The sequence below is a fragment of the Diplotaxodon limnothrissa genome, linkage group LG16, assembly GCF_057381915.1.
Source record: "Diplotaxodon limnothrissa isolate DT_005_m linkage group LG16, D_limnothrissa_male_GT1.1, whole genome shotgun sequence".
NCBI classification, from domain to species: Eukaryota; Metazoa; Chordata; class Actinopteri; order Cichliformes; family Cichlidae; genus Diplotaxodon; species Diplotaxodon limnothrissa.
The window spans coordinates 23,519,823-23,590,542 of NC_140611.1; the positions used below are offsets into that span (position 1 = coordinate 23,519,823).

The 70,720-nt window shown below is 40.3% G+C and overlaps 4 protein-coding genes across 5 annotated transcripts; 2 read left to right on the forward strand and 2 right to left on the reverse strand.

The window, feature by feature from the left end:
* The first annotated feature begins 337 nt into the window (after positions 1 to 337).
* ppp1r9ala (protein phosphatase 1 regulatory subunit 9A-like A) lies at positions 338 to 28,291 on the forward strand. 2 transcript variants are annotated; one of them, XM_085374184.1, is made up of 19 exons: positions 338 to 490; positions 1,008 to 3,038; positions 16,109 to 16,241; positions 16,804 to 16,924; positions 17,245 to 17,349; positions 17,728 to 17,863; positions 19,050 to 19,208; positions 19,305 to 19,358; positions 20,459 to 20,688; positions 21,551 to 21,647; positions 21,737 to 21,866; positions 21,995 to 22,146; positions 22,442 to 22,766; positions 22,854 to 22,911; positions 22,998 to 23,069; positions 23,388 to 23,589; positions 24,959 to 25,075; positions 25,949 to 26,137; positions 27,123 to 28,291. In XM_085374184.1, exons 2-19 carry the CDS (start codon positions 1,176 to 1,178, stop codon positions 27,279 to 27,281), a joined length of 4,302 nt encoding a protein of 1,433 aa, XP_085230310.1. In that variant the 5' UTR covers positions 338 to 490; positions 1,008 to 1,175; the 3' UTR covers positions 27,282 to 28,291. The 2 variants fall into 2 exon arrangements, with proteins under 2 accessions (XP_085230310.1, XP_085230311.1); XM_085374185.1 differs by lacking the exon at positions 24,959 to 25,075.
* Positions 28,292 to 29,558: 1,267 nt separating this feature from the next.
* On the reverse strand, positions 29,559 to 34,828 carry pdk1 (pyruvate dehydrogenase kinase, isozyme 1). Its single transcript, XM_085375082.1, has 11 exons — positions 34,399 to 34,828; positions 33,203 to 33,344; positions 33,029 to 33,100; positions 32,755 to 32,939; positions 31,814 to 31,903; positions 31,629 to 31,706; positions 31,432 to 31,508; positions 31,237 to 31,335; positions 31,000 to 31,110; positions 30,531 to 30,644; positions 29,559 to 30,426 (listed from the first exon to the last, which is right to left on the reverse strand). Exons 1-11 carry the CDS (start codon positions 34,505 to 34,507, stop codon positions 30,286 to 30,288), a joined length of 1,218 nt encoding a protein of 405 aa, XP_085231208.1. The 5' UTR covers positions 34,508 to 34,828; the 3' UTR covers positions 29,559 to 30,285.
* A 650-nt stretch (positions 34,829 to 35,478) lies between these two features.
* Positions 35,479 to 37,599, forward strand: nup62l (nucleoporin 62 like). The gene is made up of 3 exons (XM_085374541.1): positions 35,479 to 35,628; positions 35,744 to 37,267; positions 37,360 to 37,599. The coding sequence occupies exons 2-3, from the start codon at positions 35,750 to 35,752 to the stop codon at positions 37,516 to 37,518; spliced, it is 1,677 nt and encodes a 558-aa protein (XP_085230667.1). The 5' UTR covers positions 35,479 to 35,628; positions 35,744 to 35,749; the 3' UTR covers positions 37,519 to 37,599.
* Positions 37,600 to 42,979: 5,380 nt separating this feature from the next.
* itga6a (integrin, alpha 6a) lies at positions 42,980 to 60,247 on the reverse strand. Its single transcript, XM_085375273.1, has 25 exons — positions 60,060 to 60,247; positions 52,925 to 53,049; positions 52,725 to 52,804; positions 52,376 to 52,637; positions 52,126 to 52,257; positions 50,977 to 51,187; positions 50,571 to 50,764; positions 50,393 to 50,487; positions 49,717 to 49,844; positions 49,541 to 49,630; positions 49,394 to 49,455; positions 49,152 to 49,318; positions 48,702 to 48,842; positions 48,489 to 48,607; positions 48,042 to 48,204; positions 46,748 to 46,834; positions 46,577 to 46,656; positions 46,405 to 46,479; positions 46,211 to 46,313; positions 45,542 to 45,718; positions 45,325 to 45,420; positions 45,139 to 45,249; positions 44,945 to 45,037; positions 44,720 to 44,848; positions 42,980 to 43,144 (listed from the first exon to the last, which is right to left on the reverse strand). Exons 1-25 carry the CDS (start codon positions 60,245 to 60,247, stop codon positions 42,980 to 42,982), a joined length of 3,273 nt encoding a protein of 1,090 aa, XP_085231399.1.
* Positions 60,248 to 70,720: the final 10,473 nt, after the last annotated feature.

The window sequence follows — 70,720 nt, forward strand, 5'->3', positions numbered from 1 at the left end:
CTGGAAAGGTTGTAAGGAAATGCCTTTTTCATTGGGGCCTATCTAAAGAAAAATAATAGTATTGTTGACATGCTCTACATGTTCTGCAACGAGTACTGTTAAAGGTTTCCATTTTATCCGCCCGAAGGTTTAGGTGAGCTCTCTGACTTTTAGGGTGAGCTTCCCACGCCTTTCCCTCCACTCCTCCTCGTGTCTGTGGAGAAATAGAGTGGAGGGTGGAGCGAGGAAAGCGGTGGGTTACAGTCCTGGAATGTGCGCGCGCTCCCGATCACTCCGTCTGTCCCAGCGGCGCGCCCGTGCAGACAGACAGAAGACTCGTGTGCGCGCGCAGCTCCGCGGCAGGTCTGGAAGTGCAAAGAGGAGGCAGGGGGAAAAAGCCGCTGGAGCGGGGGAATGATGGCGGTGAGCAAGGAGAAGGGACAACTTTGGTAGTGTAAAACTGAAACGCTTGACGAGTTTTAGAGGGCTAGCACGATGGAACAACAAAGAGGTGAGAGGCTGAGAAAGTTGTTCACCTTGGTGTGGTGTTTTATGTTGAAATATTGTCAACAACTCGTGCTGGAATTGCCACAATGAGTTGTCGAGAGCGAGATACCAACGTTCGCTCCTATTGAACTGTTGGCCGACTAAGCTGAAGTTGGTCGCGCTTTTTTTAAAATCAATGTTTGGCGGTGCCGACGTTTTGAGTAATGTTTAACCGGTTTAATTTGTTCAAAAAGAAGTTCGTAGTTCATTAAAGTGGCTTTAGAGCCTCATAATGTTGCTGTACCTTAGCGCTAATACACACAATCGGCTGTTCACGCTAACCTTTCCAAGTTGCTAGCCAAATGAAGTGCAACATAAGTTGCAGGCTTACCTGAAGCTACATTTCAGGCTATTTTGATTTGAAAGTTGAACGACCTGTTTGCGTGCAGTTTCTAAAATAGCTAACGTTGTCGTTGGCTGTGGTGAGACCGCATTGTTTCGTCCATGCACTGATAGACTTTGCTCTGCTTTTCTCTCTGTAGGAGACTTTACTGCTTGTGCTTAGTTGATACAACCGTGCTCCAGAAATTCTCCGCCGGACCCATGACATCAGTTGTGTAAAGTTGTCGAGGGACAATTGCTCACCGTCAAACACTGTAACTCTCTCCAGAGCTGGATTTTAAGAGTTGTGTGCAGCGTAAACAAACAGAATGATCAAAGCGGAGAGCAAAGCAGGCGAGAGGAGCCTGAGGAGCGCGTCCCCTCACAGAAATGCATACAAGTCTGACTTCCACGCCATTAAGTGCTCCTTTGATGGGACAAAGTCCGAAAATGCGTCTAATACCTTTGCAAATGGATCCAGTGACAACCGGGAGGACTCAAGGGGGAGGCCTTTTGGGACCAGAGTGAACAAGATAAAGAATATATTCCTACAGATGGATGGTCAGCAACAGGAGAGCCAAGATGGGAAAGTGAATTTAAAGTCTGATGTAACCCAGGTGTCTCCACCAAAGGTGCAGTTTCCGGTCAGCACTCACAGACTTAACTTGAACAGTGCAGCAAGCCCAGAATCGCACATTTTGGATAAAACGCCCAAGGGAGAAGATGCTGAGATTGACAAAGTGGCCTTGGCAGAGAAGTTTTCTGTGACCAGAAAACTCTTTGAAAGGGGCATTAAAGAGCAGCCTGCCGTGGAAAAACAATCTCCAAACAGAGTAGTAAATCGTTTGTCACTTGGAAGTGCCTCTGATGAAGGGAAAAGCACAAGGAGAGTATCAGGATCAGAGACCACTAACAAATCAGAGCAAACTCCTTCACCTGCAGTTAAAAATCGGCCAGATGAGAAGGCTGATATTGAGAAACTGCCTCGGGTGTCACTAAATGCGGGGCCCTTGTCAAAGAGGTTGGAGAATTATATAGTTGAGAATGACTCAGAAGACAGTAGCACAACATCTGCTAAACAACACAGTACCACTGCACACATAGTGCCTACCTCTCCAACAGGGGACACCTTACATAAACCTACATCTCCTGTTAAAGACGCCGTAGACTCTTTCTCTGATGCCACTAACAAAAAGAGAGACAACAAACCAGCACCTTTAGGGACAAATATTGGGCCAAAACCAACATTTCCAGCTACCAGTTCAGCATCCAAATCAGTTTCTTTTACAACCGATGCCACCCACAAACCTCTCTCACCAGAGCAAACAAGCCCAGTTAGCCATGGTCACAAGTGCTTGACATCATCTGGTGATGGATTTAGTAGGACATCTGTTGACTCAGAGAGGGGCAAACCACAAAGTCCACCCCCAAGGGATGTGAAACAGCCTCTTCCATCAGCTGGTGGCTTACAGAATGACAACAGGGGCAAATACCCTGAAAAAGCCAAGAGTAATGACCGTGTAGCACGCAGTCCTGTTGGGGACAAGATTCCCAGTCAAAACTCCTCTCCAGAATCCAAAGGGGTGGGCATGGTACGTGCTGAACTGGTAGTGGTTCAGCATGAGTCCTCGGAAAGTGAGGAGAATGAAGATGAGAATAATGACGATGTGTTTCAGGCTCAGAAGGTTCAGCAACCCAAAGATCAGCAGTTAGACCTGAAAAGAACCCATGCTCCAGAAAAACTGAACTGTACCCCTGCCCACCAGGTCTTATTAAGAGATGACACAAAAGAGGCACAATGGACTGCAGAGGATGTAGGCGAAGGTACACTCTTAGAGGATAATGGGGAATTTGGGCTGAAAGAGAGAATGGAAGACAATGTAGTTGTGACTCGGGATAGTGAAGACACACGTGACGTAGATGATGAAGCAGCAGCAGAAGAAGAGGGTGAGCTGGAGGAGCAGGTGGGCCAGGGCATACAGGATAGAGCTTCTCCAGTAGTGTATGGTATAGAAAATGCAGCGTTTGTGGATGACAGGGAAGTGGACCAGGTCCTCAGGGAAGAGGAGGAGGAAGATGAGGAGGATCAGATGTATGGGGAATACGATGACTGTTATGAGGTCCTTGGTTTGTCAGATGAGGAAGAGCCTCCCTTAAAAAGGAAAATCAAGTTCTCTACGGATCCCATTCTGGTAAGTATTTTGTGTTGTTTGCATCTGAAGCATTCTTGCTCATCTGAGACAAAAACAAAAAAACCTAAAACAAATTGCACAGCACCTTCATTATAAACCACCGTCGCACTGACTCAGCAGTGGTGTCTGACTGGGGGTGTTTCCCAGAAGACACAAGACAAATGAGTGTATGCTCAGAATGAATGCTTTTGTTGGACTTGTTGACGTCACAGCTGCTGCACTGTATCATCAGATGAGTTTTGCCACAGCTGAGAAAATCTAAACGATGCTTCATTTAATCATAGGGTCAAGGAAAACAGGTAGTTTGACAACCTTGTCTCCCTAATCCCCATGACTAATAGGGGAGCTGTTTGGGGATAAGGGGGGTAGTGGTTTTGTTTGGTCATATTTTTTATAATAATGTTGACTTTGCTTAAAAGCGTCCAAGAGTAGGTGTTGCTGAACAAGACTGCAAGGAGGTAGACTCATAGAAACTGCACTGTACAAATTTTTTTTTTTTTTTAACTCATTTAGACAGGTTATCCTTTTGATCATGAATTATTTGTTTCTGTCATAAGGAATTTTTCATGTCTGTCCAACATGGATGTGCGTATTTATCCAGTTTGTCCAACAGTTCTTTTTGGTTGACCCTGGCTAACAGTAACACTTGTTATTTTTTATTTACATTATAGTCCACCTGAGTCTCTAGTTTTGTTGGTGTTGGTGAACATTGAGAGGACAATTGTAATTAACATATTTTTGACTTCTTTCTTATGACTCATCTCATTTTACCCAGAGATGGGGGTTTTCCAGGCTTAGTCACCACCTAAAGCATAGGTGTCAAACTCTGGCCCGCGGGCCAAATTTGGCCCGCAGCCTAATGTCATTTGGCCCGCGAAGCCATACCAAATTACTATTGGAGCAGGCCTACTGGTATTATACAGCTAATATATATATTGTTTAGTATTAAGCTTTGCTTGTTCCATATTCAGTTTTTCAGCAAAACTTGTTTGAGTCCATAAGAAAAGATTCATTCTTATATCTAGAGGAAGATTTTTTTTTTTTCTCAATAAATATTAATGTTAGCCCGCGACTTTGTTCCAGTTTTGAATTTTGGCCCACTGTGTATTTGAGTTTGACACCCCTGACCTAAAGGAACCTTCTAAACATTAATTCATGGACATTAAAGAGTCTGTGTCACCTTATTAAACTATTCAATTTTCCTGTTATTACCCACCACTGCATAAACACAAATATCAGTTATACTTGAGCAAAGGCATTGTCAATTAACAAGGCCAATTAAAAAATTTAAATGCTAGTTTGTTTCTTTTTTTTTTTTTTTTGTATTTGTTTGTTTTGGGTTTTGTTGGGGGGGTAGCAAATTCCTCTGCACAAATTCCTCTGGGATGTTTCTCTTTCAGTCCCTGTTTTAAAAACATAATTCCCCAAATAAGCAGTGGTGAATTTCATCTTCCTAGAGTAGGCACATAAGTGGGAATATACAGACTTCTAGACTAGGGGATAATGCATCACATTGAATTTAGATGTAGCAAAGACAACCCTGTACTATCATTTGTTTTATATATTGTAGACGTTTGCACTCTTGTTTTTCAGCTGATGTAATCTCTTTTGGTATTGACACAGATCACGAGCGCAAACATCACCACCTAGTTATTAGGGGGTGTGAAGCAGAAGTGATTTATTTATTTTTTTCCTGCTACTGATACTTAACTGTCATCATATCTCATCAACTTTTTGCTAAAACAGGGGAAACGAATCACACCAGCAGATTTCACACAGCATTTGAACAGCCCAGTGTTTATCCAGGCCTTGAAATGTGCTGTTATCTGAGGGTGTGGGGTCCTCCTCCCTATCCCAGTCATCCTGGTAGGGGGTCCTGAGAGAGGGGACCAGAAGCTGACCTGGCCTGAAGGGGACACAAACTGTGTGCCTTAGCCCCCCAAAATCTAGCTATGACAGGAATAAACACAGCTTTATAGACACATGTCACAGCAAAACACTAAGCTGTCTTCTCTGTAGCAATTCACTGTCTGTAAAAGAGAACTCCTTGATATCAGGTTAAATTAGTTCATATGTAAGTTTGTATCAGTGGGCATCTGCAGGGCTTGTTCCAAATTTTCACATACTAAACTGCTGGCATGACACTTAAGTATGTGAACAATATGAAAATTATAGTCCTTTTAATATACTGTTTTCTTCTTCTTTCGGCTGCTCCCTTTAGGGGTCACCACAGTGGCTCATTTGTGTCAATCCCACCCTAGCATCTTCCTCTATTACACCAATGCTCTGCATGTCCTTTTTCACTGCATCCATGAATCTTTGTGGTCTTCCTTTTTTCTTCCTGCCTGGCAGCTTCATATTCAACATCCGTTGGCCAGTATATCCACTATCCCTCTTAGCCTTGGACATCTCGTTTTCAGAAAACTGATTTATATATAATGAATTATATATAAATCAGTTTTCTCAACTAACGAATGAGTTACTTTGTTCATAACAAAAAAACAAGTGTGTCATAGTTTGCTAGGTCAAAATGTTTGCTTCACTGATGGTGCATCAGGTGGTGCATACATAGTCAATTCTGAAAAAGAACCACAATTTTGATCAATATGTGGCACATCTAACCAGAGCACTGATTGCTGTGTGGACAGTATGTGGATGCACATTATGGATATTGTCATCCATGATGTGGGCAAGTCGGCAGTGTAGTAAGTACACCTAGTTATTAATCTTACTTGGTTGACTCGCAACTTCTCACCCTTTGTCAGTGGCATAGGCTCCAGCCCCTCCTCAGGTAAATAAGTGGTTAGGTTGGATGGATTTTGATCAATGATGTTAAAATGAATTTCCCTGTTGATTTACATGTATGGACTAATGTTAGTTAGTATGAGTGCTGTCCACAATACGAGCTTGTTTTTGCTTCAGATATTTGAGACGTTACTTGACAAGTAACTAAAGATATAAGTTGAAGATGATGCCTGTGATTTTTAGCTACATTTACAAGTATCACTCTGAGAAAAAGACAGAAGAAACCAAGTTTCTTACGTTTTTCCTCAGGCTATGTAAAGACTTTTTTTGGGTGACACCTTTGTGTGTACAGTTTAGCTAGCTCAGACTGAGCAGCATTCTCGTGGTAGAGAAGACTTGAGATTGGCAGCATTACTGTCCATAGATTTTTAGGTTGGTGATTTATTTATTTAGTTTGGGAAAGAGTTGCTAAAAGACTGAGAAAAGTGGTGGAATCTTTCACTGATGTCGCCAAGATGTCGATAATGACGTGACATGACATGATGATCATTGTCTGGAGTGAAAAGTATGTTGAGGCTTCAGGGCTGTGTGGTTAAATAGTTTCCCATTTGAAAACAAAAGATAATGAACGCCCAAATATAGAAACTGAAAACCAGATACCTTATGCAACAGACAAATATGTGATCAGGTGGATATTCTATGTGGCTCTACTTAGACTGTGATTCTTTTTGAAAAGTAGGGCTGATTGATGCACACACTGCATCATAGGGCAGGAGTTTGTTAAAACGATGATATCTGCCCGGATTTGGACCACAACAGCGTGGGCTGGTTGTGCTCTCATGATTGTCCCACAGCGAACATTCCTACCTGGAAAACTAAAGCCTTTTGCTAGCACAGCATCATTCTCCACTGTCTATTAGTCAGAGTTGGCACTGGGACTGAGTGCACTTGAGTTGTAGCTGACTAGGAGAGAGGAAGTTCTTTGTACTCTGCCTCAGAACAGTATTAACTCTCTAAGTAACCTGAGTATTATTGACGGAGGAGGTGTGCTGTGTGAAACAAAGGTCCTCTTTATGAAGGAAAGACACTGGACATGTCTTTCCTCTTTATGGAGGAAAGACAGACATGTCCAGTGTCAAAACGAATCACGCTGGATGAAGAGCTCTTCTAAGGCAGTCCAGCAACATGTAAAATACCAAATGATTGACTACCAAATGCATTTCACGAATATGATACTCATGATGTTCTATATAAGATGAATAAAGGTGTTGAAAATAAAGCAGGTAGGATAGTTACACTTTAGTAGGACAAGGAAATGTTGCTGTGCTGTTAGCCTGTGAGGCCTTCTAGCTGAATCAGCAGGATAAAATGTTGCACTACTGCATTACAGGTCCCATATCATTAAAATACATTTCTGCTGAGAATTTTCTAAATGAAAGTACGAGTTGTGAATATGTAAAGTCTCTTATTCCCAGCAGTCTTTCAGCCCCTTTGTAACAAGAACGTTTGCATGCCAGTTTCCCCCTCTTTCTACTTAGAAAATGGGTAACTAATAGGCTGGAATTGAGCTAGAATTTACTGATAACGGAGTATCAAAGCATGCTGCTAACCTGCACTACTGTGCATGGACAGGAGCAAAATGTATTTTAGCAGACTTAAAGATCATTAGGAGTTTAACTGTAGGCTGTATTTAAAGTTGTTTTTTTAGGTAGAAGCTGTTGTCAGACCACTCTTTATAAAAAGGAACTGAAGCTGTTGTCTTGGTTAAAACCATCAGTCTCTGCTGATAACAAAAACAGTAATTTTACCTTGCAGAATGCATAACTAGTTAATGTGTTGGTATGACTAATGTACAAACATCTTAATTCTGACTCGAACAACAGTAACCTGGTGTTCTGAGGTAATAGGAGTTTTTTGCTTTTCCCCCTTGAGTCTGATAGTTTCAGTAAAAGAAACCAAACATTGCCTGGTGCATCTAATGTGGTCAACATAATGATTAGCTTTAATCACTGTACACAGATCAGATCTCCAGGAAAATAAAATGCTGGCCATGAACTGTGGAAACTTGACCAATTTATAACCAATAGAGAAGAGTCGTGTGTTACTTGGACTTAATTTTGCTTTGTCTTTTTCATTGCAGCTAAACACAGCTGGCTTTCTGTTCAGTTTACATCTGTTTTGTTTTCTTCTCTCTTCTCTGCACTCATTTATATCATATTTCGATACAGCTGAATTCACAATCAGTCTCTTCTTACGGGCATATTTTTCTGCTCCTGTTGTTAGACAACAGAATAACAATGAAATGTTGACATTAACGTGGCCCATTTACACAAGGAAAAACTGCCAAAACACTGGAGTCATTTACCAAGGCACTGCACTGTTGAAGTCTAGTTTTTGTTACTGTGACACTGTCTGATGAAGTCTACATGCTCTTATATATCATATCGTACATACTCGGATTTAAAAGCAAAATGGTCACTCAGAGAGCCGACTGTCTGTTTTTAATTGTCACCAAACAAATTCTGAACAAGGACATGCCTATAAACTAGAGCTGGGCGATAGAACGATAACGATATGTATCGCGATATAACTTTTACTCGATAGAGAAATTAAGCTATCGCGATAGACCTCGCCGCTCTTGTCCTCTTTAAAAAAAAAAAAAAAAAAAAGATCAGCCAATCCAAATTAAGTAGCGCAGAGCCGAACCAATCACAACCGCAGCGTCACGTCGCGTGACTTGTAACGTACAGCACAAGTGCCAAGCCGCATGTGTGTTTGTTTGGGAAGCAGCCAGCGGGTAATGGAGGAAATGAGTGTGCCGACTAGAAAAATCAACCGAGCGTGACCGAAGAGAAAACAGATAATGGTTCCAACGCCGGAGAGATTGTCGAACGGAAGAGCCATAGAAGTTCCGTAGTGTGAAGGTATTTCGGCTATTTCAAGTCTGACAAAAAACAGAGTAGCGTGCACTGTAAATTGTGCCGAAAGCAAGTCTGGAAATACAATGAACTGGTGCATGCGTCACACTGTGCGCCACGTTATTGTTTCGGTGAAATGAATTTCTACAATACTGTTAATTCTACTCTCTGCAGTGTTTAAATGCTTACATATACACACAGTTACTGTCCCTCCACACATACGACTCGGTTCTGCTTCTATGCCCCAGCTTTGTTTACTTTTTCCCACCGAGGCTTCTAGACTTCTGATTGGCCAACATTTCTGCACGGTTAGGAATCTAGCGCCACCTGCTGCTTTGGCATGTTCATAGCAGCGTTTTCCTTCATTTCTGCCTTTATGTGTGGACGGGATTATTTTTTAAAATGGAAACGGAAAATCTCCGTTTTCAAAAATACCCGTGTACGTGTGGACGTAGCCTCAGTCTCTGACTGGAAGCGCTAATTCGTCATTCGGCTTTTGTCAGACTAAAGTAACCGTTAAAACTGTTTGAAAAGCTAAGCTATACAACAAGGAGAGATTGAGAATTTCCTTTTAGTTCTCAGTTTATTTGATATTGACAATAGTTAGTCAGTTTTGTCTGTTCTTCTGTAACACAAACTAAGATTTATTTTTAGAATTAATATTTTGTTTCTAAGTGGAATTGACAATTTAGTAGTCTGTTTCGTTTGTTCTATTTTGAAACTTAAACGCTTTAGCGGCTGCCTTTTGTGTAGTTTGCAATATTTGCCTTTATTTATCTGAAAAAGTCTCATGTTCCTTAAGTACATCTACCCTGTTGAACTTATTATGGGAAATAAATAATATAATAAATAAATAAAAACAAGCTGCTGATTATTTCACATTTTACTTGTGAGCAACGGCACATTTAAATCTTACAAATATAGTTATTTGGCTTATATTGTGATAGATATCGTTATCGCCTGAAATGAAAAAAACATATCGTGATATGAAAAAATCTCATATCGCCCAGCTCTACTATAAACCATTAAACAAATCTTCGTGTAGCACAGTATGTTTGTATAACCTGGATTTCTCATTCTTCCTGAACACTGTAATAGAGCAAAACATCAAGCATGATCAAATGAACTCTTTAAAATAAACAATCTCTCCTGTAGGTGTGTTAGCTGTTTGGGGTCAAAGTCTGCAAAATCACTGTCGGGCCACATATTTTCTACATCTGTCCAAATTGTCACGGTTTTGTGTGTTGTGTTGCACACAAAGAAATTTGAACATTATACATAAGTGGTTCATAACACACAAAAAAAGGATCTGCACCTGCTGCTTTGCTGCACTTACAGAGTCACAGGAAGTGTTACTAGCAGTTGCTGGTCAAGTGACTGTATTGTCCTTTCTCAAACACACAGGGTGTGGTTTAGGATTGTACAGTTCATAGCACATCTTTCTTTGTTTGCACTGTTGGTGATTACACTGTACACATGGGTTGCCGCCCAAGCACGCACCTTCTTTTATTGGTTGGTGTCCCATATGCCCGCAGTAAAGCTTTTGTTTGGGATCTTTAGACATTTCAACTGTCATGAAGATCACAGTTTAATGACTTTAAAATGAGGTGAAAAACCGGGAGAGCCAGGAGTGTCCCCCCCCCCCCCCCCCCCCCCCATTTTTGCCAAGCTAAACTTAATTGAAGCAAGGCAGAAGGCTTGTCCTTCTAGTTGTATTTTACATAGAAAGTTTAAAAAAAAAAAGGGGGGGGGGGTTGACATTTGGATGCTACCCTCTGCAGCCAATCCACCCCTTAGCGTTATGCTTTCCATTTCCTAACTAAAATGGGTCTTGTGTTGGGGAATTTGTCTGACTTGGTCCCACCCTGATCCAACAAATGGAGGGGATTCGATTTTGCTTCAGCCACCTGGACTGGTGAGTGACTCTGACAAAACAGGGCAGAATACTAATGCCGTCAGCTCAATGCTGTTCATTAAACAGCTTGGCATGGGATGAGTCTTGATTGTGATGGCCTTAAACGGTTTCATTATCCCTTTACCAGCGAGCACATTTAACAGATGCTGTGTATATTTCACTCAAAGATAACTGTAGTTTTCAGAAGCTCTTGCTGTACAAAAGTGGCTTTTGTGCTATTTATAAACAAACCTGTTCAACCTGTTTATGTTTGCGCTCCTTTTGGAAATTTGACTCTGTTATGGCACTGTGCGCTTCTCAGACTCCACCTCTTCCTGCTGCAGTTCTTTACACTTTGAAGTCTAAAAAAGGCAAACTCAAACTTGACTTACAGTCAGTCATGGTGAACTCTACAAACTCATTTTAGGAGAATGCATGCAGGAAGTAGTAGATGCATATTTTTCTGTTTGCTGGTGCATTTACCCAGGATCACAGCACTGGGCCCCTTTGCTTTTTTTTTTTCCCATTTACTCTCTGATCTGTGCCAGACCACCACCCCTGCCCCATCTAGCTCCCACAGCATGTTTTGATTTGTTGTCTTTTTGTAGGTCTGCTTACATTATGAGCTTTCCAAATCAGTGGTCAGCCCTTGTTTTTTTTGTTTTTTTTGCATTGGCAAAATATTTCTCTGGGTTGACTTTTCCTCACAGCTGCTGACTCATTTCCCACACTGGTATTCTGTTGTGGGGAGGGAAAGATGGAAAGGATTTCAGTTTGGGTGTGGGCATGTATCCATCTGTGCATGTGAGCCCACATGGAGAGAACAGACAACCATTACAGTTGTGGGAGTTGTTAAGATATCATATGTTGCAGACAGCTAGTGTATTGAAAGACATGGAAACGTATAGATGGCATACTTAAAGTACGTCTTATTTTATTAATTTACTAAAGAACCAAAGAACCAGAAATCAAAGAAAGGGGTCAATTAAGGGTAGAAGTAACAAAACACATGATCAGCATTACAGTTTTGTATTTTCTAAAGGTAGTAAATAAGTATTCTTTCAGTTTATGGTCATTTTTATTTCAAGTCCAGTTTTCTATTAAAATAAGAAAGCGTGATAGTTGAGCCTTTAGTTGTGTATAATAACCTTGCATGTGATGCACTACTAAATGATGGCAAAATGTAAGAAAACTACAGTGTGAGGAGAGGCTGATCATTATCTTAAACCCACCCATATTACACAAACAGCTGTGATTGGCCCAGCACGAGCAAGTCTGTGTGGAAATTTGTTTGATCGGGAGGGGAACCAGAGCAAATGAAACACGAGCTCTTGGATTTGTCTGGTTCCCATGCGCACTAAATACCTTGTTCTGTATAAACTTAAAGGAATTTTTTTTAGTTCTTCCATTCTTTGGTTTCTCATACTTGTTGGAGTCAGTTGTCTGATCGACATTTGCGTGTTTACATTTCAAGTGGTTACTGTGCTGGGCACGTTCTGCACATAAAATGAAAATGAATTTATCTGTCTGATCTGGAAACAGCGAGCTGTGTTTAAGGGTGTTTTTGTAAAGGGAGACGCTAATAAAGACAGATTTTTCTCTTTCTTGCAAAGAAGACAGCGGTTGAGTGATTAGGTTTCTGGACAGAACAGGACATTGTTTGAAAAAGGCCCAGGAGTCCATGGCAACAGGGAAGTCAGACGTGAGAGATCAGGGAAAGGTATGGGGTAGAAGCCAAGCTGCTCCTCAGCTAATGCCACAGACCAGGATTCAGTGGTGCTTGTTGCATTCCATTAACCTACATTTTCATCCCTCAACTACTAACTCTTTAAAGTATAAACCAAACAGTAGATTTTATCCTTAGTGAAGACTTTTGCTGAGTTCTGATAAATCCATGTAAACTGCATAAATTAATAGCTGCCACTTCTATTTATAAAGACAGTCACAGACTTGCAGTATTAGTAACCCTCATGTGTTTGAGTGGCTTGTTGTTAAATAGAAATATGTAAGCTTCACACTATGTATAGACACCTTGCTTTAGTTTGATGTAGATTTAAAAAAAAAAAAAGACATGTGGGAAGGGAGCACAGGAATATTAATTCTACACCTGGAATAACATTATTTCAGTACCGTAAATGTCGGGCTATAAGCCGCTACTTTTTGCACAAGCTTTGAACCCTGCGGCTTTTAGTCAGGTGCGGCTTTTCTATGGATTGTCCGTGATTTTTGTCATATCGTAAGACGATTTGTTTTGTGTGTTCCGCTGTTGTACGGCACTACGTTGCCTGGCGGAAGGATCGGGGTTCAAGAGTGGTATGTTAGTCACATGTCCGTCCGCCAGGCAACGTAGTGCCGTACGAAGTAGCGCGAAAAACAAACTTCAAAGTAGCGGTACGCGTTCAGCGGAAGTCGTGGATGATGAGCGGCGATAAACTTGCAAGTTATGCCCAACTCCACCGGTGGATTCTGACAGCGTGGAAAAGTGTGAAAACATCCACGATCACCAACGGATTTTGAAGGGCTGGACTGCTGCATGATGGAGAGGAGGACACCGCCACGGCCCTTCTGAGGGTGTTCGACTCTGACACTGACAATGAGGATTTCTTTGGTTTTGAAAGTGACAACGAAGGAGAGAAGAAGAGTGGATGACGAAGCCATCCTGAGCCTGTTTGTATCCGACACTGGAGAAGAGGACTTTGGTGGTTTTAGTGCGCAGGAAGAAGAGAAAGATGGTGGTGAATGACTGACTTTTCTTCTTGTTAAAGCTGTGTCACTGCACCTGAGCCTAAAAGGTAGTCCAAATCTATTTTTCTGGTGTGCTGTAGGCTACTGTTATGTACTACATGTGCAAATATGTACCCATAACTTGTTTTTCAAAATATTAATAAAAGTGATGTCTCCAAACAGCCATCTCTTTCCTGACAATTCCCTTTGTGCATATTCTCTTACATATGATAAGTCAACATTGAAACACCTGCGGCTTTTGGTCAGGTGCGGCTAATGTATGTACAAAACAGGATTTTCTCCTGATTTTAGCTTGTGCGGCTAATATTTAGGTGCGCTTTGTAGTCCGGGAAATACGGTATTTATTAATTTTTTTTTTTAAAGGGGTTTGAAATGCTATACTAGTGTAACTAGTAATAGCGTTTCTTCCTAGACTATAAATCCATCTAGACTCCTCACAGTGGTCTCACACTGCAAAAGCTATTCAGATGTGGGTCTTTTGCATAGCACTGCTTAAATAAATAAATTGCTGGAGATATGTAATATAGCATATAAAAGAACAGGTTCTAGGATCTTGGATATACCCCATGCTTTCCAAAGCAAGATAATTGCATGTGCTATTGCACAGCAGTAGTAACTTCTTGAAATACTAAAAATAAATTATCCCCGTCACTGAGACAGGATTTAACAGGAAATGACTCTGCAGCACTGTCATGGTTATGTCTGAATGAAGCCGTGAGGAACATTAAGGTATAACTGACCTGTGTCTGAATTCCCCTCTGTAAAAGACTGCTAAAGGAAGCAGTGTTATGTATTCCATGTGTCCACTTTGATGATAATCAGTGGGATGTTGTAAAACAGAAATGGTTGCAGTAATTCACTCTGACAGATTTAACATAAAGCTTAGTGAGTTATTCGGGAAACTTGCTATCAGCAGTGTATTTGGGCTTCATCCAAAGGCTACATTGTGAGGAGAAAGAAAGACTGAGGAAGGATGAGATTGTTTGTGGTTGATTCCTCAAGTCTTGACATGCTGCAGGATCTAGACCTCAGTGGAAATGTTTATTTAATTACATCATTTAATCTGAAGGTAAATGTCTCAATCAGTCTAATCCTATAGACTTTGTAGTTTCTGTTTTTTGTTTGTGTCATCTTTTGTTCTAGGATTCTTGTTTTAGTGTTTCCCAGGAATGTACACTAGAGCACAATACATCTGCTTAATAGTTACAAGATTCATGTGAAATTTTCTGTTTAAAAAAAAAAAAAAAAAAATTGTTTCATGAGAATGCTCTGTTAATGAAACAAAAAAACCTACATTTTTTAGAACCCTACATTTATATTTTGAGAAATTAATAATATTGCTTTTAATCTACAACACCAATTCTTTCTTTTCTTTTTGCAACAGTCTATAAATATCTGGGAACAGCAGTGCAGGCAGTACAGCTCAGCATACGTACTTGTCTACTGTAAAGCTGTTGTAATAGCTGCAGTATGTAGTTTAGTATTGTCTTGCTGAAATATCCGAGGCCTTTCCTGAAAAAGATGCCTTCTGGCTTAGAGCGGTTTTCTCTAAAACCTTTACATACCTGCGTGGATGTACTATTAAACACTGACACTGGCATCATTATAACTCCACCCAGATTAAGATTAACAATGAATGCCAAGCAGGGGGGTTATCTTACCAATGCATAATCAGGCATTAGCTTCTGATGGAGTCTGCTAAACTGTAATCTACTTCTTTTTCTTTTCTTCTTTTAAAAACAGTAATGTTATATCTGTAATACCAAATGTAATTTGCTGTCTTCACTTTATGGCATTTTGCTGGAAAAAAATTCTCTTGTTTTAATCAAAGTATTTTTGGGTTACATATTTTAATAACTGAGTGACCACAGATGGCGATCAATGTCCATTTTTCCCAGTATTATGCTGCTCACTTTGGCTTGACCCTTGTTGTTTTTCAAAGTGGATTATGAATATAATTTCTGCTAAATGGATAAATGGAACTTGTTGTCTTGCTGTGTGTTTTAAACCATGGGGCTGTTTCCGAGCCCTGGATAATGCCTGCTAACCAAGGCTAATGTTTTTGAGGGTTTTTCTCCTGTGTCTCTTTTTCCTGTGCTGATGGCCACACTTGTCGTCTTTGAATATTGATCATTGCTACATCCACTGCTTGGTTCCCCCAGCTGCGCCCCGCTTTCCATGCTGCTCTTGTTCTGACATACGGCTTGTGTGTGCTTTATAATTGCACACACATGCTGCCTTTGGGACACATCCAGTACTTTGTGAAGCCTGCTTGCAAAGTTCACAACTTCTTACATAGAGCATGTTTTAAAATGTCTCTTGAGCTTTAGTGTCACTGACATTTTACTTTGATTCAAGACATGAAGATCAATACTATAAATGTAAGCTACTATATATCCTAAGTTAAACCCAATGGTGACAAAAATGGTGAAAGTGTAACAGAACTTGAAAGAGCAAATGTTAGTGAAACTGGTCCAAGTCAATGGGTTCAGCTGTCGCCCAGCACGTTGTTACAGTTAAGTAGTGAGTGAACTGATGACTTATTTTCTCTAGCAAAGATCAGTGCATGAGTGAAATTCCTTCTTCCCCAAACCATATCAAGAATGTGTCCTTGTTAAGCTTGCCGAGATTTATTAAAAAGAAACAAAAAAAAGCCTGTGCCTGTGAGGATCCTGTGGATTTAACTCATAAATTTGTGTGATGCTTATCTGCCAGGTCAGGACGTAGAACGACTCTGTTGATGCCATGGACTATTTTTCTTGCCACAGGTTTTCAGTACCTTCTCTAATGAGGAATACGATCGGCGTAACGATGATGTTGACCCAGTTGCAGCATCTGCAGAGTATGAGCTGGAGAAGAGGGTGGAGAAGATGGACGTGTTTCCCGTGGAGATTGAGAAAGGTGGGTTTTCCATAACTAAATGAATAAATAACACATATTAAAGAATAAGATAAGTTTGTTCTCCAAAGCCAACCGTATGTTCACAGATCTTAACAGTTGACCATTGTAACTTTGGAATAGATTTGCATTAATAGTATTTATGACAGTCAGCAGTTTCTTTAATCAAATGATGGCGTATGGTGTGCATAGACCTAAAAACAATTTTGCAAGGATGTGCTGACATTGAAAATATAAAGAGAGGTGATAGCTTGCCAATCATTAATGTATTAAAATATTATTAAATTTAACTCTACGTGCCAAAGCTTTACATCTTCATCTTCCAAGTATACACATGGCATGAAGCTGCCAAACCCCCCCAAAAGTCAACGACACTCCTAGAGATTGTATTCAACACCAGCAGTTTCACAGGTTGACGATAGCACAGGCTACAGATGAGCTCACCCAGTCGTTTATGTTTTCACATGTGGAGGCTATCTAGAGTTAAAAGGTGGGAATTCAAGTTTGCTGTTATGCAGTTCTTTCTACCCATTCTTTAAAATGTGCTTATTTTCTCTTTATCCAGGAGACAATGGGCTTGGTATCAGCATAATAGGAATGGGAGTGGGAGCTGACCAGGGTCTGGAAAAGCTTGGGATTTTTGTGAAAACCATAACTGAGAGTGGAGCAGCTGAGAAAGATGGACGGTGAGTCACACTGCTCCAACCTTCTTCTGATTAGACTTCGAAGAAGAAAAAAAAATGCATAAAATGCACCGTGTACTACACCACAGTGTAATGTCACACAGCTACTGACACACCTGAAAAAACATGTTTATTTATAACTTTGCAACGAAGCTAATGGATATACTCAAGAAATTCTCCACTTTAGTAATCGTTCGGTTTCTGTTTGTTGTGATATTTAGATGTGTTTTATTGTCATCTAAAGAAGGGGTGTGTAATATAACTCCCCATTTGAAGTACTTTGAAATACTCCATTTTGTGATCACCTCATTTTCTGTCTTTAGCATTCAGGTCAATGACCAGATAGTGGAGGTGGATGGTATCAGTCTGGTGGGAGTCACTCAACTGTTTGCTGCCACAGTGCTAAAGAACACCAAAGGCACAGTCAGGTCAGTTCAAACTCCAAAACTTTAATTAAAAACAACTTTAGTTAAAATACCTTACTGGTAACAAGAATGTATCGCTGTTATCTTAAAATATTAAAATAAAGCTAGTAGTTGAGTCTGTGTTTTTTTTTTCCCATAAGAGGTCAGAGGTGAGGTGTGTTTGTTTTCTCTTTTGAGGAAAGGTTGCACAAAGTATGCATTATATTACTGATTTATCATAGGAAAATCAAACACCCCTGCGTGACACGGGGAGGCCTGAAATGCAACCCAAAATTTGCATTTCCCCCTAGTAGGCATAACAGATGCTCTGCAGTGTGGTATTTCAAAGCAGCATGTAAAGTATTATGATAAATAGTTTACTAACAAGGTTAACATTAACAGGTTTCTGATTGGTCGGGAGAAGCCAGGAACACAAAGCGAGGTAGCCCGCCTCATAAGTGAGACACTAGAACAGGAGAAGAACCAGCAGCAGCAGCAGGAAGACCTGGATGACCCGTATGAACATTCAACAGAAGAGGTGAGTCAGCTGCTCCTTCACCCCTCTCATATCTTTAAGGGATTAATCATTGGTCATCCTTATGCTATATTGTTGTCACGTGGGATGAAAGATAGAGATGTGAAAATTCCCATAGTGATGACATGACATCATTAAAGTACTGTGAACAGAAATTGTAAAACCATGTTGTACATCAGACCGTCCAAAGAAAAATTAAGCGTCTGCTGCTTGAAAACTGGTAATTATTATAAAGCTCACATGCCACGATAATAGCACTATCTCCTTTTGCCACGCCCTGACCTATCCCACTCAGCTCAACCAGCAAATGAGCAGCTGGCTGTGAGTAAACCATGTGTCACCATTCGGCTGTGTTGGAAAGTGTTCATTTAACTACCGTCTGTCTGCTGGAGTTGTGAAATGTTTGCTTTCTGAAGTTCAAGCTGCCACAGGCCTGAGCTTTTGCAGCAGAGAGAGCGAGAGGATATGCAGTGCAAACAGGAGGTTTTCAGGCACTTTTTTTAAAGTGATCCACATTGTTCTTAATTTTTTTTTTTTGACTCATTCTAAGATGGATTAAATTCATTCACTTAATTTTAAACACTGTACTCTTATCAAGCATAGCAACCCCACCCCCTTTTTTTCCCCCTTTTTTTTTAAAGCTCCATGTTTTAAGGGTTGATTCTGAGAAAAAGGAGCACAAAATTCCAGTATTCATTTAATTATTCATTTAATTCATAGCAGTTGCTCACGCTGTAACAGTTCTAAAACTGAGCAGTACAGCTGTCCAGAATGTCACATCCGCTTCCAGTGATTTCCCATGTGGAGCTGTTAATGGCAGTTTAAGCATGCTTGAATGGTGAATTCACCTCTTTGTTTGTGATCAGTTAATGATCACGTCATTAGGCTTGGCTCAAAAATAAATAAATGCAAGTGACATTTTCTTTCCTTGAGATATTCTTTTTCTTTTGTTTAAATTAATTTCTTTGAAAGAAAAGCCAAGGTATGAACTAAAATTGTCATCATAGTATTTACATTTGTTACTGCAGATAGGTGTAGTCAACCTACAGGTGTTTGAATATGATAAAATAATTACAGTGTTTCTTCCAGACATTGGGATCAATGTTGACACATGCTAACCTTTGTCCTGTGCACAGAGGGTGTGTTGCTATTGGCAATATCAAATGTCATGTGTGATATCACATTTTAGGAGGACCGGTATGAAGACGACGATGGAATGGATGAAAGGATTCTGGGATCCAATTTCTCTCCTGGGCGAAATGTAGAGGTGTTTGAACTCCCTGATTCGGAGTCCCTGTTTATGCCGACCAACATGAACAGCTCTCAGATGGCCTTCAAGTTTAAAGAGGCATTACTATCGACATTTGGTTATTTAAAGTTAATACTCAAGTGTTTAATGAACATAATGTAGGTAACAAAATATTCAATTTTCTTTTTCCCCCAGCTCCAGCTCAAACACAACATTGCCACAGCTGAAATAAACCAGTTAAAAGAAAAGGTATGGTGAAGCTCTTGATGTAACATATAACATAATACAGTAGTAATAAAAACTTAAGTTTAAATAATATGTACCATGCTATTTTTATTAAAAAAAAAAAGAAACCAAAATAGAAAAAGTTGAGTTTCTTTTATTGCTCACCCATGTCTGCAATAATATGTATTTATTTATTTATGTATTTATTTTTGGCCAGATTTTTAAGTTATCATCTCAGAAGTCTGAGTTAGTAAACCTTACATACCCCAAAGTTTGACTTGTGGAGAAAAAAAACACATTCAGAATTTGTGACGTGTGTCTTTTTAGTCAGTATTTAACAAATAAAATAACACTGCTCATCTATTAAGTTATTTTACCAACCCCAATCCGATTTTTTTTTTTTTTTTTTTGACCCTATGCGGTTTTTTTTTTTTTTTTTTTTTTTGACCCTATGCGACCCATATCCGATCATGCTATGACAGTGTGAACGGCACAAATCCGATATTTTCAAATCCGATCTGGGTCACTTTCGTATGTGGTCCTGAATCCGATACATATCCGATGTTTTAGAAAGCGACTGCTGTGTGAATGGTCAAGTCGCATTAAATCCGTCTTTTACATCACTGACACAAGACAGACGCCAATTATCAGCGCCGGAGAAGACATCACGAACGCTTCCTGGCCATCCCGTGTAGATGTCAGTGAAACTGTTGGGAAGACAACGTTGGAGAAACGTGAACATTTTATTTGTACTGTATAATCTGCAGATTCTGACAGAAATCTGCAACTATCCTTTGAAGCACCGCTCCTCTAAAACAGCAATAAGGATAATTATTAGGTTATCTACATTATTATGTAAATAACTTAAAGCAAAAATTGGGAAACGTAAAGTCCGAAGTCTTTATATTAACGGCCATCAGTCAAACAATATTGTTTGCTCTGGGTCTAAACAGAGTGCGTTGTGTGTGACGTCTTCTTTTGCGCATGTGGGCCGCGTTTGCTGTCGCATTTTATTTGTAGTGTGAACGAGCAGACAAAAAAATCGGATTTGATCAAAAAATCGGAATTGAGCATCAAGACCTGCAGTGTGAACGTAGCCTAACATTCACCATCTCTCTGCACAGCTAATGGCAGCAGAGGAGGATAAATCGGTGTGGGAAGCCAGGGAGTCTGAACTGGAGCTTAAGATTGAGGAGAATAATGACAAGATCCTTAAGCTGGAGAATTACTGGCTGGAAGCCCAGGCTCTGTGTAAGACTGTGAATGAACAATTAGCTGAGACTCAGACCCAGTATGAGACCCTGGACAAGAAGTACAACAAAGCCAAGAAACTGCTTAAGGATTACCAGCAAAAGTAAGTTTGTCATAAATTACAAAACACTGTTTAAAAAAACCATCGCTGTTGAATTCAGATGTTTATAAAAGTTGGTTTAAGTTGGTCAAATCTGATTGAAGCAGTTCATGAGCAAATGTGAGAAGGATGCCTTTCTGTTGTTTCAAACTATAGAATTGTTATTACAGGATATACAGATAATACCAGTTGTGAACTGAACATTTGAAATTGCATACATTGAGCTCCCCAATTGTGATTTGATCACCCACAATGCCTGTTAGCACCAAATATGAACAGAGCTTAACACTGTAACTGGAAGCAAGTACTAGAGGGAGCCAGGGGGATTTCCAGTAACAACACAGTACTTTACAACCAAATGGACATTTATTAACAGCCATACTGTTATGTTATAACGGAGGTATTTCACTATCTTCATTTTATACAGAGTGCATTATCAAAACACCCAGAAGGCAGTCGTTTGCGGTGCATCTTAAAATATTTTTTGGAAAACTGTTTTGGTCTAAGAGAGTCGTCTGAGAGTGTGTGACAGCAAATAATGTCTCTGTGTTGTGTGGGAGAGTGCTTATTTATTATTTGCATGGATTTACATCACTGACGTCGCTTGAGATCAACCATGTAACTCAGGGATGGTGGGAAGATCTTGGAAAAGAGTATATGTGTAAATTAAGAGTATATGTATTTGTGTCTATGCATTAAAAAACAACAGAAAAAACAGTTGGGTCTAAACTTAGCCTCTTATTTTGTGATCCTCCGCAGAAAATATCTCTGTGGAATTGCATGGTTTAGTGATAATCACATAAAACTGAACATGTTTATAAGCTTAAATCCTGATGGGAGCCACATTTCCTTGTTTCCTCCCCAGAGAGATTGACTTTGTGAAGAGAGAGGAGGAACTGAAAAAAAGTCTAGATGAAAAAGACAAGTGGTACAAGGAGCAGCTGGAGAGCTTGCAGAACAGAGTAAGACTGCAGCTCAAAAAATAAATGCTTATATATAACCAGACTTGTAAGATACTGAAATGAACCAGAGTGTGATGCTTTGTCCACAGATAGCTGTCCTGGAGTCCAGAGGAGCTCAGTCAGCTTTGGAGAGTCAGATTGTTCAGGAATCTGCTGCAGAGGATAGACTGAGCAGCCAGCACTCGGTCACACACACACAGTCTGTTGACTCAAATCTAGGTACCAAAACTGAAGTGTACATGTCACACTTTTATTTTGAGATCTGTAAATCATTCATAAGTACAAATAAACTCTGAACTCTTGTAAATTGCTGAAAAGGTGTGCATTCGTTTTTTTCTCTGCTATAGAAAAAGACTGGAGTGAGCTGCTTCCTGAAACGGAGCGCCTGAACACCAGTGCACACAGAGAAAAGGCCCTGTTGGCTCAGAAGTCCAGGCGTCAGCCTCCGTCTCGGAGCAAACTGAAGGAGAGTCTTGCTGTGGCTTCGTCATACTCACAGGTCTGAAAGAAAAAGCTTGTGATCCTGTCAAAGAGCATAATATCGGCATGTGATTGAACTGTAAGCCATGTGAGACCACTTCTGTCCAGAAGATGTTTAAACATACTGACAGGCTAGGGAATGTTGTTCTTTTTCTCTTTTTTTTAATAAACAATATAATAGTGCGCCATTATACTGAGACGGACAACAGCCAAACATTACTTGGAGGCAGAGCTTATATAAAGCTATTATATAAATAGCTTTTATCCCCTCTTCCTTGCATTGTCCTTGTAAATTATGGTTTTGGTCCCAACAGGAAAGTGACGGCGAGGACGAGCAGGAGGAGCTACAATCTCCCTGCAGGAGGAGGTCCATCCAGGAGAGTCTGTCCCTCCCAGTGCCGGTCTTCTATCCTGGGAATGGACAGAAAGATGATCCAGGCGAGACTAGAGATGGTTCCAGGAGTAAAGGAGAGCATTCCAATAGCCCATCTCTGTCCCCATCACAGGGAGAGAGTGTTGAAAGCATTGAAAGTTCCTCTTTGTCGCCCCAAAAACACAGCTCATCACCACAGTCTCCTTCTGGTATCACACGAAATGCGAAGAAGAGGGAGTCCAAAGGCAAGATCAAAGATTCCAAAGGTATGCAAGGTCTGTTTTGAGATGTGTGGAATAGCAAGGCTTTTTCTTGCATTGCTCCCAAGACTGAAATTTATTGCTTCATTACAGAGGAGTTTAATGAGCCTTCAAGTGGAGGAAAGCCTAAAAGAAGATTTCCAGACTTTGGGTAAATATCCAAATCAAGCACTATTGTATGTGTAAGCTTTTGGCTTTTTAAACTAACTAAATGAATGTTTCCAATGATCGAAACAGGGGTCTCAGGAAGTCGGGTGGAAAAGGAAGAAAACATGAGAAAGATGCAATGAGGGCATCTTTGGACAGCAGGTATTTTATGGCTACTCACAGTTGAATCTAGTTTATAAAAAAAATGAATATATTTGAAAAAGTCTGATTTGTTTATGGGGATGTTGCTTTTGCCACATTGGAAGGTGAACAAGATTTTAATTTTGCAGTATTTATAGAAATCCTGTTTGGTTTTCTTCATTGTTGATTCCAAATCTTCCAAAGGTTTGCTTGCTCATTACTCAAATAGCTGGTGTTTATTAACAATTATTAATTTTATAGAATGTGGCGCATTTTCAGCATAAACACGTGTAAGTTTGTGTCTCTCGAATTACATTTAAACTTTTCTTTTATGACCAGGGGCTCAGCAGAGTTACTAGAGGAATCTGGAGGGAACCTGTCCCCTGCAGAATCAATGACCTCCATCCCCACCTGTATGCCTTTCTCCTGGTTTGGAGACAAAGACAGGGACCGAGACAGAGAGCCCTCTTCCTCCAGCAACAGCCTGGCATATGCTGCCAATGAAACTGGCAGCGAGCAAAGTCAAGATCGCAAGAATAAGGTATGAAGTTCCTGATAATGTATGTAAAGAAGTAAACGTGGAATATAGAGAAAATATTTGTATCGAGCACAGCCTTGATAGATTAACACTGTTTTATGGAATTTCACTTGAACTTTAAAGAGAGTGACCAGCTCTCAGTACTGATGGCTTGACTGTAGTCTTATCATTATTATATAAAACAGTGTTAGGCTGACTTCCTGTTGTGGGCTTGTTCTTCAGATACACTGTGCTTTCCAAAGGCTCTAATAAGTAGATCCACGAGTTTGCCATTAGAGAGACACATCAGTGAGGGATTTGGTTCCCTTTTCAGTAACTTTGGAAGTAGTGACACATCAGCTGCCCCCAGTGAAAAGTCTGATTTTCATTTAAGGCTGTGTGGTTGGATTATTCCCAGAATGCTCTTTAATGAGATCATGATGGCACCAAAAGGAGATTACTGGGAAAAAATTTGCTTTTGGTTCTATTGCTGTGTGCTTTATGGCATTTTTTCCCTTTAAACAGACAAATCTCTCCTGGTCCTCTTTATTCAGTCGCTCGTTAGATTTGGTACAGTATGCACATTTTTGTTTCACCTTTGGTTTTAGATGACACAGTAGAGAAATACTAACAATCATAGCTCTGGATGCCTAAGTTCTCACCTCAGCTGCATCCCATGTATAGTGCACAGTTTTATTTTGTTTTTTGTAGTGGGTATGTGGTACTGTTTCAGGAAACTTTTGTCTAATTTTCCTTCGTTATAGCTGAGAGAGCCTTCTGGCTTTTATTAAATGAAACAGAGACGCCAAAACTAGTTTCCAGGGACTGTTGCGCTGGCTAATCAGAAATCTACTCAGAGATTTGTGTGAAAATCCAGCACTCACTGCTACCTTGTAACTAACAGTCTTAAAATTTAACTGCATATGAACTTGCTCTTAGTTGGTGCAACAACCTGGAGGCCTGGATAAAAATTCCCTCTCTAAATTTAACCCAGAGTTGAGTCTGCATTATATCTAAGAATGATCCAAGCATCAAATTAATTAAAACATTACCCCATACCTGAATAATTGTGTGTTTGTGTTCTAGTGTCAGCTGTGGTAGTTCAGAAGTTGTCGATGTAGTTTTGGTGGTGGATTGGTGTTAGTCTAGCAGCTTCAGTACTTCTTACATAGTTAATCCTTCCACATGTTGAAGATCACAGTCAATCAATGCCTATAATCAATGACATGGACTGCTGCCATAGTAATAAGATTAAATCTTAATTTCAGTCTTAAGCAAGACAACCTAGCTTTTAACCTTCATACTTAATGCTGTTTGTTTGCCTCTCGTAAAGAACTGCTGAGTGGTGCTGTGTTACTCTAGTAAACAAGTTCCTTGTTTCCACTTGTTCCAGAGTTTTTCAGTCATAGATGATTCTAACCCTGCCAGTCCCAGTTCAGACATCTCTGGGTTAGTTGCTGAACCCAATCTGTCTGGGCGCTCACACACTTTAATCTTCTCTTCCAGCGAGGTGAGTGCTCTCCTTGTTGCACAGTCACAAAAGCCGTGTGGGACGCCTTGATGCTGCTGAAAGGGGACATTCTCAAGCATGCTCTTTGAGCTTCGCCCTCCTTTCATAGTACAGATTAAGTCATGAATGGAGAGGGAATATAAGAGAGCTGCATGTGTGCCTGTTAAATCTTTTTGTTTTGTGTTACAGTGAGTCTTGTGGCTTAGCTTTTTCTGTTAGCTGATGTTAATAGTTTGAACTTGTGCAACCAGTGCTTCGTTTGTTGTTTTTTGTTTTTTTACAAGCTTTGGCAGCGCACAGAACCTTGTTGACTGCTCCGCTGCCTGTTGAGTGATGTTTCACTGTCTGTTTTTTCTGATGTCGTCAATTCTTTTCAGGTGTCTCAGGAAAACATAAAGACATTGACATGCATCAGAGTGTTGTTGGTACTTTGCTGTCTTTGCACGCTTTTGTTTTTCTCTCTGAGCTAGATTAGGAAATGCAAATCAACTCGTAGAACATGTCCTTTTGTTGGCTTTCTTCGGGTGTCTCGACCAGCTCATAATTCCTGGCAAAATTTTCTCACCTACACAAAGTTGCAATTTTAGCTTGCTGACATTTTTAGATCTGTTGCTCAACACCCATCACTATACTTTGCATTACACAAGGCAACACAAGCCCATGGCATTATTTAGTCGATGAACATGAACTATACATCTTTATTCTGTATAATGTATTTTCCCAGCATTTCGAGTCATAATCTTTAAAAAAAACAACAAAAAAAAACATGTGGCCCAAAAAAAAGGTGGTATAAGGGTGGTATAAATTCTTTGCTGCTCTAACAGAAGCAACAGTATGAGGATTTTAATATTTGTTAATATGTTTCCTCTGCAGACTTTGGATGATGAACCAGCAGCCACAGGAAAAGAGTATCAGTGGCAGAACCGGCCAGTGTCTGATTGGACCAATCAACAGGTCTGTCACTGGTTGATGGGCATGAATATGGACCAGTACACACCCGAATTCACCGCTAAGGGAGTGGACGGCCAGCAGCTCTTACACTTGGACAGCGACAAATTAAAGGTAAAACACAAAATTCAAATACAGCACTTACAAATGAGTCAGTGTTGTAGATTGATCAAACAAAGTTTGTTATAGAAAAAAATCTTCAGTCAGGTCAGCCTGTGACTGCCACCTTGTGGCCAGATTTAGGTTTCACATTTCTAACGGGTGTGGGGTTAAAGTCATGTCACGAAGCGTATTAGTCAGACTGTGGTGTTTATAAGACTAAATATTTGTCTGATTTCACTGCTACATTTGCATTTCATATAACACAAGTTTGAAACTAAAATATGTTAAAAGTATATTTAAAAAAGTTGTTTCTTTGTAAAAGGGCAGCGTTAGAGCTGATTCAGACTTCTGCAGTGAATCTTTGTGGAGCCTACGATATAACCTGTGTAAGAGGCCAACATCGTGGACAGCATTTATGGGGGTGGGTGTGTGGCATAAATGCCTTGTGGTCATCACCTGGTGTTTTATATTCAATGGCAGCTCATAGAAACAAATAAAACTCCAGGACTTGTTTCCCTCCTGGGTCCTCACTCTTTGATGTGGTCAGGTTTTTGTTCCTCAAGCTTTCCCACTTTACATTCCCTCACATGCATCCTGGTGGTTTCAGCAAACCTTCCTTTAAACATTTGCTGGCATATAGTCCTTACATTGAGGTAATGATTGTTATTTACTCAGTGATAAATTCAAAAACTGCTGTGAAAAAGTAGTCCCTAGTAGCACAGGAGAGGTTTGCAGTGACAACACACGGACGGCATCAATTTCTCCATACATCCACAGTTAGCGCTGTCTCTCTACTAAACATGTCAGTTTGAAGATCCCAGGGTTTTTTTTGTGATATTTTCTGACAGTTAACGTAATTAAATTGTGATGAAATAAATGGTTTGAAATGTCCTAATTTTGAAATGTTTCAGTAATGGTATGGAAAATGTGGTGGAATTATATTTACCCCAAGTCTGTGCTTGATTTATTGATTTATTTTTAATTTTTTTTCTGTCAGGCACTTGGAGTGACGAGTCAGAGTGATCGCTCAACCATCAAGAAAAAGCTGAAGGACATGCGGAAGGCCCAAGAGAAGCTGGAAAAGCAGCGGGAGAAACGAGAGAAGGAGGTTCGACGCAGTGCAAAACTGCCCCTGTCCAGTGACTCCGTCTGCTGAGGCGGCTGCTGAGGCGTCTACTGAGGCGTCACTTCGGCGATTATGCATTGCATAAAGTTTATCAACATCACAATCCGGAGAGAAATGTTTTGTTTTGTTTTGTTTGTTTGTTTTTAAAATAACGTGACATTGTCCATGCCGGCAGCCACAGAACATATCCGTGCCAGGAGCAGCCCTGTGCTGTGATTTATGTTTATACTGTTTGTTTTCTCCAAAATGCATCATCAAAATCAAATTTTAACTCAAAGATGGCAAACGTCAAAACGTTTTCCAAAAAAGAGATCCTAGCCTTTTTACCACTAAAAAGTCAGAAGTGATAATTATTAAAGTCTGTATTGAGACATAATGTAGTTCCTGCAGATCATGCACACATTTACCTATCGAAGTCAAATGTATACTGATTTTTTTTTCTTTTTTTGTTAAAGCATTTTATATTTTTTCTAAAATGATATGCCCGTTTCAGTGTTGAACGGTTAATGTACAGCTGGATAAAAGCACTATATTTGTCTTTTAAGCTTCAAGGGGCTACAAGGTTTTAAATGTATAAATGAGTTTTATACATGTGCCTATTAACTGCATCTTTTTTTTTTTTAATTTTTACTTAAATATCATTGTTCATTTTATATTATCAAAAATTTTCTACTAAGTAGAATAGCTAGGCCATCATTTTTGCTGAATGGAAAAGCAAAAAGAAATCAAGCTGGGACAAGGTGAATGCTGCTCTGCTGTCCCCAAGTCTGTGTCGTTAGTGATGCTCCATGTAAATACAAACAGCGTGCAGGTCTGCTACACGTGCACCTCACTGGTCCATTAAACAGCTTGTGACAATGACTTGTGCGATGTGGGATTTGAGGTCTAAACAGTAAAGAGTTCACCGCGAAACCGAAGTGCTTCCTTTCCTCTCGAGCATGACTCCACGTTGCGTATCGATTGAGACATTGGACTGCAACCGCAAAATCAGAGAAATGTTTCTTGGTGTATGCAACGTCAATAAACTAATTTTCACTTTATGTGGCCTGTGTGCTTTTATGTTGCTGCTCTTTCAAAAAGCAAAGCTTGTATGCACAACAGTCTCAGGGTTAGCTTCACAGACCTGAGTCAAAACCCACCCAAGTAACGAGGTGAATATTCGACTGATTGCTTAAGATGTTGCTACAGCTTTTATATACAGCTGCAGACTATTAAAGTCTGCTTTAACCAGATGTCAGTGATGTTGCTCATCTGGCACACAATTCACAGGTGAGTGTAAAGAAAGTGATGTTATTGTCATCGTTGGTTTGCTGTAGCTGAGGCAGCTTGCAAAAGTCGTATCCAGCACTAATTTCATTCGACTAAAAATAGAGGAGGAGGAGTGAGTCTTGAGAAAGTAAAGCCATTTTTCTCTTGGACTCAGTTTGTGTGAAAACTTGTTATGAGATCACTGTGTGCAAGTCCAGTTACATTCTGACCAATACTGTCAGAGCAATAACAAACGCCTCATCGTGGCAGCACATCAGTCAATTTGCCGGATGAGTTAAACATGTGACATAAGCCTCGATCCAGCAGACGTGTGGTCTAAAACTAAAAACAGGCAGTAGTCAGTGTTTGTAACAGTTTATTGAAACTTTTGCCCCACGGCAATGATTTCATATCTGATGCCTTCAACAGTCAAACTGCTGGTGTTACAGTTTTAATTACATACTTGACAGAAATCAGTGATCACAAATAAACAAGTTTGTCTCACCTCGACTCTGCATGCACAAAGCTATTTTAACAAAAGTAATTATCTGGAAAATAACCTACTATACTGAACATGATCCACTCAGACAACTGCAGATAGTGTAACATGGAAAACAAGGACTTCTGTCAGTTTAGCTGAATGAGCCCAAATAATACAACCACAGCACTAAAATACTGTATTAAGTTTCCTTATAGGACACAGAAGAATCATGTGGAAAAGAGTTCAGGGTTGTATCTTCTTTTAAAGCATAACAGAAAACCACAAACACTGACCCAATAAACCACACCAGCTGCAACCCTCCCAATAAATACCCCCAACATTCTCAAGCTAGCATGTAAAACAAGTGCAATACAACAATTTACAGACAGCAAATCAAACCTTTTTTCCATCACGTTACTTTAACCAATACCCTGTTAGAAATGCCCTAATAAATAAACAAAAGAAACACGAGAAGTGCTTAGAAGACAGCAGCTTAACAAAAAGCAAAGCTTTTAATTTCACATCAGCTGTGCTTTTCTTTCAAAGTAACAGACTCCACAATAACAGGGGAGAGAAACTCTACGCACAGATAAACTGTAACAGGAGAAACTAAAGTTCACCGTAATTAAACCAGACAAAGGAAAAACTTCAAAGCAGCAAAGCAAACTAAACTTTTGCTGATACCTGTAAGGACAACCTCACATAAGAGCTTTAATACATTGTCCTCCGACCCCGATGGCATTGAACCCTGCAGACCGCTTGTTTTGCTGAGACCTCTGCTAATACAAACAATACAACATGGCTTTTAAGTCTTATTCTTAAAGCATCACAAAAATTATACGTGTCCTGATAAACGCATCAGGTGATCTTTAGCTCATCAGACAAACATGACACCTTTGCAAGCTTTGTCCACCAGAGAGCGCTGACAGCTGTGCAGTACCATCTTGTTCATCATTTAAAGAGAAAACATGAATGTATGTTTAAATTGTTGATTTCTCTGCACCTGCACGTTTTTCATGTCGAATATAAATATAAAACATAAAAAACATACAGCTTGCATTTGTTGAAACCTGGTCCTGGTAGATAACAGTTAACATTTAAGATGAATGGGGAAAACCAAGAGCTGCTGCACTTTAAAGTACTGATCATAACAAAGCCATTGTTCCATGTGGATTATATGGCACTAAAACTTTGTTCTATTATTCTTTAAGCTTTGTTTGTAAATAACTGAAGGGTTTGATGTAATTACTGCCACACGCTCACACATTCGGTTACGTCTCTTGCGCACTTTCATTTACATTTGATCTACAAGCTACGAAATGTCGTCATGTCCTTTGGCTCTTTGCTCGGGACGCACCAGTCGTCTGCCTCGTGGATGGTGTTGTAGTGTTTCCAGGCTGACTTGTTGTACACCGGGAGCCTCTCGATGGACTCTGTGGATAGTGCCTAAAACGTGATTGAAGGGGAAAGAAAAAAAAAAAAAGATACTTTAGGAATGTGCTCTTCTCTCTAAAAGAGGCACTAATGCTGCTTCTGTGAAACTGGGTTACCCGTATGTAGATCACAGCATCGATTCCGTAACCCTCCATAGAATACAACTTGAGGTCTCCTTGAAAGTAGCGAGCGTACAGTCGTGAGATGGGCAGGCCATACCCATAACCAGCCTAAAGAGAAATGAAGCAGAGTTCATCCAGATAAAGTCTGAAACAACAGAGCAGCTCCATGACAAAGACAGCATTCACTGGAACAAAGTGACTGGCTGTGGATTTTCTCTGGAACATAGGGTAAAATTGCAGCAGTGCTTTTTGTTTTGATAGGTGGGACGTGTGAAAGCCCTGCAAAAGCCAAGTATGTGTGTCGAAAAGGAACTCTAGAACTTCAGGGCGTATACGGGATAGCTGGATACCTACCCCAGCTGTGGAGACGCTGGTACAGCTGTTTCCATTTTCAAACACTCACTGATTGATTTCTCTTTGACACTGATTCAGTCACTAGTGATGATAAATTAGGAGTATTCACCAGAGGAGCAGCACGAGATCCGTCGATGCTGGGTCTCGGAGCAGTCGAGTACGTGTAGGTGAACAGCCTGTCGATTTTACGCAGTGGCACACCACCTCCACGGTCGCTCACCTCACAAAGCAAACAGCATGAATAAACACAAGCTCCTCCAAAATGTACACAAAAACCTGAAGGAGTTTTCAATGCCAAGTTTGCTGCTTTAACCTTTACTGTACAGGAGTTTATCTGCACATTTACCTTGACTGTGAGATCTTCAGTTCCCAGAGCAACCTGTGTATGGATAGAAGGGTACTCCATGGCATCTCCGTATAACTCCATGGTGGCCCTCATGGCGTTCTGTGACAAGTGTTTATCCAAATGTTTAACATTGGAAAAGAGATATTTTGAAATATAAAATGCTGACATATATGAAGACAGGCTTTTAAAAAGCACCTTATAAAGTTCAAACACCATGTGATACAGATGAGATGGAACATAGACCATGGTGACAGGTTTCCCCTTCTCTTTGGCTATCAGGACAAACAGATGATTGGAAAACATTTGATTACGTTACAATTCATTCATTAACCAGTTCAAAGAGCGGCATCATTGAAACTGTTTGTGTTGTTTCTTCTAACTACATAAATTACCATTGAATTCCTCCAGGACCAGCTCAGGAGAGTTCATGTAATACCGATCACAAAGGTTTCTTGCATTTTCGTAGGCATCTACAAGGAAGTGGTTTGTTTTTGTTACATGGCGCTTGCAAACTGGAAGAACAGCATAGATTAACACTTTTCTCCGGCATGTTTCTATAAATATAAGAAAGTCTCACCTCTGATAACCTCGCTGACCCGACAGTGTGGATCAATACTGCCAATCTGTTTGGGGTGTGCAGGATTCACCTTCCCTCCAAAGAGCAGAGCTACAGAAAAAAAAAAAAAAACACACAACATGAACATTGTGAAGTCTTACTGATATTTGTCTCTGTAAGTTCAGGGTTTCATGTGAGACCTTTTGATTAGAGCTAAAACAAAACTGATGAGCAGTACCATCCTGAGGGGACCTGAGCCGTAACGAGTTCTTCCAGTGTCGCCATATGCAGGAAATTCTAATAAAAACTTTGGTTGAAATTCCATCCACTCATTGTTTATCTGGATTCAGGTCACAGAGTCCACCCTAAGCAGATATGCCCAGACCTCCCTCTACCCATCCACCTCCTCCAATTTATCCAGGGGGACATTGAGGTGCTCCTAAGCCAGAAGAGAGCCATAAACTCTCCAGCGTGTGCTAGGTCTCTTCCAGGGCCTTCTGCTGGTAGGATATACCTGAAACACCTCATGCATTGATTAGGTATCCTGGTCAGATGCCTGAACCACTTGAACTGGCTCCTTTAGATGTGGAAAAGTGGAAACTCTACTCTGAGCCCCTTCTGAATGACTCACAATATTTAGCGATGTCCAAAATAAGCCATATTTTATTTATTTATCTACAATGTTTTTATAGCGTAGCTTTACGCAAGTGAGCTTGTTTTGGTCTTTGCTGTCTGTAAATAAAACACAAGTCATTTAGTTTTCGTGCAACTGCCAGAAAATGACACTGGGTGGGGTCTGTTGATTCCTGGTTTACTGTAGCAGGAGTTTTAAAACGACACAGACAGCCTGAAACCTCAGATATCTTCTCAGCACAGAAGTCTGGCTCCTGAACCCAAGGGCTTTCATTTCCAAACAAGTACAGCTCAGCAATCACATTACAAAAAATACAACATGTGCTCACTGTGCTGGTTGAGCAGCATCCTGATGGAAATCCTGCTCATGTAGAAGCGATCCAGAAAATACTGAACATTCTGGCTGACGATGGGATCTGTGCCGTACGCCTCCTTGTACTCCACAACGCCCTGAGCCATGGTGGGAATGACATCATTGTGGCGATTTCTGATATTTATCACAGCATCTGTGAAACTAATTGAAGACATAAAAGTTAAGGCAATGCGTGAAAAGAATCTGCAGGAATAGATGAGCTGTTGCAGTGGTTAAAAGAGGAAACCTACTCATATGTGACTTTCTCGTCGTCTGCATTTTTGTCTTTGAACTCGAGAATCTCCTGAAGACTCTGCATGTACCTACATGGGGGAAAAATTATCTTTTTGTATTTCACAGACTGGCAAGAGTTAAATACTGTTAATTCGTTAAAATTAAGTGGAAAAAAAGGAGAACCTGCATACCAGCTCTGGACCAATCGGACTGATGGCGTCCTCAATAAGTTGTCTGGCAGCAAGTTAATTTCCTTCATGATGTTGGCCAGCCTCACAGGTAACTCCTGTCTGAGGAAGTTGAAGGATGTTTTCACACATGCATTTTCTGAACCTGAGAGAGAAACAAAAGGCACATTTTTTAATAATTTTGCTTGAAAAATGGGAAACAGGTGGAGCAAGCTACTGAACATGTGCAAAGATACATATAAATACAAATATACAAGGCAAAAAATGTACTGGGATACTGGAATACTTGGGACTGTCGGCCATTTGGTTTTGGAACTGAAGAAGCCTCTCCGATGTGAGGTGAAACGTCTTCAAGACACTTATAGAAGTCCAGTCACTTTCTTTCCCAGCTCCTTAAACTACCATGAACAGGATGACTGAGAACCTACAAAGACATCTGCTGCAGATAGTTTTTAGGCCTGGCACTTCTTTTTTGCGCCCTACTTGTCCAGTTTCCAGTTTAAACAAATGCAAGGATTACTATGAACACTAATAAAGTCTGGTCCTTAGAAGCATTACTCAAATAAATCAACACTTTTGCACAATCCTGTAAATGTAACATGATAAAAGTTTTTCCATGTCACCCACTTCTAGTTAGCATCAAGGCTGGATTACATATCAGATGCAAAACTACCCCCAAACCATTCAGGCTCCATAACCTCTTATAACTGTAAACCTTCCATAGTTTCAGCAAACTGGACCATTTTCAGTATGAAATAGAGAAAATCAACCAATCAATCAAGGGCCTAACATTCACTCTTACATTCAAGTCTTCAAGCTTGACTTACACAGACAGGGCATATATCCCATTAGTCATGTGTTAAGAGATACTTTAAAATCCCTTCCTGTTTAATACGAGGAAGTGTAATAAGGGGAGGCTAGATGATTTTAAGAGTATCATTCGTCTTGTGAAATACATCCTTGTGGTATCAACTACCTTTACATCACAGAAGGAAAAGCCTGTGTTAGGACCGTTTGTGTGGCAGTTATCCTCGGTTTAACTTTACATTAGTTTGTTTTTTCTATTTCCATATAGTTTCCTGGATGTGTATGAATCATACACGTTGTATGATGATTCTCCTTATTTTAGGGCAGAGTATCGTTAACGATGTAGTAAAGCATTATGTTAGTAAATATCTACTAGTCTTGCAGCTTCTTACCAAAATCCAGAAACTGCTTCATTGATAGAGGGGATGGTGAGAATTTGGAATAGTAGTCGATGTCCTTCCCTATGGACACGCTGCTCCTCAGAAACCTTAAAATCCTCATGCTGGCACGTTTTGTATTGCTTCACTTCCAGCTGTGACTGCTGCTTAATAAATAAATAAACAAGCGGTACTCTTTTTTTTTTAGGTTTAATTGCAATTAGCATCCACAGCAACAGAGCCTAGCGAGGGCTGCAGCTTGGTTTGCTAATCTGTGTTGACACAAGCTTGTTAGCTAACCTTAACAGCCTGCCAACACACAAGTAATTAATGATTTGTTTTTTCGTAATTTGGTGCAGTTTCAGCCTCCATTCTCAGGGCTTCGGCACTGTTTTCCTAAATCGCCTTTTACTTCAGCTTCTCTTGGTCAGATGCCGTGGAAAGGAGAGTGTGCGGCCAGTAAATTCAAAGACGTCACAGCGACATCAAGATAAGCTACCTCTTCAAGCAAACTTTATTGACCAAAATTTGGTGTAACGTTATAGCTAAACGTCACACAGCCAAACTGTTAACGTTGAAAAACAATCGAGGAGTTTTTCAGAAGTTCCCGTGAAGTTTGTGAACTGGCTTCTTGTGGTTTTGAAGCAATTTTTTGAGTTAAACTAACATAGGCGTGTGCAACAAAATAGAACAATATTCGTTTTGCTCTAGAAAACCGTTCTAATAACGCGCCTTCTTGTTACTTAGAATTATTTGTACCTTAACTTTATAGAATAATGTTCATTTTATGTAACTTTCGATTTTGGTGGGAAGCAGCTCGCACTGCGTACAAACGTAAAACCTCTTGTTGTTAATTTGGTCTTTGATAACGTGAGCGTCCTAATCTCCGACGTATGTCTGCTAGGTGACAAGCCAAACCAATCAAAGTTTGAGTTGTCTGAAATTATAATTCTAATTGGTCGTTAGACCTGCCAATATTACTAAGAAAGGCGGGTTGTACTCCGCTAGACAAAATACAGGGCAAATAAACAGCTTGTTTTTCAGGCCAACTGCCGTCATTTCCTTTAGTTGACTACTGAACTGCCTACTTGAAAAAGTGTCGAGGCAGCTGGCCACGTTTTTAAGAAGGATATGTTGCCAGTTTTCTATCGTTGTTACGACTAAAGTGACATTAAGAAGGGTGTAGTCAACTTTATTAGACGCCAACGTCTAGAAAGCCGTCGTAAAAGAGAAGCCGATTCTTCGGTAAGTTCCCCCTGGTCTGTGTGTTTGTGACCCGCCAAAAGCTAAATGATTCAGCGAGGAAGTAACCATTTTGTGCGTTCGTCGATTTTAATAATGTTATTTTTTTATCTTTAAGGAGAAAATGAGCGGCGCTTTCACCTTTGGGCAGCCCTCTTCGGGCTTTACTTTCGGAACGCAGAAAACCACAGCCTCGGCCCCGGCCCCGGCCCCTACCACCGGCTTTGGACTGACAACGTCCACTCCTGCAGCCACCGGAGGGGGCTTCACTTTCGGCTCATCCATCCAGACCCAGAGCACTACCAACCCCACCGGTGGTTTCAGCTTTGGCACCCCAGCAAAGTCCACAGCAGCCGGCGGGGGTTTCTCTTTTGGGGCACCCACCACAACCTTTGGAATGAATGCAGCTCCTCCAACCACAACAGCAGCTTCAGGGTTGACTTTGGGCTCCACGGCGACTCAAGCAGCAGGGTCGGGGTTCACTCTGGGTGGAGTTTTGTCTGCGCAGACCACCGCTACTGCACCTGCAGGAGGGGGCTTCACCTTTGGAGCTGCATCTCAGGCTCAAACCCAGCCTGTAGCAACAGCCGCACCAGCAGCCTCCACAGCACCAAGTGGCCTCTCATTTGGAGGGTTCAGCTTCGGAGCTACCAAGGTCCAGGTGACATCAGCGGCAGCCTCCACCACCACAACCAACACCAGCACCACAGGTGGAGGCTTCAGCTTCGGCACCAGTGCTCCCTCCAGCCTTGCCCAGCCAACCTCCACCGCCGCTGCTGCTGCTGCCGCCGCTGCCGCAACAGGACAGGGTGGAGGGTTTACCTTTGGGATTAAACCGTCATCAACCCCAGCTCCTCCTGCATCCACCCAGGCCCCACCATCTTTCGGGCCTTCTCTCTTCGCTCAGCCTGTCACAACAGCTGCTGCCACAGCTGCAGGTCCAGGCTTCGCTTTCAATGCCGTTTCAGCTTCAGCAGCAAGCACATCCACAGCAACAACCACGGCTACTGGTGGAGGTTTGACTTTTATGATCAAACCTCTGGTTCCAGCAACCACCACATCTGCCCCCCCCTCTACCGCTACAGCTGCAGCCTCCACGACAGGTACTATTACAGGCTTCTTGCTGGGAGCCAAAACTTCATCGATCACAAGCACCACGACAGCTGCTTCAGCCACAACCACTGCCAGCACCACCAGCACAGCTCCTCCAGTGATGACCTATGCCCAGCTAGAGGGGCTCATTAACAAGTGGAGTCTTGAGCTGGAGGACCAGGAGAGACATTTCTTACAGCAGGCAACTCAGGTGAATGCCTGGGACCGCATGCTGGTGGAGAACGGAGAGAAGATCACATCCCTCCACAAGGAGATGGAGAAAGTGAAGCTGGATCAGAGGAGGCTGAACCAGGAGCTGGATTTCATCCTGTCCCAACAGAAGGAGCTGGAAGATTTGCTCTGCCCCCTCGAGGAGTCGGTAAAAGAGCAAAGTGGAACCATCTACATGCAGAACGCCGACGAGGAGCGTGAAAGAACATACAAGCTCGCTGAGAACGTGGACGCACAGCTGAAGAGGATGTCGCAGGACCTGAAGGAGATCATCGAGCACCTGAACACGTCCAGCGGCCCGGCTGACACCAGTGATCCGGTAAGATGACGCCTCCGGTTTTTGATAATCGATAAGATTAACAAAGATTTACTCACGTAATTCATGTCTAATTTCCTTTTTTTCATCATCAGCTGCAGCAGATCTGTAAGATCCTCAACGCCCACATGGATTCACTTCAGTGGATCGATCAGAACTCTGTTCTGCTGCAGAGAAAGGTCGAGGAAGTGTCCAAACTTTGCGACACCCAACGAAAGGAGCAGGAGAAAACCTTCCGGTTAACATTCGACTGATCTGCAGTAAATACTTTTACTTGTGTGCTTACATTTTTACTCTGTAATCAGAGGTGTCATCAGGGCTTTAGATGGTGTAGATCCAACCTTCATTACTGTTATTTTGAGTTTTCTTGGTTGCATAAAGATTGATATTTTCAGTGCATTTGCCTTTAGAGTAGTGAAAAGGATCCTCTCTTTCTATGTCAATTGATATGTTTGTTCTAAAAAGTCTGATTAAATAAACCTTTGGAATGGAAGTCTTTTTTTTTGTTTTGTTTTTTTAATTATCAAATCAAATCAAATCACTTTTATTGTCACATCACATGTGCAGGTACATTGGTACAGCACATGTGAGTGAAATTCTTGTGTGCGAGCTTCACAAGCAACAGAGTTGTGCAAAATACAATAATGTAAACAAGCAAAATACAAGAATGGCTACATCTGAAACTAATAAATATATGTACAATATATAATAGTATATGCATTTCTGGATGTGTATACTAAATATTTTTCTACGTGTGTGTGTGTGTGTGTGTACACATATTTTACAAATTAGAGTAAACAATAAATAAAATATATAAAAAATATACAGAGTTGAGACATGTGCAAAACAGTGGGCATTAAATACAAAATTATTTTCTGTGTCAGAGGGAGTGCTTTGTTCACATATCCTGTGCCCCTGTAATAGCTGAATTACAGCTAAGCATATATATTTTGATAAGAGAGGTGTGGATGGAATTGATTTGTTCTATTTACAGATTTAAGTTTGTGCAGTAAACAAAAAAACAAACTGTTGATGGACAAATAAGGCAAACATGAACTTCTACCATGCCACCTTCTGGTGCAAACAAGCCATATCTCTTATTACTAAAGATAACTGTTTTTCAAAGGTTGTCAACATGGCACGTTGAACAGGCCACATAATACTTGGACTGAAATGGATGCAGGATTTGTTGCTTTTTATTTTGTTAGACTGGCAGCTGAAAATTTTTACATCAGTAATCATTTCCTGCAGGAACCATTTGGTGATACTCAAAGCGCTTCCATCACAAGGATCAGGGTCTAAATTAAGTTTCTGGGACTTCATTAAAGTGCTATTTCCCGATTTTGGCACTTGTTGGTAAGTCGGCTGGCTTAGCCTCTAGCGCAGGGTGTCAAACTCATTTTGGTTCATGGGCCAAATACAGCTTAAACTGGCATGTACAGTGGGGCAAAAAAGTATTTAGTCAGCCACCGATTGTGCAAGTTCCCCCACTTAAAATGATGACAGAGGTCAGTAATTTGCACCAGAGGTACACTTCAACTGTGAGAGACAGAATGTGAAAAAAAAATCCATGAATCCACATGGTAGGATTTGTAAAGAATTTATTCGTAAATCAGGGTGGAAAATAAGTATTTGGTCAATAACAAAAATACAACTCAAGACTTTGTAACATAACCTTTGTTGGCAATAACAGAGGTCAAACGTTTACTATAGGTCTTTACCAGGTTTGCACACACAGTAGCTGGTATTTTGGCCCATTCCTCCATGCAGATCTTCTTGAGAGCAGTGATGTTTTGGGGCTGTCGCCGAGCAACACGGACTTCCAACTCCCGCCACAGATTTTCTATGGGGTTGAGGTCTGGAGACTGGCTAGGCCACTCCAGGACTTTCAAATGCTTCTTACGGAGCCACTCCTTTGTTGCCCGGGCGGTGTGTTTTGGATCATTGTCATGTTGGAAGACCCAGCCTCGTTTCATCTTCAAAGTTCTCACTGATGGAAGGAGGTTTTGGCTCAAAATCTCACGATACATGGCCCCATTCATTCTGTCCTTAACACGGATCAGTCGTCCTGTCCCCTTGGCAGAAAAACAGCCCCATAGCATGATGTTTCCACCCCCATGCTTCACAGTAGGTATGGTGTTCTTGGGACGCAACTCAGTATTCTTCTTCCTCCAAACACGACGAGTTGAGTTTATACCAAAAAGTTCTACTTTGGTTTCATCTGACCACATGACATTCTCCCAATCCTCTGCTGTATCATCCATGTGCTCTCTGGCAAACTTCAGACGGGCTTGGACATGCACTGGCTTCAGCAGCGGAACACGTCTGGCACTGCGGGATTTGATTCCCTGCCGTTGTAGTGTGTTACTGATGGTGACCTTTGTTACTTTGGTCCCAGCTCTCTGCAGGTCATTCACCAGGTCCCCCCGTGTGGTTCTGGGATCTTTGCTCACCGTTCTCATGATCATTTTGACCCCACGGGATGAGATCTTGCGTGGAGCCCCAGATCGAGGGAGATTATCAGTGGTCTTGTATGTCTTCCATTTTCTGATGATTGCTCCCACAGTTGATTTTTTCACACCAAGCTGCTTGCCTATTGTAGATTCACTCTTCCCAGTCTGGTGCAGGTCTACAATACTTTTCCTGGTGTCCTTCGAAAGCTCTTTGGTCTTGGCCATGGCGGAGTGTGGAGTCTGACTGTTTGAGGCTGTGGACAGGTGTCTTTTATACAGATGATGAGTTCAAACAGGTGCCATTCATACAGGTAACGAGTGGGGGACAGAAAAGCTTCTTACAGAAGATGTTACAGGTCTGTGAGAGCCAGAGATTTTCCTTGTTTGAGGTGACCAAATACTTATTTTCCACCCTGATTTACGAATAAATTCTTTACAAATCCTACCATGTGAATTCATGGATTTTTTTTTTCACATTCTGTCTCTCACAGTTGAAGTGTACCTCTGGTGCAAATTACTGACCTCTGTCATCATTTTAAGTGGGGGAACTTGCACAATCGGTGGCTGACTAAATACTTTTTTGCCCCACTGTAGGCCAATCCAGTAGCACCACTATATAACTTTAATTTACTTTATACTTTATTTTCCCTGAAGAAGAAACTTGTTCTGGATCCCAAACAAGAAAAAAAGTTTTTTATAACTATAATAAAAACTTTCAAGAAATTATTACTAGCTGAAAAGTAAACAATTACTGTAAATCTTAGTTTTAGCATCGGTTATTACAATATTACAACTGATGAGACTTTGATGATTATCGAGACTCTGAATGCCTTCAAGACTGAAAGTCAACTGCTTTCAAAGATTTCTGTTTTTAAGGTATTACCTGTACTGATTTTCCTAAATCTTGTCTCTGACATATGCAAATTAAAAACACCCAAACTAATAAAAACTAAAGACTTTCAAACAATGACAGCTAAACTGAAGCAAGGAAACCCACCGTGGAATCAAACCAAAATGAAACTGAATTTTAAAAACAAAAAAAACCAATTAAATTTATTTTTAAAAAGCAAGTTAAAAAAAAAAGCTTTCTATCAATTTCTACTCCTGTGTAGTGAAGCTGGGCTCACCACAATAAGAGCCCCAAAACACATTTCATTGAAAATCTGGAGTAACTAGTGATTTCACTGGACTTTTTACACTTTGCAAAGCCATACATTTCTGATGATGATCATAGCCAAGCTAAGATTTCAGTTTTCATTTGCTGGTTATTTTTTAAAAATGCAGACAAATTGTGCTGGAAGCCTCTTAACTCTTCAGTTTACAGCTTTTATTAAGAGGAAGTGATTCTGCCAGTAGAGTCCAAGTTTTAGTGCCATAAATAGTTGTTTGTTATGTTTTATGTAATTACTCATTTACATTCTGCCTGACTGGGCTGGAAGAGTCGGGCAGAATGGGTCTGGAAGTAATAAATAAATAAAAAATGCAAATGAAGAAAATATAATACAAATCAAAACTCATGTATGCAAAATAATATTTAATAAAAAAAATTTTAATGGCTAGAAACTCGATTTTCAAAAATGAGAGTTTTCTAACAACTGCTTCATGGTTCAGACTTTAAAGGGTAAAATTTATATTTATCAGCCATTAAAAATGCTCATACGGATAGATCAGCAGATAACTAATACTGGCTGCTAAATCAGTCGGGCTCTTATCGTCAGCAAAGAGTTTTCAGATCTTGTGCTGAACAATAATTTATAATACCATTATTTATAGAACACTTTTTAAAACATACTAAGTTCTTCATGTTGTGATATCTCCAAACACAGTACATATAAATGCATGTTCTAACATAAAAGCAGTGGCAGTGGTAGTTTTGCAGGTTTTACTACGTTTAGTAGTAAAACCTGCAAAACCTGCAAATGAATTAATCGTTAATTGTTCAGTAACAGGTTTAAAACTTTGCTTTTTGCTAAATCATACAGGTAGGGCTGGATCGGGTGACCCTGAATTCTCTCTTAGTTATCCTCCATTAGGTGTAGGCTCCTGTGGGATTCCCATAATGCATTGAGTATTTCTTTTTCAGACACCTTTCTTACTCACCATGTGTTTATACACCTCCATTGAATCACTACTTATTATTAATCTGCGGTTCTCTTCCACAGCATGTCTTTATCCCGTCTTCCTTCCATCACCCCAACCACCCCTGGCCGCCCCTCCCCGAGCCTGGTTCTGCTGTTAAAGGGGAGTTTTTCCTTCCCACTGTCACCAAAGCGCTTGCTCATATGGCATCATATGATTGTTGGGGTTTTCCCCATTGTATTAGTGTGGGGTCTACTTTACAGTATAAAGCGCCTTGAGGTGATTGTTGTTGTAATTTGGCAGTGCATAAATAAGATTGAATTGAATCAGATACTTCATGTGTTTGGATTTCTGACTATCTGAAAACTCGCTATTAGAAAGGAGTTTGTTACAGCTGAATGTGAAATAACTTTATAAAGATAACTGACTTCAGTCCTGCTTTCATGTCAGATATGTTCATGACAAGAAAATTCAACAGGAAAAGATTTTCTTTAAGCATTTTTATTTTACTTGGCAAAAACTTTTTTTTTAAGGCATTTTGAATTAAAGCGTTTCACTTGATTTTCACCGTCTTCGCTTTGAATTCCCCACAGAGACCAAAAAGTGAGGCTCGTAGTACAGTAGATGGAGTTCATATGTGAGAACCAAGGTGAGCTAATGTGAGCAGAGAGGAAAAATGGAGCTGCTCTCACATTAGACTCGCACAGTTATTTTCAAATATCTATTGTTTGTGACAAGACAATGTACCTAAATGTCATTTCAAAGAAGAAAAAACAGAAAATTTACATACTTACCATTCACAGAAAAAAAACCTCATTTACATTCATATTACAGTGACTGGCTGTACCTTCTGTGAACAGACCTCAGGCCTCCAGTGAGACAGTACAACTTTAAAAACAGCAGTAAACTTTGCCCATTGTTATTTGGCTTCAGACATGAGTGAATAAAACTTTGGTTGCTTGATTTGATTTCTTTTTTTCAACAAAAAAAAAAGTATAAATATAAAATGCGCAGACATATTCAAATATATACAACGATTAGAAAAAAATAGTTCATAGGCTATACAGTGTAAAAAGCATTATCTGCATTTAGCAATAAAAAAAACTATATCTGAGCAACATGTTAATGAAATTATTAATTAAGATCAGTTTTGTCTTTGTTCAAACATCTGAGCAGAAAAAGGTCACGAGTAACTTTCATTGTCGATCCAAGTCGTCATCCACTGCTTTTTTTCAAAAGGATCGTGTTTCACTTTTCCATCTTTGTGCTCAAGAGTTTCCTTTCTTATCCGCACTGCGTGGTAACGAGGGACGCTGTCGTTTTCTTTGGAGCGTTTGAAGAATCCACACTAGGAAAGAGAAATTTTAAAGAAAACACAATGCATTAATAACTTTAAAAAAAATGTATCAGCAATATTCCCACAGTCTGTAAAGGAGCTGTGCAGAAATGCTGAGGAAGCATGCTCAGTGGCAACAGAGCATGCTTGCAACCTTGACTTTTGCAGCAGAACAGGTGCAGGGATGTCAGGAAAAGCGCCTGCAGAAGCACTAGGGGAAACTAGTAAGTCTACTGGCGAGAAAATGCATTACTCTTGAAAAATCCACAGAACCATATTGCACAAAGAGCTTATTAATAAAAAAAATATATATACATTTATTTTCTTATGTAGACGAAAAATATCTCTCTTCAGCATGTCTATTTCACTCAATTTAGGAGCAAAGTGACTTTTTCCCCACAAATAACACGTGCAATATGAGTCTGATTTGAATTTTCCTTCAACAAGTCAGCAGAATTTGCTTAAAAGCAAGTTCATTAGTCACTGCAGTAACCACACGCCATGCTGACTTTACCCACGTTCAGAGAGCATATATCAGTCCTCAGCACTGAGTTTGTCTTTTTCAGACGGCTGAATGTTGATCTCTGCCTTCTGATATGCAGCATTGTACTGGTCTTTAGATGGTCTCCTGAAGAAACCACACTGAGGAGGAGCAAGGGTGGTGAAGTGTTACAAACGTGTCCAGCAGGAGCAAACATACATTTTTAAAGCAAATACTTCCTCCGGAGTCCAGTGTTGATGTGCAGATGTTATATGACAAATAACAAACGTGTAGAAAATATTAAACTTCGGGTTATGATTTACACCTTCTTAAAACTGTGTTGTGGCGAGTTTTATTATCAGTTATATGTCCAGGTTTTGGTATGACCCACCCAGACCCTGAGTGAGTTTACCCAACAGTGTATTTTAGTCACCAAATAACAGATTTATATGGATGGAAACTTTTAATGCAAATCTAACAATAAACTATCATTTAGAGCTGACAAGCTCTCCAGTGCAGAGCTCTTTGCCATAATTAAAGAGTGAATTTTCATTTTTACACTTCACCTTCTGTAAAGTGAAAAAAGGGGGAAAGTTTTTATTAATGGAGCCGGTTGGCAGATTTTATTACAGCTGACCAGAGCTAGGCTGGCAACTAATGTCAAGGCACCGAAATACTTGTTTTGAAAGCCATGTGTCTTGGTCCCATAGGGACTAAGTAAAGCGCCATACAAATACAGGCCATGTTTCCACACAAATGTCTGCAAAGGCAGACTGCATGGCTAGGTGCTTGACTTTATAATCCTGTGGGGATTGGACTGAAAACACTCGAATTCAAAGAATAAGAGGTGGGGCCCAACACTTTTGTCCATATAGTGTATCAATATCTCATATACTCACAATAAAACCAAACCGAGAAAGGCAATCAGAGCATAAAAATCTAGCAAAAAAGGTGAAAATGTTATTTTTAAGTATCTTTAGCTTTATTTTCAGGCTTCATTTACCTTTTCTAATTGGCTAATTTTCACGAGGGGTTCTCTAAATTCATGTTCTTTTCTCATATCCATGTCCATTGTGTAACTGTAGGTGTGACATCCATGTTCTCACCTTCCACAGCAGATAAACCAGTAGAATCAAAATCAAGAGTCCTATGAGAACTGCCACCAGGATGATCCACCAGGGAACTCCTCCCTGATACTTAGCTGCTTCATCGTCAGGAGACACGTTCACATTCACCTGGAAAAAAACATAAAAGGGAGGAAATCCGAGAGACTGAGTTGGGACCGACACAGCAATAAAGGTTAATGTCGTTATGCAGCTTGAATTGCTTACATTTGTGTTTTGATTGGTCAGTATGACGTTTTCCCTCTGAGTATCAAATTCAAGTGTGGCTTTTACTGACAAGGTTGAACTAGGGGCATACTCCTGTGTGCAAAAAACAACAATTATTAATGAAGCAAAATCATGAGATTTGATTTATCTCACATGAAGAGACATGTGAAAACAATAAAAATGCTGTTTATTACCTCAATAAAGGTTGAGTTCCACAGACGGGATCTCAATACGACTACTGTACCATCGAGCCCCTGCAGGGGGCACTTGAACACCACACATTTTTCCATCCCATCTTCACAGGACTAGTAGGCAAATACACAGTTAAACATCATATAAATACTTTTATTAAACTGTGCATGTGCATTTATATCACTTACAAAAACTCTCTTCTTGTCCTTCAGCGAAGACGTTTTTCCACCAGTTTTTCTTTCTTCTTTCATAATTTCTCGTTTTGTTCGATGCACAGAGGACTGCTGAAAGAACATCTCGTTAATTCAACACAGAATCAAACAGGGCAGGCGTGTCATAATGGCCCATTCATCAGTGGTCTAATTTCAGCTGTAACACATGAAGCTGAACGCTTAAATATGCTACCTGAGCAATATTCAGAGGGTTGATCTCAGTTTTAGGGGAGCAATGGATTTTCTCTGGTCCTTCAGAAGTGATGCTCATCAGGTACAGAAGCCATTTCCCATTTTTTTGAATTTTGGGCCAAAAAATGTTTAGTGAGGTTTCGAAAGAAGGTTTCAAGTGCTTCCACGAGTTGTTTATCTGGAGGAGAAATTAACAGGAAACAACTCTGCAATTTCACATAAACATTGCAACCACTTTATTAGGTACACGTTGCTAGCGCTGGGTTGAATCTCCCTTAACCTGAACTGTCTTAAATCTACATATTATAGCTTGAACAAGGTGCTGGAAATATTCAACACTGAGATTTTGGTCCATATTGACGTGATATCTGATATCTGAATCCCCCGTTTCATCACATCCCAATGATGCTCTATTGGCCTGAGTTCTGGTAACTTTGGAGGCCATTTGAGTACAATCACCTCATTGTCATGTTCAAGAAACCAGTTTGAGAGGGTATGAGCTTTGTGACACTGTGATCATGAAGGTATGGACGTGGTCAGCAACAATACTCGCATGTAAGTACCTAATTATATATTTGCATTAACAAACAGGTATACCCAATAAAGTGACCAGTAAGTTTTATGAAAACAATATTAATATTAAAAAAATAGGTGAAATGTATGAACTTACAGTGAAAGTAAAGTTAATCGAACTTCCAATTTCTTCTTCTGACTTCATTGCACTTTCTCCTCTCACAACACCTCCAAAAAACACCTGGGTAGGATTAGCTTCCCTGATGACAACAAGCGAGAAGGTTGGAGGTCCTGTATAGGTATAAAGGTGAAGTCAAACAAGTCAAGGAATCTCTGCGAGAACAAACTTACCCAGAGACAGACAAAGGCCATTCAATGATCACTTTACACTTTACTTTTACATGGATTGCTTCTTGGTAGCTGGTCCTAAACGAAAAGGATAGTAATATTAATAACAATAACACATTCCAGTTTGAAAGTGTGCAGCACATAACAGAAAGCGAATCTCAGCATCTTTACTTACGTATTCAGCTGCAGGTCGATCTCAATCTCAGTGGTGTCTAAAGTCACATGCGCAGCACTCAGGATGACTTTAAAGGTAACCTTGTGAAAAAGTAGTAGCATTTCTTACATATGAATTACAACAGCCAAGTGTCTTAGAAAGCATTAGCGCAGGAGCGTGACATTTCTGTACCTTTGAGTTTCTCTTAAAAGGATTTCCCAGCTCACATTCTGCTTGAGAGCTGTTTACATTTGCATCACAGGTGATCAGGTTTTCCATCTAGAAAAGAACACATCGGAAAACGTGTGTAATATATCCAAGTATTTACTTTATGACGCGGTCATAAGCTGTATATAAAAGATGGATGTAGCCACTAGGCTTTAGAAAAGGTAAAGCCCCTTAAACCTGCAATTTTCCAAAGGGCCAACAGGGGGCGACTCTCTTGTTGATGATGTAGAACTGTACTTGAGCTAAGCTGCTAGCATGCAAACTATTACAAACGCTAAAGAACATGCACAAAGATATGGAAGCCCGTTTCCGCCACTAAATAAAAATAAAAAAGCTAGTATCCATAACTCGAAATTTCGAGTTACTTTTGTCAAAATTTCGAGTTAGCTCTGCCAATCAAAGATATACGTGAATGAGGTCGCTTTCTTGTTACCCGGAAGCATATGGCGCAGAGGAACGCGCACTCAAAAACGGATCCCAACAAATTGGCGCTTTCGCAAGTACGTTTGCTGATAGTAACACCATGTGATTCAGCTAATAACACAGGGATTTCATCATTTGTGAAGCCAGGCTGAAAACACTCAGCAATCTGTGTATTCACGACTGGATGTAATACCGGTAGCTTAGCTGTAGCATTTGTAGCTGAGGGCTTCAGCTTCTGGGTAACAAGGAAATGACATCATTCACGTAGATTACTGATTGGCAGCGCTAACTCGAAATTTCGAGTTGCTTTTCTCAAAATTTTGAGTTAATAAATCGAAATTTCGAGTTAATATGTCGAAATTTTGAGAAAATAACTCGGAATTTTGAGAAAATAACTCGGAATTTTGAGAAAACAACTCGAAATTTTGAGTTATGGATCCTTTTTTTTTTTAGTGGCGGAAACGGGCTTCCATACAAAGAAGGCCAAGCTTTTAAACCCGTAACAGTCCCATTACGTTGTTTTTTATATGCCAGAAGAGTGGAACAAGCAGTCACTGTCATGGATTCAATCAGTCAGGGATTTGTGTTTAATTATCTGAATACTGGATTTTCCTCTTGCCAGGCCCACCTCTCTCATCATCATCATCCATATACTGTGTATTCATACCTCCTGCATATTAAACAGCGGAAATGCTCCAGGTATTTTAAGCCACAGTGGAAGTCATTTTTTAGTATTTTGATTAATGCTTTTAGGGCTTGAATCAATTGCAGGTAAAGGACTTTAAATTTTGTAACTTTCTTACAATACAACAAAGTAATTTTACAGTCGACTTACTGTTGTTTGATCGGTGCGGACTCCAGAATATGACATGGTATTTGGGAAGGTCCCCACCAGCTTTGCCTCATAAGCATCGTCACCATTCATGTTGCTTACTGTCACCAACACAGCCAAGTCCTTCCTCTGGGATTTCACAATAAACTCTGGGATGCCGTTCTTGCTGCAGACACACAGTCATGACCAGTGATGAAAAAAACAAAAACAAAGAAAACATGCTTCTTCAGTGATAACAATCGTGTAGCAAACTGTGTATGTTGTGCAATCAGCATGTCTGAGCTTAAGTAGGGTTGGTGGCCCAGTGAGACTCAACCATTCACTTTGATGTGTGTCATCCAAAAGGCCAAAGCATGAAAAAGCAGGGTGGGTTTTAAAGTCCAACTGGTCCCATTACAAAACTCAATCAATGCTACTTTATATTACTACAGTCTGAGAATGAGTTTTAACCTCTTATTTAACGGGGGGTACTCCTCTTTGTTGGCTTCTTTGTAGTGTAGACTATAATTCATCTTTAGGTTACTTTTGCAAATATGATCGCTTCCACATCCTTCTTTTAGAAAGTTCACCTGAAACAACAGGAAATGACGACAAATATACAAATGTTACATAACAAACTCGACACAATGAGTTTTAGTGTTTACATTTAGAAGTTGCCTTTACCTCAGAAATGATTTTGCTCGGTTGAGTGGCGTCTAAAATGGGAATCATGCGAGGGAGGCCATTGAGTGATTCCTCTTGTTTTGTACTTATATCTGCCGACACCTCAATGGGAATGCTACGCATCTTGTCCTTGATGTTATCCTTCGTGAATCACAAAAAAAGGCTTTTAATGCATTTATTATTATGATTTACTGTTACTGTCTCTGTTTTAATATATACTATTACAGTTTTGATTTATATAATTTCACTATTCATTTATTATAAATGACCTCAAAGTTAGCACTACATATGTTCATGCACGGTCATTTTTCGAATACTGACATCTCCAAGAAATTGTTATTACTATCGTCAACGTCCATGTCTTCATTTTTTTAATAATTTCTCCAGTTTAAAGTTGAGAGAGGCTTCTAGCTTGTTCTCAGTGATGTAGCTGTGTGACACTTGATTTACCTTAAGTCTGGCTATTAGTTTGATACACTTTTGCTGATTTTGCTCTTTGAGTTTTAAGGTGCCGTTGAACTGGTATTCTAGTTCAGAGCTGGAGTCGTTTAAGAACATCGCTCTGGAAGTCAGTCCTCTCCTGTGAGCTCTGTCCACCTCCACAGAATAGCTAACAGCTGCAGTGTTGAAGTAAAATGTTAGAAAAAAATAAATTTGAAAATGGAAAAATAATGTAATAAATTTTTACATACTAAGCTTTGGATTATAAGATGCAGGATTAGCTTTGTAGGAAAAGCATGCCATCACAGTGAAACTATGGACAGAAAACAGATATTGTTAGGAAAAAGAAAGTTTTCACTCTGAAGTCTGTTTGAATATAATAATATAAGAACACCTACCAAACATGGTCCCCACACGTCTTATTTGTAAGACTTATTTCATTTGGAGACACTTTGACAACACTGTTGAGGCTAATGACTGGCCTTGTTCTAAAAGAAAGATGGTTAAATAAAACTGTGATTGAGGTCAGTAGGACTTTAACTAAATTTAAACTAACGGTTAAGGCCACAGTTACCTGTAAATCATAGCTGAATCTGACAGAGAGCCTATAGCCAAGTCTGGATAAGAGTTACCATCCAGGTCCATGTTTCCTGCAAGAGAATAGCCGAAAAATCGAATGTTGTGGTCTTTCCCTGAAAGGATCTGGAAAATAAAGATGGAACTGAAATTAAGCGAGGAAAAGAAACACGGTAAAGACAAAGTTGTCCCAATGAGGTTTTTTAAATTAGCAGCTAAACTAGCTGAAGATTTTACTTTACCTTAGTATGTCTGAGTTTAAGAGCAAGAAGAAATATTAATAATGAGAAAATGCTGTAGCACAGGCTTTCTATCTCTTGATCCCAAGTCTGAAAAAAATTTCAGATGCAAAATCCTGTTTTTCCAAGACTGTTAAGGCTCACTATTAGGGGTAGCCGTGTATTTTTCTTATTATTATTTTTTAAAAAACTGTACCAAACCGATGTTTCTTAAGTCCAGCAGTTATGGAGAAACACTTTTATTCATTTGGAGCCGTTATTAGGTTCATCAGGAATATGCTGGTGGAAAAAAAAAGTCATTTTGAACTTTGGCAGCTAGCTTTAGAGGTTTATCACTAGCAACATGGTTCTGCAACAGCATAAACCAGACTTCATGAAAGCATTCAGACTGTAACAAAACACTGATGTAATATAATTTTCTAAACAAATATCCACCTGTGCAGGGGTCGTTTTGATCCCCTGTGCAGAGCCGTGATAAATGTAGACTTTTCCTGTCCCAGAATCTTCCTGCGGAGCTCCAATCGCAATGTCTGTATGAGGAAAAAACACAATTTATGTGACTGCAAATGACAAAGACAAGACAAACACAGCGCAAAAAGGTCAGCTTAATCACCTTTATATGAGTCTTGATTGATGTCGCCGATGTTCTCTACTGCCACGCCAAACATCGAGTCTTTGGTCCCTATTAGACGGACAGGAGTGTTTCCTTCCCAAACTCCTGCATTGTTGATGTAAACATAAACAGCTCCCCCAATGTCTTCACCCTTCATGTAGAACTGAGGGGCTCCTATTACTATGTCTTGCCACCTAGTATCACATAGAGTGAAAAAACAAAAAACGCTATTAAAAGTACTTAAAAACGGAAAATATTTTTTTAAATGAAGTGATATTAAAGAAAGTTGTGTAAATCTGAAATTTATGTGTTTTATACTCTTTTGTGACTTGTTAAGTTTGGATCGAGTCTACTCTTCTGAACAATCTAATAAATGTACCCAAAGGCAGTCAGAAATGTTACACACCCATCGTTATTCAGGTCCACTACAGCCACGTCGTATCCAAAGCAGGATCCCAGACCCGGACCATGCAGAATGTACTCCGTTGAGAGGTTTCCTGCTACCATGTCCTGCTTGAACAGGACTACAGCTCCGCTGTGATTGGCCCTGGGCGCTCCAGCCACCACTGTCAGCTTACCCCTAGTGGTGATGTGGTGTCCCGAATCAAGGGAGAATCCTAAAGTGTGTTAAATGAAGTAGGTTTATAGTGCTGTGCAAAAGTGTTGAGCTACCTCTCATTGCTTTATATTTTGCGAGAAAAATGGAAAGTAGGTGCAGCAGTTTATTGACACATACACAAAAATACATGGAAATATAGTATCTAAGGCCGAAACATGTGAGTCTGAACATCTAACAAACTTGAAAGTCAGTGCTTGGTATGACCAGCTTTACTCTTCAAAGCTCTCTGACACAAGCTTTCTTGTAATTTCTCTAATTCGTCTTCAGAAATAGTTCTCCAGGCTTCTTGAAGGACAATCAAAGCTCTTCTTTCGATGTTGGCCTGAGCAGGTTTGAGGGACATGCTTGCTTGGTAAGCCTAATTTTGTACTTTTATACAATGTCTGTGAAGGTTCTCAGTCATCCAGGTCATCGTAGTCAAAGGAGCTTGCAAGAAAAGTGTCTGGACTTCTTGAAGTTGCTTGAAGACGTTTCACCTCTCATCCGAGAAGCTTCTTCAGTTCTGAGGTCAAATGGCGGAGAGTCCCAGATTTAAACCCAGTGGGAGTTTCCCCCCAAAGTGGGACAAAGGACCCCCTGACCCCCTTTATACAATGATATGAAAACCAAAGTTTTTACAGGTCTCTCTGAAGTCCTCTGAAAAACTAAGTACACCCCAGAATTCAGTAGTTTGTAAAATCACGTGTAGCAGCAATAATAACTTGATGAATATCTTCATGTATGCATAATCATCCAGGTAAGGAAATCCCAGAAAGTTACTTCTGTTTATCTGGATATTTCCGTATGTCCATATTGGTCTTTACATCTTTTTAAAGGAATTTTGGCTCACTCTTTTTTACATTATTGTTTTAGCTCATTCACGTTTGCTTGAGGAAATTAATGAACTAACATCAAACAAGTGACGGAAAAAAAAATATCTGTGGGTGTTCAACTCACCGAGGTAGCTGTTTGCAGGTACAGGCACAAAATCAGGGTTCCTGACTTTTTCATTCCCAACTTCATATGGGCCGTCATCAAATATTCCCATGTCCAGAAAAGTACTGTTATTCTGCTCCAGTCGCGCTATCCCTAGATTTAAGAGCACAAAGTGATGAGAAAAATTAGGATTAAAAAATGAGATTCATATACAAAAATTAAATCCTCTAATGAAGATAAACAGCATATAAAGACACAATCACATAGTGACCTCTCCAGTTGTAAGCTCCCACTGCTCCAAAAACCATGTAATGGTAGTCATTGGTGAAAGTAGCTGCCAGTCCTTGCTGGCATGTTCCAAACATTGCGTGGCCTTCAGGTCTGCCATCGCAGAATTTCCATTCACCTCCATCCTCAGAAGACTGAGGGTCAATGGTTAGGTCCTGACTCAGAATATAACAACGTCCGGGGATGTGATGAGTCTCCTCTGGAGTATTCACATTCAAACGCCTCTGATAGCGATGAGCACATGTCTGAAGAAAAAGATACGAGTAAGACCTTTACTGAACCAGGGCACGAGGATCCACAGAACGATGGTTTTAATACTTAGTTTGACTCACCACAATCTTCCCCCCAGGTCCCTGACTCTTCACTGACACCCCCATCCACTGATTCTCTTTATTCTCAAGTCTCAGATCCGCTGAAAATTTGCCAACAGACATAATTGAACATTTTACTTGGAAAGCTTGGTTTCTACAAATTGTCAAAATTACAAAGGCAGTGGATTTTGTTTAGGTAGGTATGCAGGCAGAGTTCTCACCATTATCATCAAATTTGATACGCTCACAATTACTAGACTGGGTGACTTCACATTTATACAGGCCTCCAGTGATATTGGCTTTTTGGTTTTGCAAAGACCGGGCTCTGGGTGCACCAATCAGTACCCTAAAAAACACACAAAAAACAAGACAGAAATATATTTAATCCAAAACTTATTTCATAAAAAGTTTGGGAACTGTTGCTTTAGTTACCTTTGCTGGGATACCATTCAACAAAGCCACAGCTTGTAGAATTTCACACACATATAAAAACATATAAAAACATCAACAGTGATAATGAAGGGAAACAACAAATGAGTGCAATACTGATGGTTAAAGGACAGCTGTCATCATTTTGGCCCTGCTGGGGCTCCTCAAGTGCTAGTATGCCTATCTCTGAGGCTAATTTATGGCTCCACTTCCACAATTCTGAGTAAATTCCCTTCTGCCTCACTCAGTTCTCTGTCATACCTTTCATGATCCCTATTAGTACAATGGGTGACATGATCTAACAACCCCGCTTTAGGTGACTATCAGATATGCAGAATGCCGGTTAACAAAAGCTTGACTATGAGAAATTATTTGTTAAAATAATGTTTTAATGCTCAGATGTGTTTGCTTCATTTTAAAATTCGTAAAATAAAAAGAACTTTCACCAGAAAGCCAGACAAAAATGAAAACAATATCATTACATCATATCCTTCTGGGATCAAGCAGCACCAGACGTCCACTACCAGGAGCAGAAGATCAAAAAGAAATAACAATTGACAATTGAAAAGCATGTTTCTTTAAGCTACAATACTACAATACAATTCTTAAACTGTTTACAATAAAATAAAACATCAAAACATTTTTGTTTTCTTGGCTCTCAGGAGCATCTTTTATTTTTTAGGAACAAAAATTAGAGAAGTTCCAAATATGGCAATAAACTAGTGTTTTCACACCCTGCAGAGGGCAAGGGGGAACTCAACCAGACTATTGCTTTTCAGTATTGTGGTTGTTGCTCTCTTCTAAACACACTTCCCTTTGAAACCCCGCACTGTCGCAGAGACTCACACATCTTTTAACATCTCAGAAAGAGATTCTGTGTTTTATATGTTTTCAGCAGCCGGTACGATGACATACGCAGCACCAACACACAGGTCACTGGGGTTCAACAGACTGTCTTTTTACAGATTGATTTAAGAAACACAGACAAATGCATGAACAAATAGTTTTCAAAAAACCCAGCCTGTTTCTGCCAAAAATTATGTGCAGACCAGGTTATTTTACAGGACTATGAAATAGTAAGACTGGGTGTGATTATGCTGATTATACACCTACATTTGCACTTAAATATATCTGAATATTTTTATGTTTTTCTTTCGAGCTTTTACTGCACATGAATCATGGTCCCTCCTGTGCAGTGCAGTGTGCAACGGTCACATTTTACGCGTTTTTTAACATGTTTTACAGTTATTTCAGGAAGAAAGTGAAAGGGTCTAAAAACATGAAATTTCTATGAATTAACTGTACAAAATACACTGATATACAGCGCTTCTCATAAAGTACATTTTACTACTTGGCTTGAAAATGTAATTGTTAACACTTTTTAAAAACGTTTTTAGGATTCATTCAGCAGCTTCAAATACAGTTGCAGTGCATCTGCAAATAGATACTGTATCTGGGTATGAAATGCAGTGAGCACCTGCTTTGTGTGACTTTTTACACAGTGTCAGAGTCAAGTAAATGTGCAAGGAAGTGAGGGAGAAAAACCACAAGCAGTCTTGATCAGATAGAGTGGGGTTGAACCACTTCCTGCACTAAAAGTAACACTGAGCACACAACTGAGATGGCCTGTTAAAAATAAAAGGAAATAAAGGTTATTACTTGTGATCAAGTAAAATCACATCATATATAACAGTATGCCATATAAGTTTTAACAAATACTATCACCTCATCCACAGACTGAAGAAGTCGGTTGGATGAAGCGTTTCTCCCCCTTAAAACGCTACGTCAACTTTCAGGGATTTCCTTAGCTGGATGATTGAGCATGCATCAAGACTCAACCACAACTCTTCCCTCCACTCAGTGTTGTGGTACTTGCACAGGTCAAAGACACAGTGGATGATATTATTGTTATCATTTAGACAAATAGATAAAATCTTAACATAAATCACAGCTCTTAACAGAAAATTGTGACACTTGCCATTTGATACAGACGTCTGATATTCAGGCTTGATTGATTTTAAACTTTAACACACTGTAACTGTGTGCCAGTGAACAGAACACATCAGACTACAGGATGTGAGTCACTGGGGACCAGTTGGCACCAAAACAATAGTTTGACGCATTTTACACTAACAGTCATCTAAACACTTCACATGTTAGCTGACCATCAAGCTTACAATGAAGGAATTTGTTTTAAGGAATGAAAGGAAATCCTCTCTTTCTTCCTCACTGCAGCTGACTCTGACCCACCTATTGATCTGTAGGGTCGGCCCCGCTGCGTTTCATTTGCTCAACACGGACCCTCCTAACCGAGCCGTTAAACTAAAACACACAAAACACAACACAGTAGACCATAAAGTGGGTTTTTTTTAAAAGTGCAAAAAAAGGTATGACTTAATAAATAAAAGAATAAATGTAATGTTAAAAGTTTTCCCCTACTTGTTCCTTTGTGGTATGTTTTATTTCCTGCCCTGTTCAGATCTAAACTATATTTAGTATATTAGAAAAACCTGCCTTCTTTTTATCGGCCATCTGATACCTGTGGTTGCAAAGGACCGCCAGCTTCTCTGCCAGTCTGCTCAGTCACTCATTTCTGGCCACGCTGATGAAATCATTAACTCCCTTTTGTAAACAAAGGTCATTTTAAGTGTTAGAAATAAGGAATATGAAGGGAATGCTCGTTGACTGATGACCTGTAGTTGTCAGGATCAACCCCTCACTTTGCTTTGTTTGTTTTTCCATCTGAAATATAATTTCAGTCATAAAGACATTTTTAACAGAATATCAACATATCTAGTGCCTATGGAAGCCCATTTTCAAGATCCATCATTCCTATGTTCCTGTAGCACATCATGTTATTTAATTCAACTGTATCACCTTAAAAAGCTAATTATGTTGGCACAGCTGAAAACTGATGATTAAAGAAGCAACAACGTAGTTAGCTGAGTATCTGTCAGTCTTGGTGCATGTGATGATATTGCCAACAGAACTTTCTTCTGAAGATGTGCATAAAAAGCTCTAACCAGAATAGAAACAGAAGTGGGAGGCCTTTGTGTACAACCAAGAAAGAAAACAAGTACATCGATCTAAACTGAGAAAGCATCCTCAGCTCGCAGCTTTAATGAATGGCTCCTGTAAAATAAAGACCCCCAACAGTGACAGTGAGGAGGTGACGAGAATGTAGGCAGAGCTGCAAAGAAAAAGCCTAATCTGAGAGTGGACAGTAAAAAGACACTAATACCGAACAGATGAGGATAGACTCAGTACAAAAAACATATTGAGCAACATGTGAGAATTTGCACGGTCCAATTTGTAAACTGCCAAAAACACAGCCTAATCAACGAAACAGGGACCACACATGCTGATATTAGCATCATGGATGTGCATGTGTATGTAAGTAACAAGAAATGAAGAAAGAGTGTGAAAGTTTGTTCGTTTTTTCTGGGCTACTGAGGAAAAATGTAACCATGTCAGATGTAAAATGTCCCACTCAGAGTCATCATGTGGGGTGTCTTTCACTGCGGCGTAAATGCATAGTGGCGGGTGTTGGCTTTCACAGTGATCTCACTGGTCTCTGTTAACAGATGTGCTCCAATGCCTTCACAGCTGTGCACTCAAAGCAAGAAGAAACTCACAGCTGTTCCAACTGTTTCAGTTTACACATCGCACACTGATTGTTGCTGACCTGTGATTGGCTGACACACATCACAGAATCGTGTCAACTTTAAGTAAAGATTAAAGTTTTTAGAGGATTTTCGGGGGGTCTGTTTATTGACCACTTATCTGTTATCTTGACACTAGCCAGACATTGGTGTGAAGTTTGACTGGAGTATCTCCACTGATGATTCACTGATGCGTTTAATCTATCGGGTTACATGTGCACAGATGGCCGTGCATGCCCAGTCTGGTTTCATTGAGAGAATGTTAAAACCATCTTTAACATATTACTCATGAAAGAGGCATCAAAATGCCAAATAGCAACTTTTTGCAATACTTTCAGTGACTTATGGAAATGAGAGTCTACTTTGCTTTAATTATCTCTTTAGAAATCAAACAAAAACAAAACACCTTATGACTATACTTAACCAACGCGATGGTTTCCTGATTATTAAATTCACCAGCACTTTAATCATCAGAAGAGTCAAAAAAATGTGTTTTTTTTAGCTGAAATTCAGCCTGTGTAGGTTTGGCATGAGAGGAGTTACATCTACCGCTCATCAGGGCAGAGGGCCTAAAAAAGAGCCAGTGAAGTCCAGCATTCCTCTCGTCACATATGATTTATCATAATCAGACTGATGCACAGTAAGTAGTGATAGCCAGCAGAGATTTGCAGCTGCCGGCGATTGTCATGACACGTTTTCGTAAAAAATCGGGAGCGACGGATGTTGGACAGCGTGACGCATCCCTGACTTGCGGTTTCGCCGGCTCAGAGGTCCTCAGAGCTTTAGGTCACGCAGAGCTGTTCTGCTGTTCTGCTGAGCTTCCTCTTGTCTCGTCTGACTGATTATCTCAGGGTCACACAAGGATCTAGAGCTAAGATCATGACTGAGCTGCTGTTTATTACGTCATTACTGTCCTTTTATTATTTCCGTACAGCTACACTTTCTCAGTGTCTCAGTGTCTGAAGTTTCAACCAAGAAGAGCTGAAGAATGTGAGCTCATTGTAACTAGGGCTCCAATTAATGAGTCACTTCAGTGCTTGTACGTTTTGTCAACTAAAACAACAAAGTAATTATTTAAGTCAGTTTTTAAATAAAACCATATAAAACCACATAAAACCATAAACATATCTTTCTTTTATATGATCAGGAGGACTCATTCTTACTCTGTGGAGTTATCTTCTTCTTTTCAGGGGTCTCCCACAGTGGACTGTCTACCTCCATCTCACCTTATTCCTAGCCTCCTCCAGTGTCACACCAACCCATGCATGTCCTCATCTGTCTTCAGCCAACAATAGCACAATTTCCACTAACATCTTGCTGGTCAGCTGCACAAGTGACAGCTGTTGTTACTCAGGCTTTGATTGATCCAACATGGAAATTTTACAGATGATGCGTATCTTTGAGTTTACACAGCATGTCCTTCCTGGCACAACCCTCCCCTTTTATGGGCACTGGTAGTACACTGGTTTGTGGCCCCCTGTGGTTGGGGGTGTGGCTGGTTAAGTAATGCTAAATCAAATATTAATTAGCTCACATGTGGAAAAAAAAAAAGTGGTTCCTGCAAAGAAGAAGTTGTTTGAGTGGTTCAAGTGGTTATGCTTGCTTTATCTCTGACTTATCAGAGGAGTTCAACATGCCGACTCAAACTTCGGTATGAAAACATGAATTTGGATCATTTTTAGTTTTAAACAAGTTTTTTAAAGATTTCTGAAATATTTGTGTCTTCTAGTTTTTACGAGAGCTGGTCTAATACATTTCTTTAGCAGTGCATATTTTCTTCTGGCATTATTTAAACATGTAAACTGTTTTGAAGGGAGTTCTCTTGAATACACAAAACAGCTCATGAAACCAAGTTACTTGAAGCTCCATAAACCTTGTTGTGAGTACTGTTTTCTTTTCTTTTTTTTTACTGCAAACTATATCTGACAAGCATATGAAAACGTGCAGCTTGCTGCCCTTACAGCTCAACCAAGCGAGGCGGTTATGTTTACATCCTGTAATAAGCACAGGCCTCTTGTCAGGTAGATGTGCGCTTACTTCTGCACAGCTGTTGAGCTTGGTGATTAGGAAGAAAACATTTCCTATATGAAAATGCTCACATCACTCAGCTTTCCCTATAAGCTTTTATTTTTTGTCTAAACAACAGTCCAAAACCTGAAATATTCAGGTTCCTTTCACATAAAAAAAGATGCTCTGGTTTTTCCTCCCCTAAATAAGGTTTGCTTCCTCACTGAGCAGGATGTAAAAGAGGCACGCTCCCCAGACTTTTACAGGCTGAAAACAAACTCTCAAGCCAGTGTCACATTTCAAGGCTCTATTTGCCCGACAAATATGACATCAGTTTCATGACTTTTCCCTCCCTTTAGACTTGCCAAGCCAGACAAATGTTAAAGTTCCTCTTTTCAGTTTGAATGCTTCTTTGTGAACAAAGAAATGTTTGTGAAAAAGCGATCTGAAAAATCCAGTGAGTGAGGCTGCATTAGTCAGCATGTTCTGATTTCTCTTCTTAATTGTCTCACAAGAGCAAAAATCTAATCTAATCTAAAAACTGCCAGGATCGTGCAGAACGCCAGCAAACAAAGCTGATAACAGGAAACCTAGAAGATTAAAAGACAAGAGAATAATGAAAGCCACATTATTATAGCATCTTGAATGGAAATTTTTTGGCTGTTTGTAATCGGTGAATGAAATGTCAGGAATAATAGCTTCGATCCTTTTTATGTACATTGAAAAATCCACTCGTTTGCAAAGCAATCCTGAGACCCTTTTATTTCCTATTACCTCTCTCCTCGCAGTGCTGCCTCGGTTTGACCCTGCAGGCACATTTGCATGACACTACAAGCATTGTAAATTCACTTGTTATCCTTTGGCTGTTTCCCTACTTCATATTCAAAGTATCAGCGGGGAAACTGCTGATATCACCGAGAATTGAAACAAAACGTGTGAGAAACCCTGTGGGGTTTGGGGAAAACTGGGTAAAAAAAAAAAAAAAGATAAAGTTAAAGGACATTGTATTAGAAAGTTGCTCTAACGCACGACTGTAACACGTGAGAGGGTTAAAGAGTTATTTTCTCTCATTATTTAAAGTTTAAACAGAAAGTAGGTAGAGTGTAAGCCAGTCAGTCCTCACAGCACTTCCAGTCACATTTGAATTTCTGCGCTGATGCCACCTGACAGAAAAGTCCCTAAACTTGCTTGTTAAATGAACCTGTTCCAAGGAGCTCAGACAGCTCTACAGACGTGAACATCTGGAGACATCACTCACATGACTTTGTCCGGGTTGAGCTGCCGGTGCATGGCCAGAGAAAAGCCGAACAGGCTCCCAGGCTCTCCGTCTTTCCTGAGGACATGATCGGTGTCCAGGTTAAAGCCGAGCACAAAAGTTGCCTCCAGGACATAAACGAAGAATAAAAGTGCAGCGTGAGCAGCAGAGCGTCCTCCCTGCGGCAGCATTGCAGCGTCGTACAGATCTGCCCAACCGTCCCAAAATTAGGCTCCTCTCTGCTCTGTCAATTGATGACTGAAAGCTGCCTCTGTTTGAACCCCACCGGGTTAGGGTGGTACTCCACGGCGCCACCTCTGGCCATGATGGCGGAGTGTGTCACTGAATCACTTACAGTGGGGCAAAAAAGTATTTAGTCAGCCACCGATTGTGCAAGTTCCCCCACCTAAAATGATGACAGAGGTCAGTAATTTGCACCAGAGGTACACTTCAACTGTGAGAGACAGAATGTGAAAAAAAAAAAAAATCCATGAATCCACATGGTAGGATTTGTAAAGAATTTATTTGTAAATCAGGGTGGAAAATAAGTATTTGGTCAATAACAAAAATACAACTCAATACTTTGTAACATAACCTTTGTTGGCAATAACAGAGGTCAAACGTTTACTATAGGTCTTTACCAGGTTTGCACACACAGTAGCTGGTATTTTGGCCCATTCCTCCATGCAGATCTTCTCGAGAGCAGTGATGTTTTGGGGCTGTCGCCGAGCAACACGGACTTTCAACTCCCGCCACAGATTTTCTATGGGGTTGAGGTCTGGAGACTGGCTAGGCCACTCCAGGACTTTCAAATGCTTCTTACGGAGCCACTCCTTTGTTGCCCGGGCGGTGTGTTTTGGATCATTGTCATGTTGGAAGACCCAGCCTCGTTTCATCTTCAAAGTTCTCACTGATGGAAGGAGGTTTTGGCTCAAAATCTCACGATACATGGCCCCATTCATTCTGTCCTTAACACGGATCAGTCGTCCTGTCCCCTTGGCAGAAAAACAGCCCCATAGCATGATGTTTCCACCCCCATGCTTCACAGTAGGTATGGTGTTCTTGGGATGCAACTCAGTATTCTTCTTCCTCCAAACACAACGAGTTGAGTTTATACCAAAAAGTTCTACTTTGGTTTCATCTGACCACATGACATTCTCCCAATCCTCTGCTGTATCATCCATGTGCTCTCTGGCAAACTTCAGACGGGCCTGGACATGCACTGGCTTCAGCAGCGGAACACGTCTGGCACTGCGGGATTTGATTCCCTGCCGTTGTAGTGTGTTACTGATGGTGACCTTTGTTACTTTGGTCCCAGCTCTCTGCAGGTCATTCACCAGGTCCCCCCGTGTGGTTCTGGGATCTTTGCTCACCGTTCTCATGATCATTTTGACCCCACGGGATGAGATCTTGCGTGGAGCCCCAGATCGAGGGAGATTATCAGTGGTCTTGTATGTCTTCCATTTTCTGATGATTGCTCCCACAGTTGATTTTTTCACACCAAGCTGCTTGCCTATTGTAGATTCACTCTTCCCAGTCTGGTGCAGGTCTACAATACTTTTCCTGGTGTCCTTCGAAAGCTCTTTGGTCTTGGCCATGGCGGAGTTTGGAGTCTGACTGTTTGAGGCTGTGGACAGGTGTCTTTTATACAGATGATGAGTTCAAACAGGTGCCATTCATACAGGTAACGAGTGGGGGACAGAAAAGCTTCTTACAGAAGACGTTACAGGTCTGTGAGAGCCAGAGATTTTCCTTGTTTGAGGTGACCAAATACTTATTTTCCACCCTGATTTACGAATAAATTCTTTACAAATCCTATCATGTGGATTCATGGATTTTTTTTTCACATTCTGTCTCTCACAGTTGAAGTGTACCTCTGGTGCAAATTACTGACCTCTGTCATCATTTTAAGTGGGGGAACTTGCACAATCGGTGGCTGACTAAATACTTTTTTGCCCCACTGTATCAGTGTCATAATTACACGTTAGAAACTGAATATCTTTTAGTCTCAGCTGAAATAAGCAGGCTTAATTTATGACACGTGTTTTACTCTAAATTATAGTCCTTAAAAATATCAAATAAATGACCCACCTTTTACAGAATTCCTCATATTCTCACAAGTGAATTTAAGAATACTTCCTGGATAAAATGTGTATAATAAAAATACACATAACAAGAATAATGCCATAAGAACTGCTCTATTTATTATTTCTCGGATAAATGCTTAAAAAGACAGCTTTTAGATTAAACGCACTGATGCAGGTTGTGCTGAATGGACGCACGTAAACAGCAAATGTTTGCATCAGGTGGACAAATAAAGCCTCCAAATTCAGCCAGACAACAGAGACAGATGCTGCAGGTCACTATATAGCTATACTACCTTAAAATTGCCATTGTTAGCATCTATCACAAAAAATCTTGTATTCAATCGTCTAAGAAAATCATAATTAAATATTTATTTGGGCTGTCATTAGCAGCACCTGCTCTGCCTCGTGTTCATAAATAACTAATTAGTAAAATCAGCAGTCATTCCTGTCCGAAGCTCCTCTTTCTGCTTCTGGTCATGTTTTAACTCTTATTGAAGTATCGCAGAGTACTCTCTCTGGAGACGAGGAAATGATAAAGGAGTCTCACAAACAGCTGAGCAGAAGCTGCTGAGTCCCTGAAAATTGTCATTTGATTCGTTTTGTGTCACATCTTCCAAAATCAGGAGCATTAAACAGATCCATTGTTCTGTCTGCTCTCTTCTCCCGCTGCATCAGCTGCTGTTCGCCGGTGCGGGTGTGAAGTTTGAACCGCACTGGGCCACAATTACACAGCAGAAGACGACACAATGTGGGCATTGTTGAAACTAGAAAGCCCAGTGCCCAGTTTGTGTGTGTGTGTGTGTGTGTGTGTGTGTTTGTTGTCGGGCGGGGGTTGTGTGAGGGGGTTGGGGTCTGCGTCAGGGTCTTAGCCACATTCCTAATGTGGCAAGAGATTGGGGGGTTCTAGTGTAAGATATGTGAAAGGCATCTCTGTTGGTGGGTTCGGTCACAGATGCGTCAGATCAGATCATGTTCACTGATGTCATCCGCATTTTCTTCACTGAGTGCGGGCATAAAACTTTTTTATAGCAGATCAATTAAAATATAGATAACTATATTTACAGTCAAGATCTGGTATGGCAAATGCTCAATATTAACTTCACAGCAGGGCAGTAGCAAAAAAAGGTTATAACTTCTTCCTGTAATTTAAAGCATTTAATGCTGATTAATACACCATTCTTGACTCTGACAACGCATTTAGGATTATTAACATCTGGACTATTCAGCATAAACAGTGTATTTATTTGCAGATATTATTATTTCCAATAATTATTCATAATCATTCATTTTTTTTGTGTTCATTTTATGCTCAGTAAAGAAACTAAGAGGTTTTTTTTGTTGTTAGATTTTGTCTACGTGTCTATGAGAGAGTTAAAAGGTGTGTTGAGTTCACCTGAAAGCAACAGCACTTTCATGTCCACTGTTGCCCTGGGTGGTTGTGTAACACAAGCTGTGGGAGAAGGTGAAGCCGCCCAGCTTTGCATTGTCTCAGGTCAGCGGGAAGAAAGAGGTCAGACAGGTGGACCCCTGCAGGTGCCGAGGGCTTTCTCCACAGATTAGCTGCACCTTTGTATGAGCAAAATGAACACTCACTTGAGAAAGATTTGCGAGGCCCCCAAGGTCGAATCACTGGAAACGATATCAGCTTTCATTAGTCACTGGAGAACCGGAGTCCCCTTTCTCTATGAGTGCACGCTTATTGCACTGACTTAAAAGAAGTGAGCAAATTTAATTCTTAATGTTCACAATAATTTGTTTTTCAGATTTCAGTTTTACTTACATGCAGCAAAAACATATCAGTCCTATAAAGCCTGAACAATGAAATAAAGGCCAGATAAAATACTCAAACTGGAGGGTTTTTAAAGCTTAATTAATTATACATTTGCATATATGGGTTAGGATTTGTATCATTTTTGCAGAATTTGTATTTTGTGCAATTTATTTAGTTTTTTCAGGGGAAATATTACACTGATCATGTAGGGGTCTTAAAAACTTCTCTATCAAATATGATACACTTTGCATTACAGGATTAAATTATAATATTTTTAATCAGTTGCAACTCATCAATGTTACTGATGTGTTACAGATCAGAAAAATAACATAATCTGTGTGTTTGACCTCATATCAACTTCCTGTAAAGCCAATATTTTAAGGTGTTTGGGGGGGAAATACCTCTTAAATAAGTCTTCAAGTATTCAGCAGAATTTGAAATAAAATTAAATGAAATGTAATAATTTCACAAAGCTGTTTACAATAACATCTAAGAATAAAATCTTTATGTCAACATCTTCCTCCTTTCTGAGCATGTCATTTCAAATCTTTATACTATTTCTTGCTGAGTCTAACTTTGCCCTAATTATTGTTAAGAATAATTTCACCATTCATGAAAACTTTTTGCTTCCAGAAGCCCTTTACTTCAGATCCTGGCAAGGCAGAAAGGCGAGGAGCTTAAGTTTCACAGCACCAAAGTCGACATGTCAGAGACTGATGGAGGAAACTAAACCCAAAGTTATTGGAGAGACTGGGAAGCATGTCCAAAAGGCACAGCTGGTGCAGGCAATTTGCTGGCGTGCCAACACACTGATGATTGCAACGAAACGTAAACAGATGGATGTTGCCACTTAATTTGGAGGACATCTGTAATATTTAAATGTAGTTTACATTAACTGAATATTAATTTAGACATGAGCTTCACTTTTTTGTGCAGCATTCAGGACAATTCACTCTCAGAGATGTTGACTGTGGTGTAAGTGTTCATGTTGAATTTGGATTTCACTTATTTGCCACCTTGTAGGCGTGAAGGTGTCAAATCAACTGTTGGAGTTTCAGGAACTCTAATACTAACACTCCCGGCGAGGCGGACATGCCAGCTCTATCAGTTTCAAAATTAAGTCAGCATAACAAAACCAAACCCACAAGAAAACATGGCCGGAGCGTACAGCTAGCATAAGCAATTTGCCAGCTGGTGAGCCAAGAAATCAAGTCTTATTGAAGGTGACAGAATGACGGTCAAAGTTATTAAAAGCAGAAAACATCTTTTGGTTACTGAATTTATTTTTTTGTTTCTTTTAGATCTTCATAAAAGTAGGTTAACACTGGACGTATAGCAATAAATGTTTGGCTGAGGAAATTTTATTTTTAATGGCAAAGGGCATCACGGTGATGTGGTGGTTAGCACTGCCACCTCGCAGCGAGGAGGTCCAACCTTTGACTCTAACCTGGGGTCTGTCTGTGTGGAGTTTGCATGTTCTCCCTGTGTCTGTGTGGCTTCCTCCCAGAGACGCTGATGGGGTTAGGTTAGCTGGCGAATCTGAAGTGACCACAGGCATGAATATGCGGCTCTCTGTGCTAAACCAGGGTGTAGCCTGCCTCTCATCCTGTGTCACCTAGAATAGGCTCCAGCTTCCCTTAACCCTGAATTAGATAACCAGAGAGAGAACAGTTGGATGGATCGTTCAACGAGGTGATACACCATGCTTATATTATATGTTAAATATGTTAAGACACAAACAGGAGTACAATAAACTAAAGTAGAGTACCACAGATTCAACAAGAGAGTGAGTGCCCTGATTTTAAAGGACTGAGAGTGGGAACTGACCTCGAATTCGTTTTAGGTACGTTGTGAAATCCAAACAACTTGTGGTGTCCCTAAGAGATATGCCTATAATTTAGCAGCCTGAACAGTGAACATGGTATCTCTCTGTGGGTGCAGACAGGCACCGGAGAGGTGCATGAATGCTGAGTGATAACAGAAGTTGTGTCTGCATCAGTGGCTGTGTAAAGCATGCCCTAAAGTTGGAGCAGCTGATCCCAGTCCTGTTGTGACAGTGGTGTGGCTCTTTGTAAGGAGACCATCCGCAGTAAATTTGCTCCACTCCCCTCGCACAAATGATTGGTTCCATTTATGGCTCCTGGGTTTGGCGGGGGTGGACGGTGCTACTGGGTCAGCAGTGAGGGGAGTGGGACCTCGCAGACCTCTTCAAAATCTTTCTCAACCAGGCTGTGCAGATGAAACAGGGAATTCCTTTGTTAGCCCTGCAAAATGAGAAATAATTTCCGCTTTAGTGCAACGGACTGCCCTCTGGGATGTATTATCATTATGTCATGCTAATCATATCATACGCTAGGCAGTCTTTTTACATGAGCTGGGAAAACCACATCTTTTCATTAATCAGGTTTTCCTGAACAAAGAGGAAACGAGAGCTATGTAAAGCTGTCACATCAGGAACGGGGATTTGTTAATTCCTTCGGGTTTAAATGTCATTTTTCACGTCCAAGAGGTTGTGAATATTTTCCTCTATTCCTCCACTGATTTAAGCAAGAATTCAAATCTTATATGTTGTGCTTAACAGAAGCACAACCATAAGGCTTTTAGCACAGATTTCCTCAGTGTGATGCACCAAACATTAACCTTAGCATCTGCTCGGAGCTTAAAGCTTAACACTTCCTTTCAATTGTTATTGGCTGCTGTTGCTCAACATGAAAGCCTTTGTTGTTAAAAATAACTTCTCTTGAGGGGAAAAGTCACCGTGACTAATTCTAAGGAAACACATGCTCAATCATGAAGTCCCCGCTGTAGGTTTCCAACTTAAACTCCACGTATGTCCGGAGCCTCGCAGTACAGGCTCAACCTTTGAAACGGAGAGGTCAAGGAACACATTTCCATGTTTGCGAGAAGCGAGTTGAATGTATGCAGACCCCACAGGTGATTTTATCTCCTGACTCTGTAAGAAGCTGCCCGCTCTTAGTTTGGTTTCAGTGAAAGCATTTTGCAGAGAGAATTTATGTGATTTGAGGAAAAGGATGGGTTGCCAGGGTGATGAATGCTCCAGCTGACACAGCGGGAGATCAGCAACATCCAAATCACTCTACTGCTGTCTAAACCTGCCTGAATTTCGCTCAGCGAGACAATGCAGAAAGAGTTGCTGCTGCTGGCCCCAGTTAGCCCAAAACATCTGGAAAATGATCATAATGTGTCATTTAGTGCCTTTCTCCCATTTAAAATCAGCTGACTGTAACTTTAAATGAAATAAAACCACTTAAGTTGACCTTGGTGTCTCTCCAACTGTACTCAGGATATAATTAAATACAATTACGTTTTATAAATTTTTTAAATTAGGCATCATTTTTTGTACATATTTTACCACAAGCACACTTAAAATAACTCTATATTAATACATTAATTCATATTTAAAATTAGGGGAACTTCAAAAATATGCAAATTTCATTACAATCCAAAAACGTTCTTAAATCAAGTCAAGTCATGTGAAGTGGCTTTTGTTGTCATTTCAACCATACATATGACATATAACGGACAAACACAGGACTACGTAAAGTGCAATGTGCAAAAAGAAATGCAAAAATAAACAAGACAAGACAGTGCAATGGAAATGTACAAAATGCTGAGTATTGTGCAAAAATAACTTGGTGTCTGTAGGTGTGTGTGTGTGTGAGAGAGAGAGAGAGAGAGAGAGAGAGAGAGAGAGAGAGAGAGAGAGAGAGAGAGAGAGATACTGCAGATAAGTGCTTGGTAGTGATGTGTATGCAGGTGTGCGTGTGTGTTTCTTTCAGTCCGTTCACTGAGCATTCAGGAGTCTGACGTCTTGGGGGAAGAAACTGTTCCGTAGTCTGCTAGTGAGGCCCCGGATGCTCCGGTACCTCTTTCCAGAAGGCAGCAGGGGGAAGAGTGCGTGTGAGGAGTGTGTGGGGTTCTTCACAATGCTGGTGGTTTTGTGGATGGAGCGGGTATGTAAGTGTCCCTGATGGAGGGAAGATAAGCTCCAATGATCTTCTCAGCTGCTCTAACTATCCGTTGTAGTGTATTGCGATCCGATACGGTGCAGTTACCATGCCAGGCAGTGATGCAGCTGCTCAGGAGGCTCTGGATAGTCGCTCTGTAGAATGTGGTGAGAATGGGTGGAAGGAGATGGGCTTTTCTCAGCTTCCGCGGGAAGTAGAGACACTGCTGGGCCTTCTTGGTTATGGAGCTGGACCAGGAGGGACCAGGAGAGGTTCTCCGCCAGGTGGACACCAAGGAATTTGGTGCTCTTGATGATCTCCACAGAGGATCCATTAATGTTAAGTAGGCAGTGATCTCTCTGTGCTCTCCTGAAGTCAACAATCATCTCTTTGTTTTGTCCACGTTCAGAGACAGGTTGTTGACTCTACACAAGTCTGTTAGCTGTTGTGAGTTATATTAAAAATAATCTTGCAACAAATAGATTAAATGTAACTTTACATACTGATAACAGTCAAAAATATAAACAGCTCATATAGGTGTACATAAACAATGTATATAAAGTGCAGAAGAGTAGCAGAGTCCTTAGTTTTTGGGTAAGCTTCTTGAAAGCACAGAGCAACTTTTGAGTGGTTCACCTTGATATCTTTCTCACTGATTTAGAAATGTGACAAATCTCCAGCAAAATGTACGCCACGAAACACCAGATACCTCTATCGTGGGCATTACCTTTGATCATCTGAAATCAAGCAGAGTGATGTGATATCTCAGAACAAGAGTAATAAAAAAGAAGATCTACATGATGAAAACCAAAACCTGCAGAACGATCTTTGCATATTATCTCTGTGGGATTCGAAGCGCTGTGAAGAATAACATCAGTTTCTCGCCAGCTTCTGTCAACATTCCTGCAAAGATCATCAAAACATCATCATCATTGTTCTGCGCATAACGGATCGTGCAGAATACAGTGAAATTAAACTTGCTTTGGGTTTATTTAGGATTTCAGACTTTCCATTATATCCTCGCACCAGTAGCAATTAGTATCTAAATAAACAGGTCAGTCAATAATGAGTCTGACATCCGCTCCAGATGGCAGGAGATTTCCTCCTGTACTGCCCGTATTGTTATTTTTGCACAAGCAGTAAAAACAGAGACTAGACACTGTGCGGCCATGGAGGGGTATGCTGTTTTCTGTTTTGTTTTTTTCACTTTTCTGACTTCTGTTTTCCATAACCTAAACTCAGGATGTGCACATGGTATCACATCAGGAAGAACTCAGACTCTGTTTGCCGTTTGAGTATAAAAACAGATAAGTGAGGCTTGAGATCAATACTTCCTAAAAATGTCAGGGTGTTTATCTCTCACAGTGATTTCCTGGCTTGTGTACTTTGATTCCTCAAGACAAACTGTGACAAACTGTCAATATTAAGCACTGTTGGCCTTTTATAAGCACATCTTTCACTCTTTTCAAAGGGTAAAAAACAGGCTGATAGCCTATAGACTGTAATTCAACCATGATTGTCAGAGTTAATCATTTGGACTGTCTATTCTGTATCTAACAAGTTTATGTGACACCTCGATGCCATAGATACACTTTAACTCATTTGTAAACAGGAAGTTATAAAGAGAAATTGTTAAATATTTTTGATAACATATGTGATGTTTCTATGTACAGCAGACTGCTTGAAAAGGAGAACAACAGAGGTTTTGTGGTGCGGCTAGACTGAGAAATTAGTAATTACTATGTATGTCCTCATGGTATTCTTAGTCTTGACATAAAGTCTGAACAAAGTTGTGACAATGCTGAGGTTATATTTGACAAGCAACACACATGTTGTAATTTGAAGCAGCGTAACAGTTTCTCTTTCTATTCAAGAAACAGTAAATTTCTTTTATAATACGAGTGCTAATATATTATTCGAATGAAGTATTTTCTGCCATAGCTGCTTTGAAAGATTTATGTGCTTTCACTCTTGTTATTTGTTATTTTTAAAATTTATTTAATTTTTTAATTTTGTAATTTTTTTTTACTTTAGGAATAAACTGACATGCAACTCTGTGTGTGTGTGTGTGTGTGTGTGTGTGTGTGTGTGTGTGTGTGTGTGTGTGTGTGTGTGTGTGTGTGTGTGTGTGCAAAGCTTGTTTGATTACTGTGCTGAAAGCCGGTCAAATAGGAAATTTGACATGCACAATGAAAGCTGCTTACATCTGTCTGCAGTCATTTGGCATCATTTCCATGTCACCGAACACGGGGAAGATCCACTACACCAGCTGCTCTGCAACAGAGGGATGAAATCACATTTATAGTCACTAAGAGTGACACGCGAGTGACATGAAAACAGAAAAGTTTGACGCAGCAAGAAAGAACTGCTCCTAAGGGTGACAGAAAAGGTATGGGAGGAATGTCACCTATCGTTAGCACACGGAGCCTGAGCTGTTGTTTTGGCACATCCTGATGCTGATTGTGACTGTACTGTGAAATCACTCACTGTAATCCCAATATCTAATGATTTGTGCCTTCTCCAGAGGAATCTTCTATCCCATCAACTGACTTTAAAGCTGTTTAGTTCTTCCTCTTTGTGGCATAAATGACACACAGCATAAGCATCTTACTCGGAAGAAGCAAACAAGCAAACTATGAAAAGAAGATATTTTCTTGTATGACTACTCGTGTCCCCCTTCTCCAGTCTTTTAAGGTTTCCATGTGACTCTCCTGGAGAATTTCTGCTCATTCTGGCTCTGATGATGATGACGGGGCAGCTGAATGCAGAGACTTTGTTCCACTAATGAGCAGTGACATGCAGCTACACTGACCTATGGTGACAGAGGACTGCCCACAT

Excerpts from the sequence above, each read along its gene's own strand:
- nup62l (XM_085374541.1), top strand. The coding sequence starts at position 35,750 with ATGAGCGGCGCTTTCACCTTTGGGCAGCCCTCTTCGGGCTTTACTTTC. Across the intron at positions 37,268-37,359 it reads CGGCTGACACCAGTGATCCG|CTGCAGCAGATCTGTAAGAT; the intron begins GTAAGATGACGC and ends TTTCATCATCAG.
- ppp1r9ala (XM_085374184.1), top strand. The coding sequence starts at position 1,176 with ATGATCAAAGCGGAGAGCAAAGCAGGCGAGAGGAGCCTGAGGAGCGCG. Across the intron at positions 19,359-20,458 it reads TAAACCAGTTAAAAGAAAAG|CTAATGGCAGCAGAGGAGGA; the intron begins GTATGGTGAAGC and ends CTCTCTGCACAG. Across the intron at positions 25,076-25,948 it reads TAATCTTCTCTTCCAGCGAG|ACTTTGGATGATGAACCAGC; the intron begins GTGAGTGCTCTC and ends TTTCCTCTGCAG.
- pdk1 (XM_085375082.1), bottom strand. The coding sequence starts at position 34,507 with ATGAGGATTTTAAGGTTTCTGAGGAGCAGCGTGTCCATAGGGAAGGAC. Across the intron at positions 33,345-34,398 it reads GAAGCAGTTTCTGGATTTTG|GTTCAGAAAATGCATGTGTG; the intron begins GTAAGAAGCTGC and ends TTTCTCTCTCAG. Across the intron at positions 31,904-32,754 it reads GATGCTGCTCAACCAGCACA|CTCTGCTCTTTGGAGGGAAG; the intron begins GTGAGCACATGT and ends TTTTTTCTGTAG.
- itga6a (XM_085375273.1), bottom strand. The coding sequence starts at position 60,247 with ATGCTGCCGCAGGGAGGACGCTCTGCTGCTCACGCTGCACTTTTATTC. Across the intron at positions 49,456-49,540 it reads ACGTGTGGGGACCATGTTTG|TTTCACTGTGATGGCATGCT; the intron begins GTAGGTGTTCTT and ends TTCTGTCCATAG. Across the intron at positions 49,319-49,393 it reads ATCTTATAATCCAAAGCTTA|CTGTTAGCTATTCTGTGGAG; the intron begins GTATGTAAAAAT and ends TCAACACTGCAG.